Source organism: Rutidosis leptorrhynchoides, chromosome 7 (genome assembly GCF_046630445.1).
Source record: "Rutidosis leptorrhynchoides isolate AG116_Rl617_1_P2 chromosome 7, CSIRO_AGI_Rlap_v1, whole genome shotgun sequence".
NCBI classification, from domain to species: domain Eukaryota; kingdom Viridiplantae; phylum Streptophyta; class Magnoliopsida; order Asterales; family Asteraceae; genus Rutidosis; species Rutidosis leptorrhynchoides.
The window spans coordinates 291735447-291807535 of record NC_092339.1 but is presented as its reverse complement, the minus strand read 5'-3'; the positions used below and the strand labels follow the sequence as shown (position 1 = coordinate 291807535).

The window sequence follows — 72089 nt, the reverse complement described above, 5'->3', positions numbered from 1 at the left end:
GCTGCCATTTTTTATATTAATATTATTATTATTAATTTTTTTTAAATCGGCTCATGTATATACTTATGTGTTTTTATATATATTTATATATTTATATATTTCTTTTTATAAGTATTATTACTTTTATATATAAGACAAGTATTATTTTAAACTTTAGTCCATGACTTGTATTTATTTTATTTAGTTCCCACTCGTTTTAACATTTATATAAATGTCATTTTTATTTATTTATTTTTTTAGTACAGATAGATTAATAGTTATAATATTACAAAGAGGCATAAATTTTAATTAGCAGTGAGTGTCGACTAAAAGTTTACTATTTGGTCAACGTTTTGCTAAATAGAAATTTATGAGCACACAAATATCCTAAGGGCAATTTAGTAAATGTAAAAATGGAAAAGTGAGGGTCGTTATAGTTGTCCATTAACGCCTTTAGATAATAAGTTTTTACTCGAATTCGCGAACGGTAAATTAATTAAACCCGATAATATATGCCGGAACAGAAAAATTAAACTGGTTGACGAAACGTTTAAGATTAATTTGATACCAGTAGAGTTAGGGAGTTTTGATGTGATAATCGGAATGGACTGGTTGAAAAAGGAGAGAGCAGAGGTCGTTTGCTACAAGAATGCGATTCGCATTCTGCGTGAAAAGGGAAAACCCTTAATGGTGTACGGAGAAAAGAACAACGCGAAGTTAAATCTTATTAGTAGCTTGAAGGCGCAAAAACTAATAAGAAAAGGTTGCTATGTCATTCTAGCACACGTCGAGAAAGTCAAACCCGAAGAAAAGAACACCAGTGATGTTCCTGTCGCAAAAGAATTTCCGGATGTATTTTCGAAAGAATTACCGGGACTACCTCCACACTGATTTGTTGAATTTCAAATAGATCTTGTACCAGGAGCTGCACCAATAGCTCGTGCTCCTTACAGACTCGCACCCAGCGAAATGAAGGAATTACAAAGCTAATTACAAAACTTTTGGAGCATGGTTTCATTCAACCAAGCACATCACCGTGGGAAGCTCCTGTTTTGTTTGTCAAGAAGAAGGATGGTACATTCAGGTTGAGTATCGACTATCGAGAGTTGAACAAACTTACCATCAAGAAACGTTATCCACTATCGAGAATCGACGACTTATTTGATCAACTGCAAGGTTCATCGGTTTATTCGAAGATCAATTTACGTTCTGGTTATCATCAAATGCGAGTAAAGGAAGATGATATTCCAAAGAACGCTTTTAGAACGCCTTATGGTCATTATGAGTTTATGGTTATGCCGTTTCGTTTGACTAACGCGCCAGCAGTGTTCATGGACCTCATGAACCGAGTGTGTGGACCATATCTTGACAAGTTTGTCATTGTCTTCATCGATGACATTCTTATTTACTCCAAGAATGATCAAGAGCACGGAGAACATTTGAAAATGGTTCTAGAATTGTTGAGGAAAGAAAAACTGTACGCAAAATTTTCAAAGTGTGCATTTTGGTTGAAAGAAGTTCAATTCCTCGGTCACGTAGTGAACAAAGAAGGTATTCAAATTGATCCGTTAAAGATTGAAACCGTTGAAAACTGGGATACCCCGAAAACTCCGACGCATATACGTCAATTTTTAGGATTGGCTGGTTACTACTGAAGATTCATCCAAGATTTTTCCAAAATAGCAAAACCCTTGACTGCATTAACGCATAAAGGGAAGAAATTTGAATGGAAGGATGAGCAAGAAAAAGTGTTTCAATTGTTGAAGAAAAAGTTAACTACAACACCTATATTGTCATTGCCTGAAGGGAATGATGATTTTGTGATTTATTGTGACGCTTCAAAGCAAGGTATCGGTTGTGTATTAATGCAATGAAAGAAGGTAATTGCTTATGCGTCTAGATAATTGAAGATTCACGAGCAGAATTATATGACTCATGATTTGGAATTGGGCGCTTTTGTTTTTGCATTAAAAATGTGGAGGTACTACTTATATGGGGTCAAATTTATTATATATACCAACAACAAAAGTTTGCAACATATATTTAATCCAAAACAACTAAACATGAGGCAGCGTAGGTGGATCGAGCTGTTAAATGATTACGACTTTGAGATTCGTTACCACCCTGGAAAGGCAAATGTGGTAGCCGATGCTTTAAGTAGAAAGGACAGGGAACCTATTCAAGTAAAAGCTATGTATATAATTATTCATACTAATCTTACTACTCGAATAAAAGAGGCACAACAAGGACTTTTGAAAGAAGGGAATTTGAAGAATGAAATATCCAACGGATCAGAGAAACAGCTTAATATTTGGGAAGATGGCCGGTATTTGGCTGAAAGGATTTCGGTACCGAAGTTTGAGGGTGCGAGAGAAATGGTACTTCGGGAAGCACATAAAACTAGGTACTCAATATATCCCGGAGCAGGGAAAATGTACCAAGACCTCAAGAAACATTTTTGGTGGCCGGGTATGAAAGCCGATATTGCTACATACGTAGGAGAAAGTTTGACCTGTTCTAAAGTTAAAGCTGAACATCAGAAACCATCAGGTCTACTTCAACAACCTGAAATCCCGGAATGGAAATGGGAAAACATTACCATGAATTTCATTACTAAATTGCCAAGAACTGTAAGTGGTTATGATACAATTTGGGTAATAGTCAATCGTCTTACCAAGTCAGTACACTTTCTACCAATGAGAGAAGATGATAAAATGGAGAAGTTGGCACGACTATACTTGAAAGAAGTCATCTCCAAACATGGAATACCAATCTCTATTATCTCTGATAGGGATGGCAGATTTGTTTCAAGGTTTTGGCAGACGTTACATCAAGCATTGGGGACTCGTCTAGACATGAGTACTGCCTATCATCTACAAACTGATGGGTAAAGTGAAAGGACGATACAGACACTTGAAGACATGCTACGAGTATGTGTTATTGATTTTGGAAATGGTTGGGATCGACATCTACCGTTAGCAGAATTTTCCTACAATAATAGTTATCACTCAAGTATTGATGCGGCACCGTTCGAGGCACTTTATGGTAGGAAGTGCAGATCTCCGATTTGTCGGAGTGAGGTGGGGGATAAACAGATTACGGGTCTGGAGATTATCCAAGAAACTACTGAGAAAATCATTCAAATTCAACAACGGTTGAAAACCGCCCAGAGTCGACAAAAGAGCTATGCAGACGTCAGAAGAAAAGATTTAAAATTTGAGATTGGTGATATGGTCATGCTTAAGGTATCACCTTGGAAAGGCATCGTTCTCTTTGGTAAACGGGGGAAGTTAAACCCGAGATACATTGGGCCATTCAAGATTATTGACCGTGTTGGACCGGTGGCTTACCGACTCGAATTACCTCAACAACTCGCCAGTGTATATAATACCTTCTACGTCTCGAATTTGAAGAAATGTTTGGCAAAAGAAGATCTCACTATCCCTTTATACGAAATTAAGATCAACGAAAAACTACAATTCATTGAAGAACCCGTCAAAATAATGGATCGTGAGGTTAAAGGACTCAAGCAAAATAAAATACCAATCGTTAAGGTCTGATGGAATGCTCGTAGAGGACCCGAGTTCACTTGGGAGTGTGAAGATCTGATGAAGCAGAAATACCAGGACTTATTTCCAGAAGATGCGACAACACCTACAACAGCTTAAAATTTCAGGACGAAATTTATTTAACGGGTAGGTACTGTCATGACCCGAACTTTTTCCATGATTATATATTATAGGAGATTAATATTACATGATTAAATGTTTCCAACATGTTAAGCAATCAAACTTGTTAAGACTTGATTAATTGAAACGAGTTTTATGTAAACGTTTGACCACCCAGTTTATCCGATGATTCACGAACGTTATAACTTGTACATGACACGATAATATATATATATATATATATATATATATATATATATATATATATATATATATATATATATATATATATATATATATATATATATATGTTTAACATGATGAAATGATAATTAAGTATCTCATTATGTATATTAACAATAAACTATATACATAAAACAAAACTATTAGCTTAAGAATTTCGAAATGATATTTATATGTAACGATTATCGTTGTAATGACGTCTTAATGTATATATATCATATTAAGATATATTAATACACTATGCTATCATGATAATATAACAATTTAACACCTCATTAGATATAATAACAATGGACTAATTACATTAAATGAGATCGTTAACTTAAAGGTTTCAAAACAACGCATGCATGTAACGACTAACGATGATTTAACGACTCAATTAGAATGTATATATATGTAGTGTATTAAGATGTATTAATAAACTTTTGAAAGACTTCAAGATATATATTAAAATAGTTATACTTAACAAAGATGGTTACAATTACATTCCCATTCAATTTCATCAAGAATTCTACTCGTATTCATTCGATATTCGTACTCGTATTATACCCAGCTTATAGATGTACATACTATTGATATATACACTTCAATGATCAGCTCTTAGCAGCCCTTAATGAGTCATCAAACATGTGGGAACCATTATTTGGCAACTAGCATGAAATATCTAACAAAAATACAAACTAATGGAGCCTATATGGAGACTCTATTCTTCAAGTGAACACACACATACTAAAACACATTTTCATTAAACTTTCATGCATCAAACACATCTCTCTCAAGTTTTCTCTTGATTTTTAAAGTGTTCTTCATCATCTTCATCAAAATCTACATCAATCTAGCTCATAAATCCAACCTTTAATCATCATACAAAACAACTACTCAAGAACACTTCAATAACACTTTCAAGTTTACTAGATTACTTCCAAACTTTCAAAACCATTCCAAGTAATCATCTAAGATCAAGAAACCTTTGTTATTTACAGTAGGTTATCTTTCTAATTCAAGGTAATATTCATATTCAAACTTTGATTCAATTTCTATAACTATAACTATCTTAATTCAAGCAGTAATCTTACTTGAACTTGTTTTCATGTCATGATTCTACTTCAAGAACTTTCAAGCCATCCAATATCCTTTGAAGCTCAAGATCATTTCTTGTTATTTCCAGTAGGTTTACCCACTATATTTTAGTTAGTGATGATGTTCATAACATCGTTCGATTCATACTTATATAACCATTTTATTCGATGAAAATAACTCGTAATCACTAGAACATAGTTTAGTTAATTCTAAACTTGTTCGCAAACAAAGTTAATCCTTCTAACTTGACTTTTAAAAACAACTTAATACATGTTTTATATCTATATGATATGCTAACTTAATGATTTAAAACTTGGAAACACGAAGAACACTGTAAAACCGGACATACGCCGTCGTAGTGAAACCGGGGACCGTTTTGGGTTGGATAATTAAAAACTATGATAATCTTTGATTAAAAAGTTGTTTTTTTGGGAAAATGATATTTCATATGAACATGAAACTATATCCAAAAATTATGGTTAAACTCAAAGAAGAAGTATGTTTTTCAAAATGGTCATCAAGATGTCAAACTACGACGAAAATGACTATCTCTTTAAAAATAGGCATGTAACCTGTAAATTCGACTATAAACCACCACTTTCTCAGTTTATTTTTACAAATTTCAGTTTGTTACGAAACTATAGCAATTTGTTTCACTCAAAACGGATTTATAATGAACAAGTTATGAGCAAAACAATATTGGTTAAAAATGGCTAAAATGACTACGTGATGATTTTACAAAAATCTATACTAACCACATCCTAGCTAACTTTTATTGTATTTCCATGTAATATACTAGTCTTATACAATACGTATATACTATGTTTTGATTATTACAGGGTGATATTTTGAATTATATACGTAGTACTAACATTGGACTACTAATTGTGGACTACTAACGTTGGACTGCAAACTTGACAACTTAAATCGTCAACACGTAACTAAAAAAATATGATGTGAATATATTTCTATCATATCTTGATATATATGTATATATTTGTTATAGGTTTGTGAATCGACCCGTGGCCAAGTCTTATTTCCGACGAATTGAAAATCTGTGAAAGTGAGTTATAGTCCCATTTTTACTATCTAATATTTTGGGATGAGAATACATGCAGTTTTATAAATATTTTACAAAATAGGCACAAGTACTTGAAACTACATTCTATGGTTGGATAATTATACCGGATATCACCCTTTTTAGCTTGGTAGCCTAAGAATTGGTGTTTATTATAATTGCCACCAATTGACGTGAATCCTAAAGATAGATCTATCGGGCTCAACAAGCCCCATCCGGGTTACGGATGCTTTAGTACTTCGATTTTATCATATTCGATGAGAGTCCCGGAATGATGGGGATATTCTAGATGCATTTTGTTAATGTCGGTTACCAGGTGTTCACCATATGAATAATTTTTTTATACACAGGTTATGTGTAGTATGTTTTGTACACGAGATATGTGTGCGGTTAAATAACTGAAATCTTGTGGCCTATTATTATTTCGATTTATGATATAGGTTAAACCTATAACTCACCAACATTTTTGTTGACGTTTAAAGCATGTTTATTCTCAGGTGATTATTAAGAGCTTCTGCTGTCGCATGCTAAATAAAGACAAGATTTGGAGTCAGCATGCTTGTATAATATTGTTTAAAACTGCATTCGAGAACTTATATTGATTATTGTAAACCATTATGTAATGGTCGTGTATAAACGTTATATTTTAGATTATCATTACTTGATAACTATGTTATGTCTTCTAAACCTTTGTCGATAAAATAAAGGTTATGGGTGTTTTAGAAACGAATGCAGTCTTTGAAAAACGTCTCATATAGAGGTCAAAACCTCGCAATGAAACCAATTAATATGAAACGTTTATAATCGATATGAACGGGGCATTTCATTGCAATAGTTAAATTAGAGGTCCCAATGGAAACATCATCGGCACTCAGAGCAGTATTAAACCATGGGTTGTTACCCACAAAACTAGAATGCATGACATGCTCTTGCGATAAAGCACCACGGTGACTATAATAGTTTTTTGCATAAACGATCGACACAAACAACTTAATATCCTCAGCCACGTAGTGAACCTGACAATGCATAACTTGTTATGAAATAGTGAGAACCATATCATTCAAATTACCTAGGCCCCACCCTAGGATAATGCGTGTACCACCCTGACATATATTAGCACTCGACGTTTAATTCCAATGAGGAAAAACCTGAATACAAATCTTACTAAGATCACGCATCTCAACATGAGACTCAAGCACAACACAAACACTAAGATTATTACTACTAACAACCTCATGAACCTCGTTTTGTTTCGGGGCATGCTTCAACCCCCAAATATTCCATTATTCGATACTAATCACTGAGAATGTTGCAACCAGGAATGCTTGCCTCCTTAGATTTGTTTGCCATAATTTATAAAGTATCATCATCCAACCCTTCAACATCATTGTCATCTTTCCTTTTGATCATAAAACAAAGAATCGTCATTCAAATTTTCCAGCGGAACATATGGGTTGTCAACATCCACTGCTCGATCAAAATTAGTACCACTTGGATCATCCTTATAAGCATTACCTATAACATCTTTATTAACAAGGTAATTGACAGGCCTATAGATAAATTTAGGCTTTTTCTTCCCTACTGCCACACCTTGTTTACCATTTTGTCCATTAACCTCGTTGAGTTTACCTTTCTTTTTACCATCAACCATAAAACCATCAACATCAACACGAGCCTTTTCGACATTAACTTTGACAGTTTCAATATTAACCGGAATATTTTGAGGGCACTCCACATCCTTGTGTCCAAAAATTTTACAGCAAGAACATCGAGGTGGCTTCCATTCATATTTAACCCTAACAGTATCCATTGTCCTCTCTTTCACAGTCATACTCGGAGTCCTAATATGCATACTTTCCTTGAGTTTAACAGAAGCCGAAACCTCAATAATTGCTCGAGCAAAATTTGGACTTCCCCACGACTCCAAACACATAGTACTTGTAAACGAATCTAACATCAATGGCTTACCTAGTTTCGATGCAATGACACTAAGACCATCCTCTGTGTATCCCGCAAGCAGAATATCATGAATCTTAACCCAAACCGTGACCCTCGTTGATATTGCTCTAAACATACATATATTTCAACGCAATATCATTTATATTTCATAGGCTTTTACCTTTTACGAAGACATTCAATTGCATATTTCACGAGAAAAACGACTAAAGTAAACACGAGAGTAAAGACCGAAGAAAAAGAGTTAAAACAAATCGTCCAAAATAGTACACATCTACAATGGGTCAACAAGAACAAAAAATTAAAAAAACTGCTGTTTTAGTCTTACGCGGATCGCGTATATATCCACGCGAAATGCGTAATATTGTGACACAAATCCAGATTCCATATTACTCTTACGCGTATCGCGTATATAACCATGCGGATCGCGTAATTCAGTGGCCAACTTCATATTCCATTTTCACGTGATCCAGTCAACTTTTATATTATAATATCAATTCTTTTATGAAGAATCTTCACCTTTTCAGCCTCACAGGTCACGCTTTTCAATTTAAAAACCAACAAAATGAAGTAATCAATACTGAGGATGTACTTTACAACATTTTTGAGATGCACATTCAGTTATAATAAGAAGAAACAGATCGCATCAACCAATTATTTGAGGGCAGTTAGCACACCTCAATTTTACAATGTATTCTTTATCAAACTTTACAGAGACGAGCATAATGCAGATTAAACAATTGGTCCACTTTTCAATTCTCAAAGGTTATAATACGGTGTACTGATCAAGACACAAGAGAGAGGGTGAGGAACATGAAATGTCCCGTTCTTATTGATTAAAAACGTTCCATATTAATTGATTTCGTTGCGAGGTTTTGACCTCTATATGAGACGTTTTTCAAAGACTGCATTCATTTTTAAAACAAACCATAACCTTTATTTCATAAATAAAGGTTTAAAAAGCTTTACGTAGATTATCAAATAATGATAATCTAAAATATTCTGTTTACACACGACCATTACATAATGGTTTACAATACAAATATGTTACATCGAAATCAGTTTCTTGAATGCAGTTTTTACACAATATCATACAAACATGGACTCCAAATCTTGTCCTTATTTTAGTATGCAACAGCGGAAGCTCTTAGTATTCACCCGAGAATAAACATGCTTTAAACGTCAACAAAAATGTTGGTGAGTTATAGGTTTAACCTATATGTATCAAATCGTAACAATAGACCACAAGATTTCATATTTCAATACACATCCCATACATAGAGATAAAAATCATTCATATGGTGAACACCTGGTAACCGACATTAACAAGATGCATATATATAAGAATATCCCCATCATTCCGGGACACCCTTCGGATATGATATAAATTTCGAAGTACTAAAGCATCCGGTACTTTGGATGGGGTTTGTTAGGCCCAATAGATCTATCTTTAGGATTCGCGTCAATTAGGGTGTCTGTTCCCTAATTCTTAGATTACCAGACTTAATAAAAAGGGGCATATTCGATTTCGATAATTCAACCATAGAATGTAGTTTCACGTACTTGTGTCTATTTTGTAAATCATTTATAAAACCTGCATGTATTCTCATCCCAAAAATATTAGATTTTAAAAGTGGGACTATAACTCACTTTCACAGATTTTTACTTCGTCGGGAAGTAAGACTTGGCCACTGGTTGATTCACGAACCTATAACAATATATACATATATATCAAAGTATGTTTAAAATATATTTACAACACTTTTAATATATTTTGATTTTTTAAGTTTATTAAGTCAGCTGTCCTCGTTAGTAACCTACAACTAGTTGTCCACAGTTAGATGTACAGAAATAAATCGATAAATATTATCTTGAATTAATCCACGACCCAGTATATACGTATCTCAGTATTGATCACAACTCAAACTATATATATTTTGGAATCAACCTCAACCCTGTATAGCTAACTCCAACATTCACATATAGAGTGTCTATGGTTGTTCTGAAATATATATAGATGTGTCGACATGATAGGTCAAAACATTGTATACGTGTCTATGGTATCTCAAGATTACATAATATACAATACAAGTTGATTAAGTTATGGTTGGAATAGATTTGTTACCAATTTTCACGTAGCTAAAATGAGAAAAATTATCCAATCTTGTTTTACCCATAACTTCTTCATTTTAAATCCGTTTTGAGTGAATCAAATTGCTATGGTTTCATATTGAACTCTATTTTATGAATCTAAACAGAAAAAGTATAGGTTTATAGTCGGAAAAATAAGTTACAAGTCATTTTTGTAAAGGTAGTCATTTCAGTCGAAAGAACGACGTCTAGATGACCATTTTAGAAAACATACTTCCACTTTGAGTTTAACCATAATTTTTGGATATAGTTTCATGTTCATAATAAAAATCATTTTCTCAGAATAACAACTTTTAAATCAAAGTTTATCATAGTTTTTAATTAACTAACCCAAAACAGCCCGCGGTGTTACTACGACGGCGTAAATTCGGTTTTACGGTGTTTTTCGTGTTTCCAGGTTTTAAATCATTAAGTTAGCATATCATATAGATATAGAACATGTGTGTAGTTAATTTTAAAAGTCAAGTTAGAAGGATTAATTTTTGTTTGCGAACAAGTTTAGAATTAACTAAACTATGTTCTAGTGATTACGAGTTTAAACCTTCGAATAAGATAGTTTTATATATATGAATCGAATGATGTTATGAACATCATTACTACCTCAAGTTTAGTAGGTAAACCTACTGGAAGTGACAAGAAATGATCTAGCTTCAAAGGATCTTGGATGGCTTGAAAGTTCTTGAAGTAGGATCATGACACAAAAACAAGTTCAAGTAAGATTTTTACTCGAATTAAGATAGTTTATAGTTATAGAAATTGAATCAAAGTTTGAATATGAATATTACCTTGAATAAGAAAGATAACCTACTGTATATAACAAAGGTTTCTTGATCTTAGATGATTACTTGGAATGGATTAGAAAGCTTGGAAGTAAATTAGTAAACTTGAAGGGATTTTTGAAGTGTTCTTGAAGTGTTCTTCCTATGATGATTATAGCTTGATTCTTGAAGTGATTTTTGATGAAGATGATGATTAACTACTGGAAAAATACATTCATAATAGTGTGTGTGTGTGTGTTGAGAGAGAATTAGAAAGAGAATTGGAAGTGAAATGGAGTGAATGATGAGTGGTAATTGGTGAGTGGTGAGTGGGGTTAAAAGGAGTTCTAGTTAGTTGACTAGCTCATGGTAGAAGTTAAAATTGATTAGCCATACATGACATAATCAAGAGTGGAATCCCATGCTAGTTCCTATTGGTATATACTCATAGTAAGTACTTTTTGAAGCTGTGTATAATACGGGTAAGAATACGACTAAAATTCTTGATGAAAGAAAAGAATAGAAAAGTAACTGTAACCATTTTCGTTAAGTATGAGTGTTTTGATATATGTCTTGAAGTCTTCCAAAAGTATTTTAATACATCTAAATACACTACATGTATATACATTTTAACTGAGTCGTTAAGTCATCGTTAGTCGTTACATGTAAGTGTTGTTTTGAAACCTTTAAGTTAACGATCTCAATTAATGTTGTTAACCCATTATTTATTATATCTAATGAGATGTTAAATTATTATATTATCATGATATTATGATATATTAATATATCTTAATATGATAAATATATACATTTAAATGTCATTACAACGATAATCGTTACATATATGTCTCGTTTCGAAATCCTTAAGTTAGTAGTCTTGTTTATATGTATATAACTCATTGTTAATATACTTATGGAGATACTTACTTATCATAATCTCATGTTAACCATATATATACCCATATATATATCGTCATGTCGTTTTTACAAGTTTTAACGTTCGTGAATCGCCGGTCAACTTGGGTAGTCAATTGTCTATATGAAACATATTTCAATTAATCAAGTCTTAACAAGTTTGATTGCTTAACATGTTGGAAACATTTAATCATGTAAATATCAATCTCAATTAATATATATAAACATGGAAAAGTTCGGGTCACTACAGTACCTACCCGTTAAATAAATTTCGTCCCGAAATTTTAAGCTGTTGAAGGTGTTGACGAATCTTCTGGAAATAGATGCGGGTATTTCTTCTTCATCTGATCTTCATGCTCCCAGGTGAACTCGGGTCCTCTACGAGCATTCCATCAAACCTTAACAATTAGTATCTTGTTTTGCTTAAGTCTTTTAACCTCACGATCCATTATTTCGACGGGTTCTTCGATGAATTGGAGTTTTTTGTTGATTTGGATTTCATCTAACGGAATAGTGAGATCTTCTTTAGCAAAATATTTCTTCAAATTCGAGACGTGGAAAGTGTTATGTACAGCTACGAGTTGTTGAGGTAACTCAAGTCGGTAAGCTACTGGTCTTACACGATCAATAATCTTGAATGGTCCATTATACCTTGGATTTAATTTCCCTCGTTTACCAAATCGAACAACGCCTTTCCAAGGTGCAACTTTAAGCATGACCATCTCTCCAATTTCAAATTCTATAACTTTTCTTTTAATGTCAGCGTAGCTCTTTTGTCGACTTTGGGCGGTTTTCAACCGTTGTTGAATTTGGATGATCTTCTCGGTAGTTTCTTGTATAATCTCCGGACCCGTAATCTGTCTATCCCCCACTTCACTCCAACAAATCGGAGACCTGCACTTTCTACCATAAAGTGCTTCAAACGGCGCCATCTCAATGCTTGAATGGTAGCTGTTGTTGTAGAAAATTCTGCTAATGGTAGATGTCGATCCCAACTGTTTCCGAAATTAATAACACATGCTCGTAGCATGTCTTCAAGCGTTTGTATCGTCCTTTCGCTCTGCCCATCAGTTTGTGGATGATAGGCAGTACTCATGTCTAGACGAGTTCCTAATGCTTGCTGTAATGTCTGCCAGAATCTTGAAATAAATCTGCCATCCCTATCAGAGATAATAGAGATTGGTATTCCATGTCTGGAGATGACTTCCTTCAAATACAGTCGTGCTAACTTCTCCATCTTGTCATCTTCTCTTATTGACGGGAAATGTGCTGATTTGGTGAGACGATCAACTATTACCCAAATAGTATCAAAACCACTTGCAGTCCTTGGCAATTTAGTGATGAAATCCATGGTAATGTTTTCCCATTTCCATTTCGGGATTTCGGGTTGTTGAAGCAGACCTGATGGTTTCTGATGCTCAGCAACCTTAGAACACATCAAACATTCTCCTACGTATTTAGCAACATCGGCTTTCATACTCGGCCACCCAAAATATTTCCTGAGATCCTTGTACATCTTCCCCGTTCCAGGATGTATTGAGTATCTGGTTTTATGAGCTTCTCTAAGTACCATTTCTCTCATATCTCCAAATTTTGGTACCCAAATCCTTTCAGCCCTATACCGGGTTCCATCTTCCCGAATATTAAGATGTTTCTCCGATCCTTTGGGTATTTCATCCTTTAAATTTCCCTCTTTTAAAACTCCTTGTTGCGCCTCCTTTATTTGAGTAGTAAGGTTATTATGAATCATTATATTCATAGATTTTACTCGAATGGGTTCTCTGTCCTTCCTGCTCAAGGCATCGGCTACCACATTTGCCTTCCCCGGGTGGTAACGAATCTCAAAGTCGTAATCATTCAATAATTCAATCCACCTACGCTGCCTCATATTCAGTTGTTTCTGATTAAATATGTGTTGAAGACTTTTGTGGTCAGTATATATAATACTTTTGACCCCATATAAGTAGTGCCTCCAAGTCTTTAATGCAAAAACAACCGCGCCTAATTCCAAATCATGCGTCGTATAATTTTGTTCGTGAATCTTCAATTGTCTAGACGCATAAGCAATCACCTTCATTCGTTGCATTAATACACAACCGAGACCTTGCTTTGATGCGTCACAATAAATCACAAAATCATCATTCCCTTCAGGTAATGACAATATAGGTGCCGTAGTTAGCTTTTTCTTCAATAACTAAAACGCTTTCTCTTGTTCATCATTCCATTCAAATTTCTTCCCTTTATGCGTTAATGCAGTCAAGGGTTTTGCTATTCTGGAAAAGTGTTGGATGAACCTTCTGTAGTAACCAGCTAGTCCTAAAAACTGGCGTATGTGTTTCGGAGTTTTCGGGGTTTCCCACTTTTCAACAGTTTCTATCTTTGCCAGATCCACCTTAATACCTTCTTTGTTCACTATGTGATCGAGGAATTGAACTTCTTCCAACCAAAATGCACACTTTGAAAACTTAGCGTACAATTCTTCCTTCCTCAATACTTCTAACACCTTTCTCAAATGTTCACCGTGTTCTTGGTCATTCTTTGAGTAAATAAGTATGTCATCAATGAAAACAATGACAAACTTGTCAAGGTATGGTCCACACACTCGGTTCATAAGGTCCATGAACACAGCTGGTGCATTAGTTAAACCAAACGGCATGACCATAAACTCGTAATGACCGTAACGTGTTCTGAAAGCAGTCTTTGGAATATCATCTTCTTATCATCTTCTTTCACCCGCATTTGATGATACCCGGAACGTAAGTCAATCTTTGAATAAACAGACGAGCCTTGTAGTTGATCAAATAAGTCATCGATTCTCGGTAGTGGGTAGCGGTTCTTGATGGTAAGTTTGTTCAACTCTCAGTAGTCGATACACAACCTGAATGTACCATCTTTCTTCTTGACAAACAAAACAGGAGCTCCCCACGGTGATGTGCTTTGTCAAATGAAACCACGCTCTAAAAGTTCTTGTAATTGGCTTTGCAGTTCTTTCATCTCGCTGGGTGCGAGTCTGTAAGGAGCACGAGCTATTGGTGTAGCTCCTGGTACAAGATCTATTTGAAATTCAACGGATCGCTGTGGGGGTAATCCCGGTAATTCTTTCGGAAATACATCGGGAAATTCTTTTGCAATGGGAACATCATTGATGCTCTTTTCTTCAGTTTGTACTTTCTCGACGTGTGCTAGAACAGCATAGCAGCCTTTTCTTATTTGTTTTTGTGCCTTCAAATTACTAATAATATGTAGCTTCGTGTTGCCCTTTTCTCCGTACACCATTAAGGGTTTTCCTTTTTCTCGTATAATACGAATTGCATTTTTGTAACAAACGATCTCTGCTTTCACTTCTTTCAACCAGTCCATACCGATTATCACATCAAAACTCCCTAACTCTACTGGTATCAAATCAATCTTAAATGTTTCGCTAACCAGTTTAATTTCTCGATTCCGACATATTTTATCTGCTGAAATTAATTTACCATTTGCTAATTCGAGTAAAAATTTACTATCCAAAGGCGTCAATGGACAACTTAATTTAGCACAAAAAATCTCTACTCATATAGCTTCTATCCGCACCCGAATCAAATAAAACGTAAGCAGATTTATTCTCAATAAGAAACGTACCCGTAACAAGCTCCGGGTCTTCCTGTGCCTCTGCCGCATTAATATTGAAAACTCTTCCGCGGCCTTGTCCATTCGTGTTCTCCTGGTTCGGGCAATTTCTAATAATGTGGCCCGGTTTTCCACATTTATAACAAACTACATTGGCATAACTTGCTCCGACACTACTTGCTCCGCCATTACTCGTTCCGACACCATTTGTTCCTTTCGTTCTATTAACCCCTGGTCCGTAGACCTCACACTTCGCCGCGCTATGACCATTTCTTTTACACTTGTTGCAAAATTTGATGCAGAACCTCGAGTGATACTTTTCACACCTTTGGCATAGCTGATTCTGATTGTTGTTGTTGTTGCGGTTATTATTGTTGTTGGGATGATTGTTGTAGTTGTTGTTGTTGTTCGGCCGTTTGTTGTAGTTGCGATTGATGTTGCGATTGTTGGGATAATTGTTGCGATTATTGTTGTAATTGCTGTTGTTGTTGTATTAGTGATTCTTATCACCGTTTTCCTCCCACTTTCTTTTGACTTGCTTCACATTGGCCTCTTCAGCAGTCTGTTCTTTAATTCTTTCTTCAATCTGGTTCAATAGTTTATGAGCCATTCTACATGCCTGTTGGATGGAGGCGGGCTCGTGTGAACTTATATCTTCTTGGATTCTTTCCGGTAATCCTTTCACAAATGCGTCGATCTTCTCTTCCTCATCTTCGAATGCTCCCGGACACAATAGGCACAATTCTGTGAATCGTCTTTCGTACGTGGTAATATCAAATCCTTGGGTTCGTAACCCTCTAAGTTCTGTCTTGAGCTTATTGACCTCGGTTCTGGGACGGTACTTCTCGTTCATCAAGTGCTTGAATGCTGACCACGGTAGTGCGTACGCATCGTCTTGTCCCACCTGCTCTAGATAGGTATTCCACCATGTTAACACAGAACATGTGAAGGTATGCGTAGCGTACTTCACTTTGTCCTCTTCAGTACACTTACTTATGGAAAACACCGATTCGACCTTCTCGGTCCACCGTTTCAATCCGATCGGTCCTTCGGTTCCATCAAAATCTAAAGGTTTACAGGCAGTGAATTCTTTGTAGGTGCATCCTACACGATTTCCTGTACTGCCAGATCCAAGGTTATTGTTGGTATGTAGCGCAGCCTGTACTGTGGCTATGTTTGAAGCTAGAAAAGTACGGAATTCCTCTTCATTCATATTCACGGTGTGTCGAGTAGTCGGTGCCATTTCCTTCAAAATAGTCAAATGGAACAAGTTAATCATACAGAATATTAAGAGTAGTTAATAGTATTTCGTAGCATAATATGAACTCATTTATAAAAGCTTTTTCTTCATATTAGCGTTTTATAAGTTTAAATTCGGGTAGTACCTACCCGTTAAGTTCATACTTAGTAGCTAATATACAATTCAACTACTACAATTCTATATGAAAAACTGATTGTAATAATATTTCGCGTTCAAACTTTTATACAATATTTTACAAACTTACAATACCGCTTATTTTACATAAAGCATGAAATATAGCACACAATAACTTTGATACAAGATAGTTGTGAAGATAATTCTAGCTAGTACACAAGTCATTCAGCAAAGGCAATAAAGACATGTAATTCATACGTCCAGAAACAAGTCATGCATTCTGGTTTTACTAGGACTACTTCCCATCCTTGGTCTTGTGGAACATAACCGTTATGGCCATTGATAAGACAGTGTGTTGTAACGTCGTCAAAGGGACGAGGGTTACGTAATGACCAACAGTCTCGTAATAACCTAAAAACCTCATTTCTTACCCCAATTACCGACTCCGTCACTTGTGGGAACGTTTTGTTTAATAGTTGTAGCCCGATGTTCTTGTTCTCACTTTGGTGAGAAGCGAACATTACTAACCCGTAAGCATAACATGCTTCTTTATGTTGCATGTTAGCCGCTTTTTCTAAATCACGAAGTCCTATATTCGGATATACTGAGTCAAAATAATTTCTTAACCCGTTGGGTAAAATAGCATTTGGGTTCCCCGCAATATATGCGTCAAAGTAAACACATCGTAACTTATGGATTTCCCAATGTGATATCCCCCATCTTTCGAACGAAAGCCTTTTATAAACCAAGGCATTCTTGGAACGTTTTTCGAATGTCTTACAAACTGATCTCGCCTTAAATAGTTGTGCCGAGGAATTCTGACCGACTCTAGACAAGATTTCATCAATCATGTCTCCGGGTAGGTCTCTTAAAATATTGGGTTGTCTATCCATTTTGTGTTTTTATACTATAAAATAGACAAGAGTTAGATTCATAAAAAAAATACTTATTAATACAAGCAATTTTTACATATATCATAAAGCATAAGCACACTATATTACATATATTACACCACACGAATACAACTATCTTATTCCGACTCGCTCGTTTCTTCTTGTTCGGTTTTGGTTCGTTTTGCCAAGTTTCTAGGGATATATGATGTTCCCCTAATACGAGCCGTCGTTGTCCACATTGGTTTAGAAAAACCTGGTGGTTTAGAGGTTCCCGGGTCATTGTTACAACTTAAGGACTTCGGGGGTTGACGATACATATAAAGTTCATCGGGGTTGGAATTAGATTTCTCTATTTTTATGCCCTTTCCCTTATTATTTTCTTTTGCCTTTTTAAATTCAGTTGGGGTAATTTCTATAACATCATCGGAATTCTCGTCGGAATCCGATTCATCGGAGAATTGGTAATCCTCCCAATATTTTGCTTCCTTGGCGGAAACACCATTGACCATAATTAACTTTGGTCGGTTGGTTGAGGATTCTCTTTTACTTAACCGTTTTATTACTTCCCCCACCGGTTCTATTTCTTCTTCCAGTTCCGATTCTTCTTCCGGTTCCGATTCTTCTTCCGGTTCCGACTCTTCTTCCGGTTCCTCTTCGGGAACTTGTGAATCAGTCCACGAATCATTTCAATTTACATTTGACTCTTCATTATTATTAGGTGAGTCAATGGGACTTGTTCTAGAGGTAGACATCTATCACATAATATCAAACACGTTAAGAGATTAATATATCACATAATATTCATATGTTAAAAATATATAGTTTCCAACAAAAATGTTAAGCAATCATTTTTAAAGAAAATACGGTCGAAGTCCAGACTCACTAATGCATCCTAACAAACTCGATAAGACACACTAATGCAAATTTTCTGGTTCTCTAAGACCAACGCTCTGATACCAACTGAAATGTCCCGTTCTTATTGATAAAAAACGTTCCATATTAATTGATTTCGTTACGAGGTTTTGACCTCTATATGAGACGTTTTTCAAAGACTGCATTCATTTTTAAAACAAACCATAACCTTTATTTCATAAATAAAGGTTTAAAAAGCTTTACGTAGATTATCAAATAATGATAATCTAAAATATCCTGTTTACACACGACCATTACATAATGGTTTACAATACAAATATGTTACATCGAAATCAGTTTCTTGAATGCAGTTTTTACACAATATCATACAAACATGGACTCCAAATCTTGTCCTTATTTTAGTATGCAACAGCGGAAGCTCTTAGTATTCACCCGAGAATAAACATGCTTTAAACGTCAACAAAAATGTTGGTGAGTTATAGGTTTAACCTATATGTATCAAATCGTAACAATAGACCACAAGATTTCATATTTCAATACACATCCCATACATAGAGATAAAAATCATTCATATGGTGAACACCTGGTAACCGACATTAACAAGATGCATATATATATAAGAATATCCCCATTATTCCGGGACACCCTTCGGATATGATATAAATTTCGAAGTACTAAAGCATCTGGTACTTTGGATGGGGTTTGTTAGGCCCAATAGATCTATCTTTAGGATTCGCGTCAATTAGGGTGTCTGTTCCCTAATTCTTAGATTACCAGACTTAATAAAAAGGGGCATATTCGATTTTGATAATTCAACCATAGAATGTAGTTTCACGTACTTGTGTCTATTTTGTAAATCATTTATAAAACCTGCATGTATTCTCATCCCAAAAATATTAGATTTTAAAAGTGGGACTATAACTCACTTTCACAGATTTTTACTTCGTCGGGAAGTAAGACTTGGCCACTGGTTGATTCACGAACCTATAACAATATATACATATATATATCAAAGTATGTTTAAAATATATTTACAACACTTTTAATATATTTTGATGTTTTAAGTTTATTAAGTCAGCTGTCCTCGTTAGTAACCTACAACTAGTTGTCCACAGTTAGATGTACAGAAATAAATTGATAAATATTATCTTGAATCAACCCATGACCCAGTGTATACGTATCTCAGTATTGATCACAACTCAAACTATATATATTTTAGAATCAACCTCAACCCTGTATAGCTAACTCCAACATTCACATATAGAGTGTCTATGGTTGTTCCGAAATATATATAGATGTGTCGACATGATAGGTCGAAACATTGTATACGTGTCTATGGTATCTCAAGATTACATAATATACAATACAAGTTGATTAAGTTATGGTTGGAATAGATTTGTTACCAATTTTCACGTAGCTAAAATGAGAAAAATTATCCAATCTTGTTTTACCCATAACTTCTTCATTTTAAATCCGTTTTGAGTGAATCAAATTGCTATGGTTTCATATTGAACTCTATTTTATGAATCTAAACAGAAAAAGTATAGGTTTATAGTCGGAAAAATAAGTTACAAGTCATTTTTGTAAAGGTAGTCATTTCAGTCGAAAGAACGACGTCTAGATGACCATTTTAGAAAACATACTTCCACTTTGAGTTTAACCATAATTTTTGGATATAGTTTCATGTTCATAATAAAAATCATTTTCTCAGAATAACAACTTTTAAATCAAATTTTATCATAGTTTTTAATTAACTAACCCAAAACAGCCCGCGGTGTTACTACGACGGCGTAAATCCGGTTTTACGGTGTTTTTCGTGTTTCCAGGTTTTAAATCATTAAGTTAGCATATCATATAGATATAGAACATGTGTGTAGTTAATTTTAAAAGTCAAGTTAGAAGGATTAATTTTTGTTTGCGAACAAGTTTAGAATTAACTAAACTATGTTCTAGTGATTACGAGTTTAAACCTTCGAATAAGATAGTTTTATATATATGAATCGAATGATGTTATGAACATCATTACTACCTCAAGTTTAGTAGGTAAACCTACTAGAAGTGACAAGAAATGATCTAGCTTCAAAGGATCTTGGATGGCTTGAAAGTTCTTGAAGTAGGATCATGACACAAAAACAAGTTCAAGTAAGATTTTTACTCGAATTAAGATAGTTTATAGTTATAGAAATTGAATCAAAGTTTGAATATGAATATTACCTTGAATAAGAAAGATAACCTACTGTATATAACAAAGGTTTCTTGATCTTAGATGATTACTTGGAATGGATTAGAAAGCTTGGAAGTAAATTAGTAAACTTGAAGGGATTTTTGAAGTGTTCTTGAAGTGTTCTTCCTATGATGATTATAGCTTGATTCTTGAAGTGATTTTTGATGAAGATGATGATTAACTACTGGAAAAATACGTTCATAATAGTGTGTGTGTGTGTGTGTGTGTGTTGAGAGAGAATTAGAAAGAGAATTGGAAGTGAAATGGAGTGAATGATGAGTGGTAATTGGTGAGTGGTGAGTGGGGTTAAAAGGAGTTCTAGTTAGTTGACTAGCTCATGGTAGAAGTTAAAATTGATTAGTCATACATGACATAATCAAGAGTGGAATCCCATGCTAGTTCCTATTGGTATATACTCATAGTAAGTACGTTTTGAAGCTGTGTATAATACGGGTAAGAATACGACTAAAATTCTTGATGAAAGAAAAGAATGGAAAAGTAACTGTAACCATTTTCGTTAAGTATGAGTGTTTTGATATATGCCTTGAAGTCTTCCAAAAGTATTTTAATACATCTAAATACACTACATGTATATACATTTTAACTGAGTCGTTAAGTCATCGTTAGTCGTTACATGTAAGTGTTGTTTTGAAACCTTTAAGTTAACGATCTCAATTAATGTTGTTAACCCATTATTTATTATATCTAATGAGATGTTAAATTATTATATTATCATGATATTATGATATATTAATATATCTTAATATGATATATATATATATACATTTAAATGTCGTTACAACGATAATCGTTACATATATGTCTCGTTTCGAAATCCTTAAGTTAGTAGTCTTGTTTATATGTATATAACTCATTGTTAATATACTTATGGAGATACTTACTTATCATAATCTCATGTTAACCATATGTATACCCATATATATATCGTCATGTCGTTTTTACAAGTTTTAACGTTCGTGAATCGCCGGTCAACTTGGGTGGTCAATTGTCTATATGAAACATATTTCAATTAATCAAGTCTTAACAAGTTTGATTGCTTAACATGTTGGAAACATTTAATCATGTAAATATCAATCTCAATTAATATATATAAACATGGAAAAGTTCGGGTCACTACAGTACCTACCCGTTAAATAAATTTCGTCCCGAAATTTTAAGCTGTTGAAGGTGTTGACGAATCTTCTGGAAATAGATGCGGGTATTTCTTCTTCATCTGATCTTCATGCTCCCAGGTGAACTCGGGTCCTCTACGAGCATTCCATCGAACCTTAACAATTAGTATCTTGTTTTGCTTAAGTCTTTTAACCTCACGATCCATTATTTCGACGGGTTCTTCGATGAATTAGAGTTTTTCGTTGATTTGGATTTCATCTAACGGAATAGTGAGATCTTCTTTAGCAAAACATTTCTTCAAATTCGAGACGTGGAAAGTGTTATGTACAGCCACGAGTTGTTGAGGTAACTCAAGTCGGTAAGCTACTGGTCCGACACGATCAATAATCTTGAATGGTCCAATATACCTTGGATTTAATTTCCCTCGTTTACCAAATCGAACAACGCCTTTCCAAGGTGCAACTTTAAGCATGACCATCTCTCCAATTTCAAATTCTATAACTTTTCTTTTAATGTCAGCGTAGCTCTTTTGTCGACTTTGGGCGGTTTTCAACCGTTGTTGAATTTGGATGATCTTCTCGGTAGTTTCTTGTATAATCTCCGGTCCGGTAATCTGTCTATCCCCCACTTCACTCCAACAAATCGGAGACCTGCACTTTCTACCATAAAGTGCTTCAAACGGCGCCATCTCAATGCTTCAATGGTAGCTGTTGTTGTAGGAAAATTCTGCTAATGGTAGATGTCGATCCCAACTGTTTCCGAAATCAATAACACATGCTCGTAGCATGTCTTCAAGCGTTTGTATCGTCCTTTAACTCTGCCCATCAGTTTGTGGATGATAGGCAGTACTCATGTCTAGACGAGTTCCTAATGCTTGCTGTAATGTCTGCCAGAATCTTGAAATAAATCTGCCATCCCTATCAGAGATAATAAAGATTGGTATTCCATGTCTGGAGACGACTTCCTCCAAATACAGTCGTGATAACTTCTCCATCTTGTCATCTTCTCTTATTGGCAGGAAATGTGCTGATTTGGTGAGACGATCAACTATTACCCAAATAGTATCAAAACCACTTGCAGTCCTTGGCAATTTAGTGATGAAATCCATGGTAATATTTTCCAATTTCCATTCCGGGATTTCGGGTTGTTGAAGCAGACCTGATGGTTTCTGATGCTCAGCAACCTTAGAACACGTCAAACATTCTCCTACGTATTTAGCAACATCGGCTTTCATACTCGGCCACCCAAAATATTTCCTGAGATCCTTGTACATCTTCCCCGTTCCAGGATGTATTGAGTATCTGGTTTTATGAGCTTCTCTAAGTACCATTTCTCTCAAATCTCCAAATTTTGGTACCCAAATCCTTTCAGCCCTATACCGGGTTCCGTCTTCCCGAATATTAAGATGTTTCTCCGATCCTTTGGGTATTTCATCCTTTAAATTTCCCTCTTTTAAAACTCCTTGTTGCGCCTCCTTTATTTGAGTAGTAAGGTTATTATGAATCATTATATTCATAGATTTTACTCGAATGGGTTCTCTGTCCTTCCTGCTCAAGGCATCGGCTACCACATTTGCCTTCCCCGGGTGGTAACGAATCTCAAAGTCGTAATCATTCAATAATTCAATCCACCTACGCTGCCTCATATTCAGTTGTTTCTGATTAAATATGTGTTGAAGACTTTTGTGGTCGGTATATATAATACTTTTGACCCCATATAAGTAGTGCCTCCAAGTCTTTAATGCAAAAACAACCGCGCCTAATTCCAAATCATGCGTCGTATAATTTTGTTCGTGAATCTTCAATTGTCTAGACGCATAAGCAATCACCTTCGTTCGTTGCATTAATACACAACCGAGACCTTGCTTTGATGCGTCACAATAAATCACAAAATCATCATTCCCTTCAGGCAATGACAATATAGGTGCCGTAGTTAGCTTTTTCTTCAATAACTGAAACGCTTTCTCTTGTTCATCATTCCATTCAAATTTCTTCCCTTTATGCGTTAATGCAGTCAAGGGTTTTGCTATTCTGGAAAAGTCTTGGATGAACCTTCTGTAGTAACCAGCTAGTCCTAAAAACTGGCGTATGTGTTTCGGAGTTTTCGGGGTTTCCCACTTTTCAACAGTTTATATCTTTGCCAGATCCACCTTAATACCTTCTTTGTTCACTATGTGATCGAGGAATTGAACTTCTTCCAACCAAAATGCACACTTTGAAAACTTAGCGTACAATTCTACCTTCCTCAATACTTCTAACACCTTTCTCAAATGTTCACCGTGTTCTTGGTCATTCTTTGAGTAAATAAGTATGTCATCAATGAAAACAATGACAAACTTGTCAAGGTATGGTCCACACACTCGGTTCATAAGGTCCATGAACACAGCTGGTGCATTAGTTAAACCAAACAGCATGACCATAAACTCGTAATGACCGTAACGTGTTCTGAAAGCAGTCTTTGGAATATCATCTTCTTATCATCTTCTTTCACCCGCATTTGATGATACCCGGAACGTAAGTCAATCTTTGAATAAACAGACGAGCCTTGTAGTTGATCAAATAAGTCGTCGATTCTCGGTAGTGGGTAGCGGTTCTTGATGGTAAGTTTGTTCAACTCTCAGTAGTCGATACACAACCTGAATGTACCATCTTTCTTCTTGACAAACAAAACAGGAGCTCCCCACGGTGATGTGCTTTGTCGAATGAAACCACGCTCTAAAAGTTCTTGTAATTGGCTTTGCAGTTCTTTCATCTCGCTGGGTGCGAGTCTGTAAGGAGCACGAGCTATTGGTGTAGCTCCTGGTACAAGATCTATTTGAAATTCAACGGATCGCTGTGGGGGTAATCCCGGTAATTCTTTCGAAAATACATCGGGAAATTCTTTTGCAATGGGAACATCATTGATGCTCTTTTCTTCAGTTTGTACTTTCTCGACGTGTGCTAGAACAGCATAGCAACCTTTTCTTATTAGTTTTTGTGCCTTCAAATTACTAATAATATGTAGCTTCGTGTTGCCCTTTTCTCCGTACACCATTAAGGGTTTTCCTTTTTCTCGTATAATGCGAATTGCATTTTTGTAACAAACGATCTCTGCTTTCACTTCTTTCAACCAGTCCATACCAATTATCACATCAAAACTCCCTAACTCTACTGGTATCAAATCAATCTTAAATGTTTCGCTAACCAGTTTAATTTCTCGATTCCTACATATATTATCTGCTGAAATTAATTTACCATTTGCTAATTCGAGTAAAAATTTACTATCCAAAGGCGTCAATGGACAACTTAATTTAGCACAAAAAATCTCTACTCATATAGCTTCTATCCGCACCCGAATCAAATAAAACGTAAGCAGATTTATTGTCAATAAGAAACGTACCCGTAACAAGCTCCGGGTCTTCCTGTGCCTCTGCCGCATTAATATTGAAAACTCTTCCGCGGCCTTGTCCATTCGTGTTCTCCTGGTTCGGGCAATTTCTAATAATGTGGCCCGGTTTTCCACATTTATAACAAAGTACATTGGCATAACTTGCTCCGACACTACTTGCTCCGCCATTACTCGTTCCGACACCATTTGTTCCTTTCGTTCTATTAACCCCTGGTCCGTAGACCTCACACTTCGCCGCGCTATGACCATTTCTTTTATACTTGTTGCAAAATTTGGTGCAGAACCCCGAGTGATACTTTTCACACCTTTGGCATAGCTGATTCTGATTGTTGTTGTTGTTGCGGTTATTATTGTTGTTGGGATGATTGTTGTAGTTGTTGTTGTTGTTGTTGTTGTTCGGCCGTTTGTTGTAGTTGCGATTGATGTTGCGATTGTTGGGATAATTGTTGCGATTATTGTTGTAATTGCTGTTGTTGTTGTATTGGTGATTCTTATCACCGTTTTCCTCCCACTTTCTTTTGACTTGCTTCACATTGGCCTCTTCAGCAGTCTGTTCTTTAATTCTTTCTTCAATCTGGTTCACTAGTTTGTGAGCCATTCTACATGCCTGTTGTATGGAGGCGGGCTCGTGTGAACTTATATCTTCTTGGATTCTTTCCGGTAATCCTTTCACAAACGCGTCGATCTTCTCTTCCTCATCTTCGAATGCTCCCGGACACAATAGGCACAATTCTGTGAATCGTCTTTCGTACGTGGTAATATCAAATCCTTGGGTTCGTAACCCTCTAAGTTCTGTCTTGAGCTTATTGACCTCGATTCTGGGACGGTACTTCTCGTTCATCAAGTGCTTGAATGCTGACCACGGTAGTGCGTACGCATCGTCTTGTCCCACTTGCTCTAGATAGGTATTCCACCATGTTAGCGCAGAACCTGTGAAGGTATGCGTAGCGTACTTCACTTTGTCCTCTTTAGTACACTTACTTATGGAAAACACCGATTCGACCTTCTCGGTCCACCGTTTCAATCCGATCGGTCCTTCGGTTCCATCAAATTCTAAAGGTTTGCAGGCAGTGAATTCTTTGTAGGCGCATCCTACACGATTTCCTGTACTGCCAGATCCAAGGTTATTGTTGGTATGTAGCGCAGCCTGTACTGCGGCTATGTTTGAAGCTAGAAAAGTACGGAATTCCTCTTCATTCATATTCACGGTGTGTCGAGTAGTCGGTGCCATTTCCTTCAAAATAGTCAAATGGAACAAGTTAATCATACATAATATTAAGAGTAGTTAATAGTATTTCGTAGCATAATATGAACTCATTTATAGAAGCTTTTTCTTCATATTAGCGTTTTATAAGTTTAAATTCGGGTAGTACCTACCCGTTAAGTTCATACTTAGTAGCTAATATACAATTCAACTACTACAATTCTATATGAAAAACTGATTATAATAATATTTCGCGTTCAAACTTTTATACAATATTTTACAAACTTACAATACCGCTTATTTTACATAAAGCATGAAATATAGCACACAATAACTTTGATACAAGATAGTTGTGAAGATAATTCTAGCTAGTACACAAGTCGTTCAACAAAGGCAATAAAGACACGTAATTCATACGTCCAGAAACAAGTCATGCATTCTGGTTTTACTATGACTACTTCTTATCCTTGGTCTTGTGGAACATAACCGTTATTGTAATGACCCGAAAATTTGCGACTAAATTTAAACTTAATCTTTAAAGGATTAATGATTTCGACACGATAAACAAAGTCTGTAAAACTGAATCTCAAAATTTTTGAACTATTCAAGTACCCTTCGATTTTCTCAACGATTCGCGAACAATTATATGTAAATAGATACATATATATACTATAACTTGAAAACGTAACAAAGTTTTAATTGCATAATACCGTACATTAAACTTATTGGTTTATATATCTAATTAAATATATATGATTTCAAGTTATTTACAAACTGTAGTAACATTCGATTATTGATTTGATTGATATTTAGATAAGTTAACTAAAACGTTTAAGATGAACCAGTAAAACACTAATTTGATAAAGTATTTTCAAATTGCTACAGTACCCAAAATACTCGAAAGTTTAAGATATACTTTGAGTGGTATAGTTTAGGAATAATTTAAGGCTATATTTTAACAAAGGTACGAGTCACGAAATGTAAAATGCAAGTTTTCTCAGCGTACGAAAGGACATTCGAGAAACCGGAACCGGGACATAAGTCAAGTAACAACGTACGACTTATCGGAACAAAAGTTACAAGTCAACTATGCATGTGAATTTAATATAATATATAATTAATTATTTAAATTATATATATTATATATTTATTTTATATTATGTCGACAAGCTAGGAGCCAAAACAATGTGAGCTGTCCCTGGTCCTCATGCGAGTCGCATGACCAGAAGGCCATTTCCATGCGAGTCGCATGACTCCAGATTTCAGGCCAGGTTCTATAAATTGCAACATTTTCTGCCGAGTAAAGAAAAAAAAAATCACACACATACACAAATATATATATACTCCGTAATATTATTTATTATTTATTATTATTATTATTATTATTATTATTATTAAGATTATTATTAATCTTATTATTTTTTTTTTTATTATTATTAGTGTTATTATTTTTGCGATACAAAAATAATAATGTACAAAAAAATATTACGACGGAGTGATGTCCAAGTAATTTTCAAAACGAGTTTCCGAGCGAGCTAGAGCTAAGGAAAATATGGGTTATTGCCAAGGAAATTATGGGTAATGTTCGGGGGTATTTTTGTGAATCAAACCTCGTGTTTATCATCTCCGATGCGTCTACGTGCTTTCCTGCAATATTGTATATCAATATTAAACTGTGAGTTTCATATGATCCCTTTTACTCTCTACATTTTTGGGCTGAGAATACATGCAAATGCTTTATTAACCGATATACAATATTTATATGTGTGAGTTTCATAAGATCCCTTTTACTCAATATATTTTTGGGCTGAGAATACATGCGCAGTTTTATAAATTGTTTTACTAAATGGATACAAATACTAAAACTGATTTTGTGTGAGTTCATTGATCCCTTTTTACATATATTTTTGGGCTGAGAATACATGCACTTTATTTTAAACGCAATGGATACAAGTACATACTAAATTCTACACTGAGTTTGAACCGAAAATCCCTTAGCTTTGGTAACTAGTAACTGCCAGTTATAAGAACTGGTGGGCGCGAGTAGTTGTATATGGATCCATAGGGCTTGATATCCCCGTCCGAGCTAGAGCACTAGCCTTTTAACGGACGTATGCTATTTGAGAAGCGTACACGTTGGTTTACGTGTATTATTAAGATGATTATACAAAGGGTACAAATTATATAAGCATTAAAGTTTAGTTACCAGGGTGCTCAATTTTGTAGAACCGATTGATAAACGTTTCGGATGAAACAACTAAAATCTTGTGATCCACCTTTTATTTAAAACATAATGATAAACGTTTTGAATAAAACAACTGAACTTTTGTAATCCACATTGATATACGGATTATGTGTAATATTAAAACTATGAACTCACCAACCTTTGTGTTGACACTTGAAGCATGTTTATTCTCAGGTTTCTAGAAGTCTTCCGCTGTTTGCTCATACGTGATACAAGTTATGTGCTTGGAGTCATACATGCTATATACAAGAAACTTGCATTCATCAAACCATTACCATGTATCTTATTTTGACTGTATTGTCAACAGATGTATTATTGTAAATCATTTAAATGGTGATTGTCTATACGTAGGAATCATCAGATGTAAAAAAACCTGGAATTTATATATTCATTTATGAAATACCTTTTCAAACGAATGCAATGTTACAAAACGTATCACATAGAGGTCAAATACCTCGCAATGAAATCAATGAATGACGTGTTCGTCCATATGGATTTGGAGCGATCGTCACAGTTATGGACATTGATAAGACAGCGTGTTGTAACGTCGTCAAAGGGACGAGGGTTACGTAATGACCAACAGTCTCGTAATAACCTAAAAACCTCATTTCTTACCCCAATTACCGACTCCGTCACTTGTGGGAACGTTTTGTTTAATAGTTGTAGCCCGATGTTCTTGTTCTCACTTTGGTGAGAAGCGAACATTACTAACCCGTAAGCATAACATGCTTCTTTATGTTGCATGTTAGCCGCTTTTTCTAAATCACGAAGTCCTATATTCGGATATACTGAGTCAAAATAATTTCTTAACCCGTTGCGTAAAATAGCATTTGGGTTCCCCGCAATATATGCGTCAAAGTAAACACATCGTAACTTATGGATTTCCCAATGTGATATCCCCCATCTTTCGAACGAAAGCCTTTTATAAACCAAGGCATTCTTGGAACGTTCTTCGAATGTCTTACAAACTGATCTCGCCTTAAATAGTTGTGCCGAGGAATTCTGACCGACTCTAGACAAGATTTCATCAATCATGTCTCCGGGTAGGTCTCTTAAAATATTGGGTTGTCTATCCATTTTGTGTTATTATACTGTAAAATAGACAAGAGTTAGATTCATAAAAAAAATACTTATTAATACAAGCAATCTTTACATATATCATAAAGCATAAGCACACTATATTACATATATTACACCACACGAATACAACTATCTTATTCCGACTCGCTCGTTTCTTCTTGTTCGGTTTTGGTTCGTTTTGCCAAGTTTCTAGGGATATATGATGTTCCCCTAATACGAGCCGTCGTTGTCCACATTGGTTTAGAAAAACCTGGTGGTTTAGAGGTTCCCGGGTCATTGTTACAACTTAAGGACTTCGGGGGTTGACGATACATATAAAGTTCATCGGGGTTGGAATTAGATTTCTCTATTTTTATGCCCTTTCCCTTATTATTTTCTTTTGCCTTTTTAAATTCAGTTGGGGTAATTTCTATAACATCATCGGAATTCTCGTAGGAATCCGATTCATCGGAGAATTGGTAATCCTCCCAATATTTTGCTTCCTTGGCGGAAACACCAATGACCATAATTAACTTTGGTCGGTTGGTTGAGGATTCTCTTTTACTTAACCGTTTTATTACTTCCCCCACCGGTTCTATTTCTTCTTCCGGTTCCGATTCTTCTTCCGATTCCGATTCTTCTTCCGGTTCCGACTCTTCTTCCGGTTCCTCTTCGGGAACTTGTGAATCAGTCCACGAATCATTTCAATTTACATTTGACTCTTCATTATTATTAGGTGAGTCAATGGGACTTATTCTAGAGGTAGACATCTATCACATAATATCAAACACGTTAAGAGATTAATATATCACATAATATTCATATGTTAAAAATATATAGTTTTCAACAAAAATGTTAAGCAATCATTTTTAAAGAAAATACGGTCGAAGTCCAGACTCACTAATGCATCCTAACAAACTCGATAAGACACACTAATGCAAATTTTCTGGTTCTCTAAGACCAACGCTCTGATACCAACTGAAATGTCCCGTTCTTATTGATTAAAAACGTTCCATATTAATTGATTTCGTTGCGAGGTTTTGACCTCTATATGAGACGTTTTTCAAAGACTGCATTCATTTTTAAAACAAACCATAACCTTTATTTCATAAATAAAGGTTTAAAAAGCTTTACGTAGATTATCAAATAATGATAATCTAAAATATCCTGTTTACACACGACCATTACATAATGGTTTACAATACAAATATGTTACATCGAAATCAGTTTCTTGAATGCAGTTTTTACACAATATCATACAAACATGGACTCCAAATCTTGTCCTTATTTTAGTATGCAACAGCGAAAGCTCTTAGTATTCACCCGAGAATAAACATGCTTTAAACGTCAACAAAAATGTTGGTGAGTTATAGGTTTAACCTATATGTATCAAATCGTAACAATAGACCACAAGATTTCATATTTCAATACACATCCCATACATAGAGATAAAAATCATTCATATGGTGAACACCTGGTAACCGACATTAACAAGATGCATATATATAAGAATATCCCCATCATTCCGGGACACCCTTCAGATATGATATAAATTTCGAAGTACTAAAGCATCCGGTACTTTGGATGGGGTTTGTTAGGCCCAATAGATCTATCTTTAGGATTCGCATCAATTAGGGTGTCTGTTCCCTAATTCTTAGATTACCAGACTTAATAAAAAGGGGCATATTCGATTTCGATAATTCAACCATAGAATGTAGTTTCACGTACTTGTGTCTATTTTGTAAATCATTTATAAAACCTGCATGTATTCTCATCCCAAAAATATTAGATTTTAAAAGTGGGACTATAACTCACTTTCACATATTTTTACTTCGTCGGGAAGTAAGACTTGGCCACTGGTTGATTCAAGAACCTATAACAATATATACATATATATCAAAGTATGTTTAAAATATATTTACAACACTTTTAATATATTTTGATGTTTTAAGTTTATTAAGTCAGCTGTCCTCGTTAGTAACCTACAACTAGTTGTCCACAGTTAGATATACAGAAATAAATCGATAAATATTATCTTGAATCAATCCACGACCCAGTGTATACGTATCTCAGTATTGATCACAACTCAAACTATATATATTTTGGAATCAACCTCAACCCTGTATAGCTAACTCCAACATTCACATATAGAGTGTCTATGGTTGTTCCGAAATATATATAGATGTGTCGACATGATAGGTCGAAACATTGTATACGTGTCTATGGTATCTCAAGATTATATAATATACAATACAAGTTGATTAAGTTATGGTTGGAATAGATTTGTTACCAATTTTCACGTAGCTAAAATGAGAAAAATTATCCAATCTTGTTTTACCCATAACTTCTTCATTTTAAATCCGTTTTGAGTGAATCAAATTGCTATGGTTTCATATTGAACTCTATTTTATGAATCTAAACAGAAAAAGTATAGGTTTATAGTCGGAAAAATAAGTTACAAGTCGTTTTTGTAAAGGTAGTCATTTCAGTCGAAAGAACGACGTCTACTAGATGACCATTTTAGAAAACATACTTCCACTTTGAGTTTAACCATAATTTTTGGATATAGTTTCATGTTCATAATAAAAATCATTTTCTCTGAATGACAACTTTTAAATCAAAGTTTATCATAGTTTTTAATTAACTAACCCAAAACAGCCCGCGGTGTTACTACGACGGCGTAAATCCGGTTTTACGGTGTTTTTCGTGTTTCCAGGTTTTAAATCATTAAGTTAGCATATCATATAGATATAGAACATGTGTGTAGTTAATTTTAAAAGTCAAGTTAGAAGGATTAATTTTTGTTTGCGAACAAGTTTAGAATTAACTAAACTATGTTCTAGTGATTACGAGTTTAAACCTTCGAATAAGATAGTTTTATATATATGAATCGAATGATGTTATGAACATCATTAATACCTCAAGTTTAGTAGGTAAACCTACTGGAAGTGACAAGAAATGATCTAGCTTCAAAGGATCTTGGATGGCTTGAAAGTTCTTGAAGTAGGATCATGACACAAAAACAAGTTCAAGTAAGATTTTTACTCGAATTAAGATAGTTTATAGTTATAGAAATTGAATCAAAGTTTGAATATGAATATTACCTTGAATAAGAAAGATAACCTACTGTATATAACAAAGGTTTCTTGATCTTAAATGAATACTTGGAATGGATTAGAAAGCTTGGAAGTAAATTAGTAAACTTGAAGGGATTTTTGAAGTGTTCTTGAAGTGTTCTTCCTATGATGATTATAGCTTGATTCTTGAAGTGATTTTTGATGAAGATGATGATTAACTACTGGAAAAATACGTTCATAATAGTGTGTGTGTGTGTGTTGAGAGAGAATTAGAAAGAGAATTGGAAGTGAAATGGAGTGAATGATGAGTGGTAATTGGTGAGTGGTGAGTGGGGTTAAAAGGAGTTCTAGTTAGTTGACTAGCTCATGGTAGAAGTTAAAATTGATTAGTCATACATGACATAATCAAGAGTGGAATCCCATGCTAGTTCCTATTGGTATATACTCATAGTAAGTACGTTTTGAAGCTGTGTATAATACGGGTAAGAATACGACTAAAATTCTTGATGAAAGAAAAGAATGGAAAAGTAACTGTAACCATTTTCGTTAAGTATGAGTGTTTTGATATATGTCTTGAAGTCTTCCAAAAGTATTTTAATACATCTAAATACACTACATGTATATACATTTTAACTGAGTCGTTAATTCATCGTTAGTCGTTACATGTAAGTGTTGTTTTGAAACCTTTAAGTTAACGATCTCAATTAATGTTGTTAACCCATTATTTATTATATCTAATGAGATGTTAAATTATTATATTATCATGATATTATGATATATTAATATATCTTAATATGATATATATATATATACATTTAAATGTCGTTACAACGATAATCGTTACATATATGTCTCGTTTCGAAATCCTTAAGTTAGTAGTCTTGTTTATATGTATATAACTCATTGTTAATATACTTATGGAGATACTTACTTATCATAATCTCATGTTAACCATATGTATACCCATATATATATCGTCATGTCGTTTTTACAAGTTTTAACGTTCGTGAATCGCCGGTCAACTTGGGTGGTCAATTGTCTATATGAAACATATTTCAATTAATCAAGTCTTAACAAGTTTGATTGCTTAACATGTTGGAAACATTTAATCATGTAAATATCAATCTCAATTAATATATATAAACATGGAAAAGTTCGGGTCACTACAGAACACACATCAAATTCACCAATTCAGCTGCTTTTATTTCATTTTTTTTTTCGTACCTATTACTTCTAGTATCATCCCGTATTCATTTTAAGTAGAAGAATTAGGATAGTTTCAATATTAAGGGTGTATTGTTCGTGATTAAGAGTATTATTGTTCGAGTGCAAGGGTGTTGTTATTGTAATTTTCTACCATTTGAAGTTAATGAAAGTGAAGATTTTCGTAAGTTTATTCTATTAAAATTATCGTTATCAATTTTTATCGTTATTATTATGTTTGTATACTTATATTTTTATGTTTACCCTAGTATAATGAGTAGCTAAGTTTCCATAGTGTTTACTTAAATGTAGAGCCCTAGTGAAATGGATTGTTATCATTTGTAAATATTAAAATGTAACTTAAAGTATTTTTAACATTGAGCCTAATTAAAAGAACCATTATTATGTATTTAGATATTTAACCATTGTCACTTAATTTATTAGATTCAAATAACGAAAGTTATTTTTATTTATATAAATTAAGCTTTAACATTAAAAATGATTTAGACGAACTTATTAATAAGTTATTAACACTAATTTAGAAATAAAGTTCGGTAGTTTGGGTAATATCATTAATTATATAATAGTGAAATTGTAAAAAGGGAAACCGTTATGATTTGGGTTTTGGCGAAAGTTAAAACTGGGTTAGGTCTCAATTTAAATACTTGAGAATAGTAAACTATCTAAATAAGATCAAATGAAAATTAGATTTAATTTAGTTAGTCGTAACTTTATATATTCGAAAGAAAATATAAAGTTGTATATTAAAACATTTTAATAGGGCTTAAATTCAAAACAATCCATGGATCTAGAGGTGAAACATTTAAGTGAACACTCCCATTTATATATTGCAAATAATAATTATTATTATTTTTACGTATTAGTATTAGTATTCAGAAAACTAAAAATTTAAATTAATCTCCTTCAGTTAAATACTACTGTTTTGTCACATCGGATAAAACTTACGCGGATCGTGTATAACTTTACACAAAACGCGTAGTCCCAAAACATACGCGGAATGCGTATATAGACAAGTGAAACGCGTACGTATAAGAACAGTACTGTTACGAATTTTGTTAAATTCCAAGTTTTAATTAAAATCTTTATTATTACTTTAAAGTATTTAATCTATAATTAGTTTAATTATTATAATTTTCTTTCATCCATCTTTAATTTAATTAAAACTTATTATTTAGTTAATTTAAATAAATTTATATTATATTTTATTGTTTAAAACAAATTCCTAATCATTTAGTTTTATTGCAAGTTATTGTTTTACTTATTACCATTCAGTAATACAATTGCTTTATCACAAATAGTATAATTTCATTTAGTTCACTTTTAATTTAATGATTATAAATCCTATAATCTTGTAATTTTATTTATAAAGTAAGTTAGTTTAATTAAGTTATTTTTCATTATTGTTATATTATATAATTCCTAATCCAAAACCCTCTTTAAACTAGTTTAACATCAACGACTATTAAAAAACCATTAAACACTCCATCTCCCTGTGGAACGAATCGGATTTACCTATAAAACTAAACTACGCGGATAGGACTAGTTGCCTATATATGTGTGAAATCAACCCGAATTCATTAAAACACCATATATACAATAAATCAATTCGTGTAACAAAACAACTCAAATCCGTTCAAAATAAAGGTTACGATTCAGCACATCACTCGTTAAATCTTCTTTTGTAAGCGAAATTTTCGGGGACCACTTGTTTAAGATGATCGGTATATTTCTCACCATCCATGGCCCATTCTCCATTACAGCTCTCATACTTTTCAAAGTGTTAAATTTGAAAAAGAAAAATTCATTCGAGTTCATCATAATCTTTTCAATCCCTTACTTTCTATAAACATTCATCACATAGTTTTGGACTACGAGAAAGCCATTCTTTTTCTCTAAACATTCATTACATAGTATTGGACTACCCATACAACCTATTTTCATATCGTTTAGAGGCTTCTAAGACAGACGAGATAGACGAGATGAGAGAGGGATCTCAACGTCTAGATCATCCACCTTTTCAAACGTCTCAATTAGCCTAAAACGTACATGCTTTTTATGAGTCTCCCTATTTACCACAATAGCATACGAAACCGTGTTAACAGTTTCTTTAATAGTATTTGTCCCCTCTTCATGAGTATTTAATTTATTATGATCCTTCATGGGCTTATGCAAAGATTCACTACGATTATTCTCGAATAATTCATCATCAAAACTATCAATAGCAGAAGTATCAATAGCAGTGTGCACGCTTATCTCATCATCACATGCACACACGACAGTCTCTTTCCTAAACACATTAGGAATTTCAATCGGATTTTCCTTTTCCTTATTAGGGTTTACAATCGGAGGAGAACCATACCTTTTAGATGTGGCACCATCAGATTTAGAGCTCTTAGACGCATCTTTCTTCTCTTCCAATCCAAACGTACGGTTTCTCAAAACCCTAGACGTTGTCGTGTGGAATTGTTCTTGTTATTCTGAACCGAAGTCTTCCCCATACCAAATAATAAGGATTAATAGCTGATATGACCAAAACGGACGGTTTTATTCGTGCGGTGTCATTAGGCCGCAGAGCGTTAGAATCGGTTGATCAGAGTAGCAAACAGTGGTTTATTATTTATATTTTGCGGGGCCTAAATTTACTTTCAACTTTCTAAGATGTAGAAGGTGTAAGTTAAACTAGGGTCGTGTTTTTGAATAGTTTAATGAATTGAAGATCAAGTGGATAATTGTCTTTGGTTAAATTACCTGGGTAAAGATAGTAGTTTCTTTTAAACTAATAGTCCTAAATGCAGGAAAGTAAATAAAGTGGAAGGATATCTGGAGTAGGCAGATCAAGGAAATGTTGACCAAAATATTAGTTTGGGTTAGGGAAAGGTAATTATGTTGATGTTAAAGCTATGATTGGAATGGTGTAGATCTGGTTAGATGAGCCAATTACACAGACCTACTTATCTCTAGACTCTCAAAGTTCTCTTTGAGTAGTGAAAAGTATGTCACTTGGTTGTATAATTGAAAGGTAACCATACCTCTGAGGTTATCCTCAGTAAAGCACTAGGTTTATTAGTGAGTTGAGTTCTAATCCTAACCATCGTTATCAGTTTAGTTAATTGAATAACAATGTGTCGTGTTGATTGAACACTGATCACAAATGGAAGGAGTCCGTCGGGTTAAGTTGACAAAACCTTAAATGAAAACTAACAATCATTTCATCATACTAATGAGATCATACCAAATTAAACATTATATAGCATTACAGTTGATATACTGAAAGTAAAGCAGATAGAAACCTAGCAGATACCTAAACAGTTGATATGACTTAATCTTAGGGCAATAATCAAACAAGAATATGCAATAGGTTTTGATCACACAATCAAGGCACTAGCTAGATCTTAACAGCTCCTAAGAGGTCTCCTTGGAACAGTCAATAGGCATACTAGGTCATTCATATCTCAATTCCTAAGTGTCCTAAAAGCGCATTAGATGCCTCTCGAAAACTTCGACCATACCGAGTTCCTAGTATCTTCAGATACAGTATAACCAGGGGTCTAAGTTCATATAGGTGGACAAGTCCTGATCATAACCTAGGTTGGTCAATCCTTAAGATGCTAGCATACTAATCTATCAGACTCACAAGTTCAGCATAACAATAGTAACCGTACTAATTTAACATAACTACGCTAATCCAAACTTCTATCATGGCAACATACAGATTAATTAACCTAACATGGCAATATCGGAACGTTATTAAACATAAAAAGTAAGAATACATGTTTAATACAAAAGACAAGTGTTTCGGATAAAAACCTGAAAAGGCTAAAGGAATCTGCCCGAGATCGCAGGGACTCGCCGGGATATCCTCCGAAAAATAAAAGCTAAGCTAGCTACTACTAAAAACTAACTAAAAACTTGAAAATATAAAATGAACTGTAAATTGAGTGTGTGTTGAAATGGATAGAAAGAGCCCTTTAAATAGACTTGAATTTTGCCAACAAACGGCTGGCAGGCTGTTTGCTGTGCCCGTTTGATCAGATCAGCCGTTTGCAATGCCCGTTTGTTCTGACCGTGTGGCAGGACGTTTGCCATACAGGCAAGCCGTTTGGCAGCCCGTTTGGCAGGCCGTTTGGCTTGCCTGGTCAGCTGAAATCATTGGATTGTAACTTGATTCTTGTCTTTCACCATTTTCGCTCTAGATTCTTCGTTTTAGCTCCATTTTACTTGATTCTTTTTGCATCTCCTTTGTAATTACTTAATCTACAAAATCAACCGACAAAGCGATTATTTTTGCGATAAAGTTTGGAACTTTATGGATTTAGGGCCTAATATCGGGGTTAAAAACGTGACTTTTTGGCCGATATCAACAGCCAAAGAAAAAAGACTTAACGATGAATATTAAAGAAACCCACCAGTAGAAGCGATCGCAAAAGAAAAAAGTTTTAATCACCGTATTCACCCTACAAACTCAGAGGATCTAGGGTTTTTTTTTACCAATGAAATTGTATGCGTGAATGTGTATGTGTGTGTGTGTGTATATATATATATACATATATATATATATATATATATATATATATATATATATATATATATATATATATATATATATATCTTAGTAATATAGTATCTTATTAGTTGTATATATATATATATATATATATATATATATATATATTGTAGTGACCCGAACTTTTCCATGTTTATATATATTAATTGAGATTGATATTTACATGATTAAATGTTTCCAACATGTTAAGCAATCAAACTTGTTAAGACTTGATTAATTGAAATATGTTTCATATAGACAATTGACCACCCAAGTTGACCGGTGATTCACGAACATTAAAACTTGTAAAAACTATATGATGACATATATATGGATATATATATAGTTAACATGATACTATGATAAGTAAACATATCATTAAGTATATTAACAATGAACTACATATGTAAAAACAAGACTACTAACTTAATGATTTTTAAACGAGACATATATGTAACGATTATCGTTGTAAAGACATTTAATGTATATATATCATATTAAGAGATATTCATACATGATAATATCATGATAATATAATAATTTAAAATCTCATTTGATATTATAAACATTGGGTTAACAACATTTAACAAGATCGTTAACCTAAAAGTTTCAAAACAACACTTACATGTAACGACTAACGATGACTTAACGACTCAGTTAAAATGTATATACATGTAGTGTTTTAATATGTATTTATACACTTTTGAAAGACTTCAATACACTTATCAAAATACTTCTACTTAACAAAAATGCTTACAATTACATCCTCGTTCAGTTTCATCAACAATTCTACTCGTATGCACCCGTATTCGTACTCGTACAATACACAGCTTTTAGATGTATGTACTATTGGTATATACACTCCAATGATCAGCTCTTAGCAGCCCATGTGAGTCACCTAACACATGTGGGAACCATCATTTGGCAACTAGCATGAAATATCTCATAAAATTACAAAAATATGAGTAATCATTCATGACTTATTTACATGAAAACAAAATAACATATCCTTTATATCTAATCCATACACCAACGACCAAAAACACCTACAAACACTTTCATTCTTCAATTTTCTTCATCTAATTGATCTCTCTCAAGTTCTATCTTCAAGTTCTAAGTGTTCTTCATAAATTCCAAAAGTTCTAGTTTCATAAAATCAAGAATACTTTCAAGTTTGCTAGCTCACTTCCAATCTTGTAAGGTGATCATCCAACCTCAAGAAATCTTTGTTTCTTACAGTAGGTTATCATTCTAATACAAGGTAATAATCATATTCAAACTTTGGTTCAATTTCTATAACTATAACAATCTTATTTCAAGTGATGATCTTACTTGAACTTGTTTTCGTGTCATGATTTTGCTTCAAGAACTTTGAGCCATCCAAGGATCCATTGAAGCTAGATCCATTTTTCTCTTTTCCAGTAGGTTCATCCAAGGAACTTAAGGTAGTAATGATGTTCATAACATCATTCGATTCATACATATAAAGCTATCTTATTCGAAGGTTTAAACTTGTAATCACTAGAACATAGTTTAGTTAATTCTAAACTTGTTCGCAAACAAAAGTTAATCCTTCTAACTTGACTTTTAAAATCAACTAAACACATGTTCTATATCTATATGATATGCTAACTTAATGATTTAAAACCTGGAAACACGAAAAACACCGTAAAACCGGATTTACGCCGTCGTAGTAACACCGCGGGCTGTTTTGGGTTAGTTAATTAAAAACTATGATAAACTTTGATTTAAAAGTTGTTATTCTGAGAAAATGATTTTTATTATGAACATGAAACTATATCCAAAAATTATGGTTAAACTCAAAGTGGAAGTATGTTTTCTAAAATGGTCATCTAGACGTCGTTCTTTCGACTGAAATGACTACCTTTACAAAAACGACTTGTAACTTATTTTTCCGACTAGAAACCTATACTTTTTTTGTTTAGATTCATAAAATATAGTTCAATATGAAACCATAGCAATTTGATTCACTCAAAACGGATTTAAAATGAAGAAGTTATGGGTAAAACAAGATTGGATAATTTTTCTCATTTTAGCTACGTGAAAATTGGTAACAAATCTATTCCAACCATAACTTAATCAACTTGTATTATATATTATGTAATCTTGAGATACCATAGACACGTATACAATGTTTCGACCTATCATGTCGACACATCTATATATATTTCGGAACAACCATAGACACTCTATATGTGAATGTTGGAGTTAGCTATACAGGGTTGAGGTTGATTCCAAAATATATATAGTTTGAGTTGTGATCAATACTGAGATACGTATACACTGGGTCGTGGATTGATTCAAGATAATATTTATCGATTTATTTCTGTACATCTAACTGTGGACAACTAGTTGTAGGTTACTAACGAGGACAGCTGACTTAATAAACTTAAAACATCAAAATATATTAAAAGTGTTGTAAATATATTTTGAACATACTTTGATATATATGTATATATATTGTTATAGGTTCGTGAATCAACCAGTGGCCAAGTCTTACTTCCCGACGAAGTAAAAATCTGTGAAAGTGAGTTATAGTCCCACTTTTAAAATCTAATATTTTTGGGATGAGAATACATGCAGGTTTTATAAATGATTTACAAAATAGACACAAGTACGTGAAACTACATTCTATGGTTGAATTATCGAAATCGAATATACCCCTTTTTATTAAGTCTGGTAATCTAAGAATTAGGGAACAGACACCCTAATTGACACGAATCCTAAAGATAGATCTATTGGGCCTAACAAACCCCATCCAAAGTACCGGATGCTTTAGTACTTCGAAATTTATATCATATCCGAAGGGTGTCCCGGAATGATGGGGATATTCTTATATATGCATCTTGTTATTGTCGGTTACCAGGTGTTCACCATATGAATGATTTTTATCTCTATGTATGGGATGTGTATTGAAATATGAAATCTTGTGGTCTATTGTTACGATTTGATATATATAGGTTAAACCTATAACTCACCAACATTTTTGTTGACGTTTTAAGCATGTTTATTCTCAGGTGATTATTAAGAGCTTCCGCTGTCGCATACTTAAATAAGGACAAGATTTGGAGTCCATGCTTGTATGATATTGTGTAAAAACTGCATTCAAGAAACTTATTTTGTTGTAACATATTTGTATTGTAAACCATTATGTAATGGTCGTGTGTAAACAGGATATTTTAGATTATCATTATTTGATAATCTACGTAAAGCTTTTTAAACCTTTATTGATGAAATAAAGGTTATGGTTTGTTTTAAAATGAATGCAGTCTTTGAAAAACGTCTCATATAGAGGTCAAAACCTCGCAACGAAATCAATTAATATGGAACGTTTTTAATCAATAAGAACGGGACATTTCAGTTGGTATCAGAGCGTTGGTCTTAGAGAACCAGAAAATTTGCATTAGTGTGTCTTATCGAGTTTGTTAGGATGCATTAGTGAGTCTGGACTTCGACCGTGTTTTCTTTAAAAATGATTGCTTAACATTTTTGTTGGAAACTATATATTTTTAACATATGAATATTATGTGATATATTAATCTCTTAACGTGTTTGATATTATGTGATAGATGTCTACCTCTAGAACAAGTCCCATTGACTCACCTAATAATAATGAAGAGTCAAATGTAAATTGGAATGATTTGTGGACTGATTCACAAGTTCCCGAAGAGGAACCGGAAGAAGAGTCGGAACCGGAAGAAGAATCGGAACCGGAAGAAGAATCGGAACCGGATGAAGAAATAGAACCGGTGGGGGAAATAATAAAACGGTTAAGTAAAAGAAAATCCTCAACCAACCGACCAAAGTTAATTATGGTCAATGGTGTTTCCGCCAAGGAAGCAAAATATTGGGAGGATTACCAATTCTCCGATGAATCGGATTCCGACGAGAATTCCGATGATGTTATAGAAATTACCCCAACTGAATTTAAAAAGGCAAAAGAAAATAATAAGGGAAAGGGCATAAAAATAGAGAAATCTAATTCCAACCCCGATGAACTTTATATGTATCGTCAACCCCCGAAGTCCTTAAGTTGTAACAATGACCCGGGAACCTCTAAACCACCAGGTTTTTCTAAACCAATGTGGACAACGACGGCTCGTATTAGGGGAACATCATATATCCCTAGAAACTTGGCAAAACGAACCAAAACCGAAGAAGAAGAAACGAGCGAGTCGGAATAAGATAGTTGTATTCGTGTGGTGTAATATATGGAATATAGTGTTCTTATGCTTTATGATATATGTAAAAATTGCTTGTATTAATAAGTATTTTTTTTATGAATCTAACTCTTGTCTATTTTACAGTTTAAAAACACAAAATGGATAGACAACCCAATATTTTAAGAGACCTACCCGGAGACATGATTGATGAAATCTTGTCTAGAGTCGGCCAGAATTCTTCGGCACAACTATTTAAGGCGAGATCAGTTTGTAAGACATTCGAAGAACGTTCCAAGAATGTCTTGGTTTATAAGAGACTTTCGTTTGAAAGATGGGGGATATCACATTGGGAAACCCATAAGTTACGATGTGTTTACTTTGACGCATATATTGCGGGGAACCCAAATGCTATTTTACGCAACGGGTTAAGAAATTATTTTGACTCAATATATCCGAATATTGGACTTCGTGATTTAGAAAAAGCGGCTAACATGCAACATAAAGAAGCATGTTATGCTTACGTATTAGTAATGTTCGCTTCTCACCAAAGTGAGAACAAGAACATCGGGCTACAACTATTAAACAAAACGTTTCCACAAGTGACGGAGTCGGTAATTGGGGTAAGAAATGAGGTTTTTAGATTATTACGGGACTGTTGGACATTACGTAACCCTCGTCCCTTTGATGACGTTATAACACGCTGTCTTATCAACGGCCATAACGGTTATGTTGCACAAGACCAAGGATGGGAAGTAGTCCTAGTAAAACCAGAATGCATGACTTGTTTCTGGACGTATGAATTACGTGTCTTTATTGCCTTTGCTGAACGACTTGTGTACTAGCTAGAATTGTCTTCACAACTATCTTGTATCAAAGTTATTGTGTGCTATATTTCATGCTTTATGTAAAATAAGCGGTATTGTAAGTTTGTAAAATATTGTATAAAAGTTTGAACGCGAAATATTATTATAATCAGTTTTTCATATAGAATTGTAGTAGTTGAATTGTATATTAGCTACTAAGTATGAACTTAACGGGTAGGTACTACCCGAATTTAAACTTATAAAACGCTAATATGAAGAAAAAGCTTTTATAAATGAGTTCATATTATGCTACGAAATACTATTAACTACTCTTAATATTCTGTATGATTAACTTGTTCCATTTAACTATTTTGAAGGAAATGGCACCGACTACTCGACACACCGTGAATATGAATGAAGAGGAATTCCGTACTTTTCTAGCTTCAAACATAGCCGCAGTACAGGCTGCGCTACATACCAACAATAACCTTGGATCTAGCAGTACAGGAAATCGTGTAGGATGCACCTACAAAGAATTCACTGCCTGCAAACCTTTGGAATTTGATGGAACCGAAGGACCGATCGGATTGAAACGTTGGACCGAGAAGGTTGAATCGGTGTTTGCCATAAGTAAGTGTACTGAAGAGGACAAAGTGAAGTACGCTACGCATACCTTCACAGGTTCTGCGTTAACATGGTGGAATACCTATCTAGAGCAAGTGGGACAAGATGATGCGTACGCACTACCATGGTCAACAATCAAGCACTTGATGAACGAGAAGTACCGTCCCAGAACCGAGGTCAATAAGCTCAAGACAGAACTTAGAGGGTTACGAACCCAAGGATTTGATATTACCACGTACGAAAGACGATTCACAGAATTGTGCCTATTGTGTCCGGGAGCATTCGAAGATGAGGAAGAGAAGATCGACGCGTTTGTGAAAGGATTACCGGAAAGAATCCAAGAAGATATAAGTTCACACGAGCCCGCCTCCATACAACAGGCATGTAGAATGGCTCACAAACTAGTGAACCAGATTGAAGAAAGAATTAAAGAACAGACTGCTGAAGAGGCCAATGTGAAGCAAGTCAAAAGAAAGTGGGAGGAAAACGGTGATAAGAATCACCAATACAACAACAACAGCAATTACAACAATAATCGCAACAATTATCCCAACAATCGCAACATCAATCGCAACTACAACAAACGGCCCAACAACAACAACAACAACAACAACAACAGCAACTACAACAATCATCCCAACAACAATAATAACCGCAACAACAACAACAATCAGAAGCAATTATGCCAAAGGTGTGAAAAGAATCACTCGGGGTTCTGCACCAAATTTTGCAACAAGTGTAAAAGAAATGGTCATAGCGCGGCGAAGTGTGAGGTCTACGGACCAGGGGTTAATAGAACGAAAGGAACAAATGGTGTCGGAACGAGTAATGGCGGAGCAAGTAGTGTCGGAGCAAGTTATGCCAATGTAGTTTGTTATAAATGTGGAAAACCAGGCCACATTATTAGAAATTGCCCGAACCAGGAGAACACGAATGGACAAGGCCGTGGAAGAGTTTTCAATATTAATGCGGTAGAGGCACAGGAAGACCCGGAGCTTGTTACGGGTACGTTTCTTATTGACAATAAATCTGCTTACGTTTTATTTGATTCGGGTGCGGATAGAAGCTATATGAGTAGAGATTTTTGTGCTAAATTAAGTTGTCCATTGACGCCTTTGGATAGTAAATTTTTACTCGAATTAGCAAATGGTAAATTAATTTCAGCAGATAATATATGTCGGAATCGAGAAATTAAACTGGTTAGCGAAACATTTAAGATTGATTTGATACCAGTAGAGTTAGGGAGTTTTGATGTGATAATCGGTATGGACTGGTTGAAAGAAGTGAAAGCGGAGATCGTTTGTTACAAAAATGCAATTCGCATTATACGAGAAAAAGGAAAACCCTTAATGGTGTACGGAGAAAAGGGCAACACGAAGCTACATCTTATTAGTAATTTGAAGGCACAAAAACTAATAAGAAAAGGTTGCTATGCTGTTCTAGCACACGTCGAGAAAGTACAAACTGAAGAAAAGAGCATCAATGATGTTCCCATTGCAAAAGAATTTCCCGATGTATTTCCGAAAGAATTACCGGGATTACCCCCACATCGATCCGTTGAATTTCAAATAGATCTTGTACCAGGAGCTGCACCAATAGCTCGTGCTCCTTACAGACTCGCACCCAGCGAGATGAAAGAACTGCAAAGCCAATTACAAGAACTTTTAGAGCGTGGTTTCATTCGACCAAGCACATCACCGTGGGGAGCTCCTGTTTTGTTTGTCAAGAAGAAAGATGGTACATTCAGGTTGTGTATCGACTACCGAGAGTTGAACAAACTTACCATCAAGAACCGCTACCCACTACCGAGAATCGACGACTTATTTGATCAACTACAAGGCTCGTCTGTTTATTCAAAGATTGACTTACGTTCCGGGTATCATCAAATGCGGGTGAAAGAAGATGATATTCCAAAGACTGCTTTCAGAACACGTTACGGTCATTACGAGTTTATGGTCATGCCGTTTGGTTTAACTAATGCACCAGCTGTGTTCATGGACCTTATGAACCGAGTGTGTGGACCATACCTTGACAAGTTTGTCATTGTTTTCATTGATGACATACTTATTTACTCAAAGAATGACCAAGAACACGGTGAACATTTGAGAAAGGTGTTAGAAGTATTGAGGAAGGAAGAATTGTACGCTAAGTTTTCAAAGTGTGCATTTTGGTTGGAAGAAGTTCAATTCCTCGGTCACATAGTGAACAAAGAAGGTATTAAGCTGGATCTGGCAAAGATAGAAACTGTTGAAAAGTGGGAAACCCCGAAAACTCCGAAACACATACGCCAGTTTTTAGGACTAGCTGGTTACTACAGAAGGTTCATCCAAGACTTTTCCAGAATAGCAAAACCCTTGACTGCATTAATGCATAAAGGGAAGAAATTTGAATGGAATGATGAACAAGAGAAAGCGTTTCAGTTATTGAAGAAAAAGCTAACTACGGCACCTATATTGTCATTGCCTGAAGGGAATGATGATTTTGTGATTTATTGTGATGCATCAAAGCAAGGTCTCGGTTGTGTATTAATGCAACGAACGAAGGTGATTGCTTATGCGTCTAGACAATTGAAGATTCACGAACAAAATTATACGACGCATGATTTGGAATTAGGCGCGGTTGTTTTTGCATTAAAGACTTGGAGGCACTACTTATATGGGGTCAAAAGTATTATATATACCGACCACAAAAGTCTTCAACACATATTTAATCAGAAACAACTGAATATGAGGCAGCGTAGGTGGATTGAATTATTGAATGATTACGACTTTGAGATTCGTTACCACCCGGGGAAGGCAAATGTGGTAGCCGATGCCTTGAGCAGGAAGGACAGAGAACCCATTCGAGTAAAATCTATGAATATAATGATTCATAATAACCTTACTACTCAAATAAAGGAGGCGCAACAAGGAGTTTTAAAAGAGGGAAATTTAAAGGATGAAATACCCAAAGGATCGGAGAAGCATCTTAATATTCGGGAAGACGGAACCCGGTATAGGGCTGAAAGGATTTGGGTACCAAAATTTGGAGATATGAGAGAAATGGTACTTAGAGAAGCTCATAAAACCAGATACTCAATACATCCTGGAACGGGGAAGATGTACAAGGATCTCAAGAAACATTTTTGGTGGCCGGGTATGAAAGCCGATGTTGCTAAATACGTAGGAGAATGTTTGACGTGTTCTAAGGTTAAAGCTGAGCATCAGAAACCATCAGGTCTACTTCAACAACCCGAAATCCCAGAATGGAAATGGGAAAACATTACCATGGATTTCATCACTAAATTGCCAAGGACTGCAAGTGATTTTGATACTATTTGGGTAATAGTTGATCGTCTCACCAAATCAGCACACTTCCTACCAATAAGAGAAGATGACAAGATGGAGAAGTTAGCACGACTGTATTTGAAGGAAGTCGTCTCCAGACATGGAATACCAATCTCTATTATCTCTGATAGGGATGGCAGATTTATTTCAAGATTCTGGCAGACATTACAGCAAGCATTAGGAACTCGTCTAGACATGAGTACTGCCTATCATCCACAAACTGATGGGCAGAGCGAAAGGACGATACAAACGCTTGAAGACATGCTACGAGCATGTGTTATTGATTTCGGAAACAGTTGGGATCGACATCTACCGTTAGCAGAATTTTCCTATAACAACAGCTACCATTCAAGCATTAAGATGGCGCCGTTTGAAGCACTTTATTGTAGAAAGTGCAGGTCTCCGATTTGTTGGAGTGAAGTGGGGGATAGACAGATTACGGGTCCGGAGATTATACAAGAAACTACCGAGAAGATCATCCAAATTCAACAACGGTTGAAAACCGCCCAAAGTCGACAAAAGAGCTACGCTGACATTAAAAGAAAAGATATAGAATTTGAAATTGGAGAGATGGTCATGCTTAAAGTTTCACCTTGGAAAGGCGTTGTTCGATTTGGTAAACGAGGGAAATTAAATCCAAGGTATATTGGACCATTCAAGATTATTGATCGTGTCGGACCAGTAGCTTACCGACTTGAGTTACCTCAACAACTCGCGGCTGTACATAACACTTTCCACGTCTCGAATTTGAAGAAATGTTTTGCTAAAGAAGATCTCACTATTCCGTTAGATGAAATCCAAATCAACGAAAAACTTCAATTCATCGAAGAACCCGTCGAAATAATGGATCGTGAGGTTAAAAGACTTAAGCAAAACAAGATACCAATTGTTAAGGTTCGATGGAATGCTTGTAGAGGACCCGAGTTCACCTGGGAGTGTGAAGATCAGATGAAGAAGAAATACCCGCATCTATTTCCAGAAGATTCATCAACACCTTCAACAGCTTAAAATTTCGGGACGAAATTTATTTAACGGGTAGGTACTGTAGTGACCCGAACTTTTCCATGTTTATATATATTAATTGAGATTGATATTTACATGATTAAATGTTTCCAACATGTTAAGCAATCAAACTTGTTAAGACTTGATTAATTGAAATATGTTTCATATAGACAATTGACCACCCAAGTTGACCGGTGATTCACGAACGTTAAAACTTGTAAAAACTATATGATGACATATATATGGATATATATATAGTTAACATGATACTATGATAAGTAAACATATCATTAAGTATATTAACAATGAACTACATATGTAAAAACAAGACTACTAACTTAATGATTTTTAAACGAGACATATATGTAACGATTATCGTTGTAAAGACATTTAATGTATATATATCATATTAAGAGATATTCATACATGATAATATCATGATAATATAATAATTTAAAATCTCATTTGATATTATAAACATTGGGTTAACAACATTTAACAAGATCGTTAACCTAAAAGTTTCAAAACAACACTTACATGTAACGACTAACGATGACTTAACGACTCAGTTAAAATGTATATACATGTAGTGTTTTAATATGTATTTATACACTTTTGAAAGACTTCAATACACTTATCAAAATACTTCTACTTAACAAAAATGCTTACAATTACATCCTCGTTCAGTTTCATCAACAATTCTACTCGTATGCACCCGTATTCGTACTCGTACAATACACAGCTTTTAGATGTATGTACTATTGGTATATACACTCCAATGATCAGCTCTTAGCAGCCCATGTGAGTCACCTAACACATGTGGGAACCATCATTTGGCAACTAGCATGAAATATCTCATAAAATTACAAAAATATGAGTAATCATTCATGACTTATTTACATGAAAACAAAATAACATATCCTTTATATCTAATCCATACACCAACGACCAAAAACACCTACAAACACTTTCATTCTTCAATTTTCTTCATCTAATTGATCTCTCTCAAGTTCTATCTTCAAGTTCTAAGTGTTCTTCATAAATTCCAAAAGTTCTAGTTTCATAAAATCAAGAATACTTTCAAGTTTGCTAGCTCACTTCCAATCTTGTAAGGTGATCATCCAACCTCAAGAAATCTTTGTTTCTTACAGTAGGTTATCATTCTAATACAAGGTAATAATCATATTCAAACTTTGGTTCAATTTCTATAACTATAACAATCTTATTTCAAGTGATGATCTTACTTGAACTTGTTTTCGTGTCATGATTTTGCTTCAAGAACTTTGAGCCATCCAAGGATCCATTGAAGCTAGATCCATTTTTCTCTTTTCCAGTAGGTTCATCCAAGGAACTTAAGGTAGTAATGATGTTCATAACATCATTCGATTCATACATATAAAGCTATCTTATTCGAAGGTTTAAACTTGTAATCACTAGAACATAGTTTAGTTAATTCTAAACTTGTTCGCAAACAAAAGTTAATCCTTCTAACTTGACTTTTAAAATCAACTAAACACATGTTCTATATCTATATGATATGCTAACTTAATGATTTAAAACCTGGAAACACGAAAAACACCGTAAAACCGGATTTACGCCGTCGTAGTAACACCGCGGGCTGTTTTGGGTTAGTTAATTAAAAACTATGATAAACTTTGATTTAAAAGTTGTTATTCTGAGAAAATGATTTTTATTATGAACATGAAACTATATCCAAAAATTATGGTTAAACTCAAAGTGGAAGTATGTTTTCTAAAATGGTCATCTAGACGTCGTTCTTTCGACTGAAATGACTACCTTTACAAAAACGACTTGTAACTTATTTTTCCGACTAGAAACCTATACTTTTTTTGTTTAGATTCATAAAATAGAGTTCAATATGAAACCATAGCAATTTGATTCACTCAAAACGGATTTAAAATGAAGAAGTTATGGGTAAAACAAGATTGGATAATTTTTCTCATTTTAGCTACGTGAAAATTGGTAACAAATCTATTCCAACCATAACTTAATCAACTTGTATTATATATTATGTAATCTTGAGATACCATAGACACGTATACAATGTTTCGACCTATCATGTCGACACATCTATATATATTTCGGAACAACCATAGACACTCTATATGTGAATGTTGGAGTTAGCTATACAGGGTTGAGGTTGATTCCAAAATATATATAGTTTGAGTTGTGATCAATACTGAGATACGTATACACTGGGTCGTGGATTGATTCAAGATAATATTTATCGATTTATTTCTGTACATCTAACTGTGGACAACTAGTTGTAGGTTACTAACGAGGACAGCTGACTTGATAAACTTAAAACATCAAAATATATTAAAAGTGTTGTAAATATATTTTGAACATACTTTGATATATATGTATATATATTGTTATAGGTTCGTGAATCAACCAGTGGCCAAGTCTTACTTCCCGACGAAGTAAAAATCTGTGAAAGTGAGTTATAGTCCCACTTTTAAAATCTAATATTTTTGGGATGAGAATACATGCAGGTTTTATAAATGATTTACAAAATAGACACAAGTACGTGAAACTACATTCTATGGTTGAATTATCGAAATCGAATATACCCCTTTTTATGAAGTCTGGTAATCTAAGAATTAGGGAACAGACACCCTAATTGACGCGAATCCTAAAGATAGATCTATTGGGCCTAACAAACCCCATCCAAAGTACCGGATGCTTTAGTACTTCGAAATTTATATCATATCCGAAGGGTGTCCCGGAATGATGGGGATATTCTTATATATGCATCTTGTTATTGTCGGTTACCAGGTGTTCACCATATGAATGATTTTTATCTCTATGTATGGGATGTGTATTGAAATATGAAATCTTGTGGTCTATTGTTACGATTTGATATATATAGGTTAAACCTATAACTCACCAACATTTTTGTTGACGTTTTAAGCATGTTTATTCTTAGGTGATTATTAAGAGCTTCCGCTGTCGCATACTTAAATAAGGACAAGATTTGGAGTCCATGCTTGTATGATATTGTGTAAAAACTGCATTCAAGAAACTTATTTTGTTGTAACATATTTGTATTGTAAACCATTATGTAATGGTCGTGTGTAAACAGGATATTTTAGATTATCATTATTTGATAATCTACGTAAAGCTTTTTAAACCTTTATTGATGAAATAAAGGTTATGGTTTGTTTTAAAATGAATGCAGTCTTTGAAAAACGTCTCATATAGAGGTCAAAACCTCGCAACGAAATCAATTAATATGGAACGTTTTTAATCAATAAGAACGGGACATTTCATATATATATGTATATATATATATATATATATGTATATATATATATCTTAGTAATATAGTATCTTATTAGTTGATTTCGATTTTGAATTCGCTATTTGGTTAAATAGACTTTAAATAAGTGAAGGAGGGAAAGCTCTTCTTGGACTAGGAGCGGAAAGGATGGTTGTATGGCATCTATGAAAGCATTGACTACATTTCTCCTTCGACATTGCGAAGGCAAGACGCTCTATTGGCTTAGGTTTAGTTGGTACAAAATCCAGTTCTAAATGGATAGGAGAAATTTGATTGACTGATGGTACAATGTACTTTTATACAAAGTCACTTCTCAATTCGTATTTGGTATACGAAAGTGCGGAAGGCAAGCCCTTCTATCTGACTTTGGCTTCTCAATTGCATATACCAAACGACTGTGCCAAAAGAATTGCTACCTTTCTGTTCGATATTGAATTGACCTAGACATCGAGATTTCATATACCAAAAGAATTGTACATCGCTAGAAAAACTGGTCGTTATTCCCCTTTCGGTCTAGTTAATAGCTCTAGGAAACTACCTAACGGACTAAGAAGAAGCCCCAAGAAAGAGTCTTCTTACAGGTTAGTTGATAGCTTTCCAGTGTGGAATTTGAATTTAGATCTTAAAATCGAACTGAAAACAAATTTAAAATTGATTTGTTTTTCAGTTTTCATTCGGTTTAGTTTTCGAGTTAATCAACTTGAATCCAAATTTTGAACATTCCTATAGTGTAACGGACGACAATGGATCGGATATGAATCGGGTGATGCCGTATCCATATCCATATCTATTTAGTTTTTGTTCATCCATATCATATTCATATTTATTTAATTGTTGTTCATCCATTCATATCTATATCCACTGAATGAAGCGGGTTAATGGATATACATTGAATATTAAAAGGATGTTATAATATTTTTTTAATATGCGATGAAAACAAAAACGTAGTATAGTAAAAATATATATAACATAACATAATCAAAATATAATCACACGAATGTATAATCTTTGTCGAAGATAGAACACATTTGTTGAATTTACTATTAAAAATAGATTATAAAAAATGGAATAAGTATTTTTTTATTCGTTTATTTTGTTAGACATACATGTTTTATTGTAATATATCATAGTTATTTCATTTTAAGGTTGAAAGCAAAATGTAAATATAACGGTAAATGCATTTTAAGAGTAAATATGTAAGCATATATTTGTATTTATGTATTCATATATTTATTTCGGGTGTTAATAGATATTTCTATGGATGAAACTTTTCATCAATATTCGTATCCATATTCATTTAGGTTCATCCATATTCATATTCGTATCCATATCCATTTAAGTTCATTCATATCCATCACGAAACGGGTGAATCTGATGGATATCCGATGAATCGGATGATAATTGGCATCCCTATGATATAATGATTGAAAATATAATTATTCCCAAATTACCCTTGTTGATTTGGGTAATTACCAAAAGCTTACCCCTATGCCTCAATCCCTTTTTGATGTAGAAAACCAAATCATTTCATATCAGTGTTGTTGTTAATCTTCTCCACCGTCTTCCCAACTCTACACCCACCAGGGTTTCTTCTTCCACCGTCTCAGGTGCCGATGCCCCTTTATCCATAATAATTAATATATTAAATTAATATATTTATTTTTATTAATTGGATATGGAATAAGGATATATCACTCGCTTTCTTTGTGTATATATAATATATATTCTTTACTGTATGCTTCTAATGCACGTAACTTGTGATTGTAACCCTAGATCTGTCATATATTTCTTTGTGTGATTGAAATTGTTTGATTGATTGATTTTATAATCGGTTTATGATGAAATTTGTGATTTTAATTGGTCTTTGAGTGATACAAATGTAAGTTTAATAACTGTAAGTTGTATATGATTTTTAGTTAATTTTAATATGAAGTGTAATATGTATTTGTATAGGTGTTGATGTGTTCATGATCAATCGATAAAATTCATGATTGTTCTTGAGATGTTTGGACTTTGTGTTGAATCTGAAATCAGTTTTTCACAGACATGATTATGTAAATCCATTTTATTCTAATTTATTCATTTTTATTTTGTAAAATTATTAAATGTGTAATAAGGTAGTTATGTTGGGGGTCCAGAAAGTTGTGGTCGCAGGCTATTTTCGTCTAGCTAAAGTTTTAGTTTCTTTAGTTTTTAAACGCAATTTAAGATATCGTGTGATGCCGTAGGCCGTAGCTTAAGAGGAACTGAAATTAGTAAGGAAAATAAGTTTGTTATTGCATTATATCGGTTTAGTGTTTTTTCGTGTTCATGATATGCTTATCGCATTTAAAGGAGATTGATAGTGGCTTGTGTTAGCAAGGTTTGATGAGTAGTGATTATTTTTATTCAATAATACATTTTATTTTTTATAATATACAACACATGATCAAGTACCAAAAAGTTTGAAGGTTACAGGCTCTAATTTTTATGTATGTGCTAAACAATAGGTTTATGTTCAGCTAACAATTGCATATAGCCAATCTGATATCACTTGCAACTAAATTGACAATCAGAGATAATATAAGTTGTCTATAACACCTTCTTTAAATATGACCGTGTTAATATAAGTATGTGATGGGTTTTGATAGTGTATGTGTATTTAATGTGCCAACTTGGCAAAAGAGTTACCTGTTTACCCGTTTGTAGGCAAATGTCTTAAAGTTTATCTGATTACGTTTTGTTTTACTTAATTATAAAGTTTGTTATTCATGGAGTAATTTGTGATTCATTGAAGGTACCCGAGAAATTTCATCCAATTTTTGTAGACTTTTGTTGCGGTTATATATATATATGGGTTAAATGCGCATTTCATGGGACATGTGAATGATGACGAACCACCCTCGAAACGTGTGAAGGCTTCATCTAAAGAACTAAAAACTATTTCAAACGGTTCATTTGTAAAACAACCTGCAAGTTGTTCATTAATGGCTCGGCCCCTAAATTCCCATGGGGGTGATGAAGTAATCGGTACAAAAGGAGTTAAAAAAGTTGAATTTGTTCGAATTATAGCTGAGGCGTTATATTCGCTTGGATATAGTAAAACCGGCGCGTGTCTCGAAGAAGAATCCGGAATACCTTATCATTCGTCTACTGTTACGGTCTTCATTGACCAAATTCTTAATGGTAATTGGGACGAGAGTTTAATATCTTTACACAAAATTGGAATATTGGATGAATCTGTGATTAAGTTGGCGTCACTCATAATTTTAGAGCAAAAATTTCTTGAATTTTTGGATTGTGAAAAGTTGACAGAAGCTATGAAAACGCTTAGGACAGAGATATCGCCACTTTCAATTAATAGCAATAAAGTTCGCGAGCTTTCGTCTTTTCTTTTGATTCCTACAAACAAGATCATTGATGGAACTTCGGCTCAAAAAATGGTCAAACCCAAGGCTCGATCGGAGATACTTTTGGAACTGCAAAAATCGTTCCCGCCAAGTGTGATGATACCAGATAAAAGATTGTTACAATTAGTAGAACAAGCTCTCGACTTACAACGTGAAGCTTGCTTATTTCATAATTCTTCTGTTGGTGAAACGTCGTTGTTCACCGATCATCATTGTGGACGAGATCATATTCCTTCACAAACAGTTCAGGTCCGTTAATGGTTAATCCAATCTCGTTTTCATTTTTGTTACTCAATATCATCAATTTCTTATCATTTATTCGGATTATAGATCTTAAAAGATCACAATGATGAAGTTTGGAACTTGCAATTTTCTCAAAATGGGAAGTATTTAGCATCATCATCAAGTGATAATTCAGCAATTATTTGGGAGGTAACACTTTTTTTATTTATCGACTTTTAGTTATTTCCATCCCGATTTAAACTTGACACTTGTGGTTTTTTTAAAGGTTAATTCGGACGGTAAAGTGTCGTTAAAACATAGATTAATTGGCCACCAAAAACCAGTTTCTAGCATTTCGTGGAGCCCTGGTGATGATCAGATTCTTACATGTGGCGTAGAGGAAGTCATGAGGCGTTGGGATGTTTCTTCTGGCGAATGCCTTCACGTTTACGAAAAGGGGCTTCTCGGTTTGATCTCGTGCAGTTGGTCTCCAGACGGTAAATGCGTATTCTCGGGGTTAACCGATAAAAGCATTATAATGTGGGATTTGGATGGAAAAGAGATGGAGTGTTTAAAGGGTCAAAAAACTATTAAGATATCTGATTTGCAATTAACGAGTGACGGTAAGTTAATAGTTACAATATCTAAAGAAACAATGATACTGCTAATTGACAGAGAATCAAGAACTGAAAGATGCATAGAGGAAGATCAGATGATAGTTTCGTTCACATTATCTAGGGATAATAAGTATGTTCTTGTCAGTCTTGTGAATGAAGAATTACATCTTTGGAGTATCGAGGGCCACATTCGACTCGTTGCAAAGTACAAAGGTCACAAGCGCTCTCGTTTTATTGTTAAAGCTTGCTTTGGTGGACTTGAACAAGCATTCATTGCTAGTGGCAGTGAAGATTCTCAGGTATTTCTTGTTTCATAAATCTTAGATACTTTGCTTGCATAGGTGTCAAATGGGCGGGTTAGGTAACTATATCGGGTCTAAATGGATAAAAATCATGGTACTGCATAAACAAAAGCAAAAGGTGCTAACAAGTGAATACCCAAACTTGCCATGGGTAACTAGTTGGGTCTATATGAAAATATCTGGTAATTAAATGGCGAACCGTTCAACATTTTATGCATTTGTTTGTGACATCTGATAATGTATTGAAAGGATCGTGGCTAAATAATTGAACAAGATAAATAGCAAAACCTTCTCGGCTTTACTATAAAAACCTTCTCGGTTGGGAAACAAAAACCTTCACGGTTTATCTTTATTAACTAACAAAATAATCAACCCAAAAACTGAAATACAAAACAAATGAATGGAAATATAAATACTAGATACCTACGAAAATAAAGTAACTTCTCGGCTATATTATTGGAATTAAAATACTAGATAACTATTAGGTATAAAATAGATAAATATCAAACCCATAAACATAGGAGCACAACATTTGTGTTCTTGTCTAATTTTTCATGCGTAAGTCTTCACCCCGGATCTCTTATCCATATTTGCAAACTCGGGCCAATATTTGCAACAAAGTCTGTCCATGTTGAACTAGTTGGGCTGCCTCTTGAGCCCATGAAAATTTTAGCAAGTTGTAGATCCGTATGTGCATCATTCCCCCTTTCTTCAGGAAGACTCGAACTTGAGTCTAATTTGTCATCACACACATCAACATATGGTGACAAAACAGCAACATTAAAAGTAGTTGAAACATTATAATGACTCGGGAGTACATTATATGCATCGACGTTAATTTTTCCGATCACATAAAAAAGACCATCAGTCGCGCCCTCACTGAGTTGAATGATAAATGATTTTGAATCGTTCAACATTAACATTATGTACTGAACCATTTAGAGTTGTAATACTCTCTAAACCGGTGAGCACCGTCATTTTCTTTAATATCCTCACTATAATATATCTAGAACACTTGTCAAACATTTATATTCTTTTATTTATTAATCTATAAGATGATAAATGATGCTGAATCGTTCAACATTAACATTCTGTACCGAACCATTTAGAGTTGTAATACTCCCTTAACCGGTGAGCACCTACATTGTCTTTAATATCCTTACGGAAAAATATCTCTAGAACACTTGTCAAACATTTATATTCTTTTATGTATTCATTTATAAGGTTCATATATTTTGTACTTTACTCATAGAGTTCATCTAAAATGATAGTATCAAACAGGTTATTGCCGTTCAAAATCAAGCTCAATCGTAACCTTTGAATCATTCAGCACTTGAATAAATTTATTTATTTATTTATTTATTTAAATTTTTTTTTTTTTAATCAAATTTACCCTTACATTTCTATGAACACGTTTTCTAGGTTTATATATGGCACAGAGGATCAGGAGAGCTTATTGAGACACTTGGAGGGCATTCTGGGGCTGTTAACTGTATCAGTTGGAATCCAACAAAACCACATATGATGGCATCAGCAAGTGACGATCGTTCAATTCGTATATGGGGCTTAAAACAATTGCATACCAAAAGGAAAGACAAAGGGAAACTGCCAACTCAGAATGGCAATCACTACTACTCTAATGGAACAACAGTTTAAAATGAAGTTTCTGTGTAAATACTTTGACTTGCTTACCCACCACCAGATATTTGTAATTTGAATATGAATTTGGATTTGGATTTGGATTTGAAATGCATATTTCTGTCATTTTAATTTTAATAAATGTTATCTACTGCTGCTGCTTTAGATGTGTTGATGGCTAGTTCTGTAAATACTACATGCTGAGCCAAAAAGAGTATCTTTACATATATGATGAGTGGATGTTTAACACGTTGAAAGAGTTCTCTCAGTTAGAATCATTCACTATTTCTCCACTACATTTAACATATATTATTTACTTGACCTATTTCTCCACTACATTTACCACATATGTTTTACATATATGATGAGTGGATGTTTAACATTCACTATTTCTCTTATTCTTCTGCATAGAACAAATTCGTATGATTTTTCTGCAAATAAGTTGATTTAGGGTGTACCTGAACCCCATATCCATTACATGGTCCTTCAACACTATCACACTTTTGCATCCATGAGCGAGTCGAGCCGAGCCCAAACACTGCCAAACTCGAGCTCGGCTCGTTTAAGTTTCATAGAGCTCGAGCTCGGCTTGGTTCAAGCCTAATATATTAAGCTCGAGCTCGGCTCGTTTAATATTTTGAAAGCTCGAGTTCGGCTCGAGCTTGACTCATTAATCATATAATATTATTTTTCTTTATAAAATTTAAATATATTATATTTCATATTTATTATTTTTGCAATTCTTATCCAAATATAATAGACTTTTTTTTGCTCCGTCGGTCTTTCATTTATACACAAAATTGCAATCCGAGTCCCTCAAGTTTTAAATTGGATTTTCGAATCCTTAAAATCGCATAATTTGACAATCCTATTCCTTTCGTCCGTCTAAATTGGCCGTTTAGTTCCATCACGTGACCAAAACGTGATGGGTATTTTCGTCTTTTGCATCGTTTCCAGCCCTACTTACTTGTAGTGATAATTCCAAATGGGTTAAATGCTCCACTTTTCTCTCTTTCAATTACATGAACCCTAGAAAAATCCCCAAATATAAGAATAAAAAATTGGAACTCCTGAATCGTAGAAATGGAATGCTGGTGTGGTCATGATTGTGTAATTTGATTTTCGAACTATGAACGAAACCCTGGACGTCGTTACTACACTTGTGCAAAAAAGGTAACGTGACTCCATCAAATTCGTTCATAATTTACCAAGTAGTTTAAGATATGTTGTTTCTTATTTTTGCAGATGTCATCTTGCTCGTTCTTTGCTTGGTACGATCCTCCCAATGCATTGAATTGCATATCTGCGGTTATGAATGCCAAACTCGAAGTTGATGAAAGGCTTAGGAATTCAGAAAAAAAAAGAGTGGAATTTGAAGATTATGTTGATTGTTAGCTGGGTTGTGTTTGTTATTTACTATTTCACAAATTGAAATGGGTTAATGTGCACTTTTTAGTTTTTTACGAATGTAACTGGAATGAAGACAAGTTTAATGCACTTTTTAACGTGTTTTAACTTGTTTTGGATGCTACATATACTTGACACTATAGTTAAACACATACTAAACATCATAACAAGTTTAACACTATATTGAACTACATTTTGATGGACAAAAACTAGTTAAATCGACTTCAACATAAAGTAGACATTAAATACCATAAGTCATTACAAACAAACGTAGTAGCAGTAGCACATCAAGTTAACAAATACAGACTAGCATCATCCATAACAAGTTTAACCAAAATACACATAGTACCAAAATACTAACTTGACAAGTTTAACCAAAATACATAGTACCAAGACAGACATAGTACAAACAAACTAGCACACACATTTAAATCTTCTTCTTCCCATTACCATCACCATGTTTCTTCTTCACTGGAGATGTTTGTTCTTGTATCACAACTCTTGTCCAACCTTTCATTTCATTGTCACTTGCCTTTTTCCTCTTACTTCCACCACCACCACCACTTGTAGATGCCCCACTAGTACACCTTCTCTTATTGTGACCATAAGTTCCACATGCACCACATCTCTTTAACTTACCTATTGTTTACAATTAACAAAATAAATCACTTACCTATTTATTAAGAAAGTTAAAGTAAATAAATTGCACTCATACCTTGTGATGACATTTTACCATCTACACCAACCACATCCTTCTCATTAGCAGACATTCTTCTCTTTTTCTTTGGTCTACCAGGAGTGGATATCTTCTTTGATGCAACAAGAGTGTACAAATCTTCAGCTTTTTCCCATAAACTTCTTCTATTCAATGGTTCAACTGTAAACTGATATGTGTTAATCCATGTAGATAACAAATAAACTGGATGAACCTATGTTTCTGGTTCACCAACTTCCAGACCATTGTCTACCAAGTTATTTGATAACTGCAACATCATGTTTGCAAGGTATTCCAGTCGTTTCCCACTTCCTACAAGCACATGTCCTTGTCTCAATATCAACAACATACTGCTCATTCCCTTATCCACTAACTTGGTATCTTTGATTTCCTCCCCATAAAACATTACATTTGTTAGCATCAGATTTGATCTTCTCAAACACTTTACTGGCCCCATGAGTTAAGAGTCCATTAGTCTTAGAAATCTTCTTTTTCAGATTCACAATCCTTTTCATACAATACTCTCTAATGTATTCTAAGGTTGTCACAATTTGTTTGTCTATTACATCCACTAACCATCTGTTAAAAACTTCACACATGTTACTAAGCAATACATTAGGCACAATCCTCCCAGTAAAGTGACTTCTTGCCCACTCTTGAGGAGGTATATCAGCTAACCAAACATAAGCTTCATTATTAAACTCCTTCAATTTTTGCATTGCTTGTACAAACACAAGCACTGTTATCATGTCACACCCCCAAATGGGGCCGGGGGTAAATGTGACTTTTCAATATCAAAACACAAGTATATAAATGAGAACGACTCTAAATGAGACGTTTTATTAAATCAAAGTATTTCAGCGAAAATATAATTTGTTCACATTATTAAATTCAATGTCGAATGACAAATGTCTAGATATGAAATGATAAATAAAAATGATGGACTCCAATGCAACAAGCAAAGCAGGCAATCATCAACATCACAGTAGCTAACATCACAGAGCTAATCATAACCTGAGACAAAACATGCTTAAAAAGTCAACACAAAGGTTGAGTGAAATTCATAGATTTATGTTAATAATCAAGATTTTTAGACCACAAGATTTAGTTATAAAAATCCGATATGATCATATATCAAAAATCAAGTATATGCCATGAGTATAATATCGAACTAAACAATTAATACCCCATGATACCGTCGTATCACGTTCTCATTATTATGTATCCACTTGACTCCTGTCAATGGATAGGGACGTTGCTCCCATAGCGCTACCATCAATAATTAAGTTTGTCAACCCAAATTCAAGCAATTAACGATATTATATAGTGGGGATTTAGCATGTAAAAATAAAAGTATAAATACAAGTTTAACAAAAAGTCTCATCCAGTTGCATATAAAGTTTTTTAAGTTACTTGTGTCTAAATCGTAAAACATTAAAAAGCAAACATGTGTCTCATCCCAAAATATAAAAACCGTAAAAATGGGACTATGAAAATCACCTTAAATTGAAGATGAAGATAATTCCACGAATGAAATGAACGAGAGTATATGACCAGGCCTTCCACCTAGATATATATAGACTTAATCAGAAATTTGTCCAATTAACAAGGGAAGAATCCTAGTATCTTAAGGATTGACTAAACATGTGTTTATGTTTCCACCATTATTACATTTGATGTTTATATAACTTTGCCCAAACTCTGATGCTATCAAATAAGTCAGGAATGATCAGGTTTAACCGGGGGACAGGATTCTTGATCAGAAACTAAGTCATGACATTCGAAATCCACAACCATATCCCAAATGGCAACCTATGACATCATTCACTTACGACCGTAAGTAGCGGTGAAGTTCGTATAAGTTATACGTTTATCAATGTTTTTGGTTTCCACTTAATTATGTGAGTATTGGAGTACATATCATCATAATGTTAATATAATAATAATATAGTTATTATACACTCATGTTTAATTATTTAAATATTTTATTATTTAAATATATATTATATTATTGTATATGTATATTATAGTTCAAGTTATTATCATTAAATTAATTATTAATCATAATGTTAATCAATATATTGTTTCCTTATTATGTAATATAATAGATATTATATAAATTTGTATTATTTGTTACTTAATTTACAAGATAATTATTAATATAATAGTTTTGTAATTCAAATAATATCCATAAATATCTAATAATTAATTAAAATACTTAGATAATTATAATTTGGTATATCTCACAATATCTACTGACCAAATAATTTATAATGATAATATTAAATTAATATATATTATATTCTTTTATAATAGCCGAATTATATACAAATATATATTAATTTGTTTTTTAATTCTATTAAATATCTAAAAATTATATACAAAATTTTTATAAACTTAGTTAAACATATTAATCAGTAGAAAAATTTATAAAAATAATTCTATTCAGTTTTTATATTTATTTTCTATTTATCTTTATTCATATTCTCGGTTTACACAAAAACAAAATTAATTATGTATAAAATACTAATTCAACTCAAATATTTAGATTTATAATTTTTATATGTTCTATATACTGTAAAGATAATATAAAAATTTATGAATGGATTTTATACTGTATATATTATTTATTTAAAATTTATAAAATAAATAAGCATATAATCGTATAAATAAATAATTAAATAGAATAAACCTTCTAAAAAATTATACAACTATTGAAATATGTTCTCTTACTGTTCTAAGTTGTTTTCATGAGTTTCCTACTGTTCTTAATACGTAATACAATTTTATTTACAATTTAACATGTTATTTATATAATCCGAAAACATTAAATTTAAACTAATAGATTTAATAGCTATAAAAATATATATTCTGTGTTGTTATGATATTATAATAATAATATGAATGTAGATCAGATCCCACGAATTTATGAAATTTTTATCAATTAGTTTTGTATTTTAATCTTTTTTGGTACATATTAACCTGAATAAATCTATATAAATTCAAATTAGTTATATATATAAAATATGTACTGATAAAATTAATTAAGTTTAATACTCTACTTTACTAGAAAAATAATTGTATAATTTAATTTAGATTATTTATATTATTTATATATATATACATATATCGATTACATATACATACATAGTTTACTGTTTTTAATTATTTAAAAATACAAAAACGAATTGTAAATCTATAAAAATAATTTTTCTCAACTCCATAAACCATAATAGTAATTATTCTAATTTATATATATTTTATTTAATTCGTATTATATTTATTATATTTATAATTGTTATCGGCCGAAAAAAAGAAAAGAATAAAAATCGAAAAAATAAAAAGAAAAGAGAGAAAACTTACAAAAATTATTTAGGGTTTTGAGAGCTCCAAGTTTTGTGAATGAAAATTTTATGAGGCTTAAGAGGGTAATTATAGGGTAAAAAGACTTGGAGAGAAAGAAAAAGAATTGTATTTGGTAACAAATTTCAATTACTATTTAATTAATTTATTTTTTATTAAAGTCGACCGAAGGCTAGGGCAACAAGATTTTTTTATTAAATTAGAATATTCTAGAACATTTTAATTTTTTATGTCTTTTTATTTATTTATTTAATTACCGATTTTATATAAATATATATTTATAAGGTTTTTATTATTTATTATATAAATAATTTAATTAATTACACTATACTTTTATAATTTATAAAAGTGCCACATCTTTAACTTAGTTTTTATTATCAAAAGTACATTATTAGTTAATACATTAATTCATTTCATACATAGTTATATATATATATATATATATATATATATATATATATATATATATATATATATATATATATATATATATATATATATATATATATATATATATATATATGTATATATATATATTATAAGTTAATATGATCTAATTAATATTAGGGTTAGGGTTAATAAATGTAATCAATTAATTTTCGAACATTAATTGAGGACAAATAACAAATCCTGAATATTAATTACACAGAAAGCAAATGAAAACCCTAAGGGCATTTTAGTCAATCCAGAATGGAAAAGTGAAGGATGTCACAGTACCTCCCCATTAATAGAAACTTCGTCCCGAAGTTTCAGGTAGACTTGTCGGTTGAATCATCGATTGGAAAAAGATGAGGATACTTTCGTTTCATTTGGTCTTCAAGTTTCCAGGTATACTCGGAGCCACGTCGTGAATTCCAACGGAAAATAGGGATGTTGCTCTGTTATAAACGTTTAACCTCACGATCCATGACTTCCATATGTTCTTCCATGAAGTGCATTTTATCATCAATGCGGAGATCATCCAAAGGAATAACAAGTGTGTCATCAGCAAGACACTTTTTCAGATTTGAGACGTGAAGTACGTCGTGTATACTACTAAGCTCAACAGGTAGTTCTAATCGATATGCCACGGGACCAATCCTTTCAGTAATCTTGAAAGGTCCAACGAAACGCAGACTTAGTTTGCGTCGTTTACCAAAACGAACAACGCCTTTCCAAGGGGATACTTTCAACATGACTTTATCACCAACTTGGAATTCTAAAGGTTTCTGTCGATTATCAACATAGCTCTATAGTCGTCTGCGGGTAGTTTCCAATCGTTTCTTAACCTGAACGATATTTTCGGTAGTTGAGTGTATTATTTCAGGACCAGTTAACCGTGTGTCCTGTAGTTCATCCCAGCACAGTGGGGATCTACATTTTCGTCCGTATAAGGCTTCAAAAGGTGCATCCGTAATACATGTGTGGTAACTGTTGTTGTAAGAGAATTCAGCCAAAGGTAAATGTCTATCCCAACCTTTGCCGAAATCAATAACACAAGCACGAAGCATATCTTCCAATGTTTGAATGGTTCGTTCACTTTGACCATCGGTTTGCGGATGATAAGCAGTACTCATGTCGAGTTGAGTTCCAAGAGCAGATTGTAAAGATTTCTAGAATCTAGAAGTGAATCGGCTGTCGCGATCAAATATGATGGAAATAGGAACACCATGACGCGAGACAATCTCCTTGATATAAAGTTGTGACAATCTCTCCATCTTGTCGGTTTCATTGATTGGTAAGAAATGTGAAGATTTAGTAAGATGATCCACTATGACCCAAATAGTATCATTGCCACTTGAAGTCTTGGGCAATTTAGTAATAAAGTTCATAGCGATACATTCTCACTTTCACTACAGAATATCTGGCTGTTGAAGCAAACCAGACGGCTTCTGATGCTCGGCCTTAACTTTCAAACAAGTATGACACTTGCTCACATACTCAGCAATATTAGATTTTAGATTAGGCCACCAATAAAACTCTTTCACATCGTGATACATTTTACTAGAGCCTGGGTGAATAGAATATCTAATCTTGTATGCTTCATCCAAGACTATTCCTCGTAGATTTCTAAAGTATGGAACCCAAATTCAGTTGTTAAAATACCGTGTTCTGTTTCCCTTGAGTTCAAGTTGCTTTTCGAGACCTTTTAGTCCCTCGAGTGGGACATTCTATTCTTTCAATGCTTCAAGTTGTGCTTCGCGGATTCGAGTTGTAAGATTAGTCTGAATGACCATGTTCAAAGCTCGGACTCGAATAGGTTTATTACGATCCCTTCGAATGAGAGAATCGGCAATAACATTTCTCTTACCAGGATGGTACTTAAGCTCACAATCATAGTCGTTTAGTAGTTCAACCCATCACCGTTGCCTCATATTTAGTTGTTTTTGATCAAAAATATGTTGATGACTTTTATGATCGGTAAACACCGTGAATTTAATTCCGTAAAGGTAATATCTCCACATCTTCAATGCGAATACCACAACTCCTAACTCCAGGTCATGTGTGGTATAGTTCTTCTCATGTTTCTTAAGTTGTCTAGACGCGTATGCAATAACATTTTGACGTTGCATCAATACATAACCGAAACCTTGATTTGAGGCATCACAATAAACTATGAAATCCTCGTTTCCTTCAGGTAAAGATAGATTTGGCGTTGTGGTCAATTTCTCCTTTAGAATCTTAAATGCAGATTCTTGTTCTTCAGATCATTCAAACTTCTTCCCCTTGTGAGTTAACTTAGTTAGAGGTTTGGCTAGAACAGAAAATTCTTCAATGAATCTTCGGTAATAACCATAAGTCCCAAAAATTGGCGAATATGCTTCGCACTCTTGGGCACTTCCCAATTTTGAATAACAGTGATTTTTTGCTGGATCGACATGTATTCCTTCACTATCAACTACATGTCCGAGAAATTGAACTGTTTGTAACCAGAATTCACACTTGGAGAACTTGGCATACAGTTGTTCATTCTTTAGCAACTCTAAGATCAAACGTAGATGTCGCTCATGCTCTTGCTCATTCTTGGAATAGATTAAGATATCGTCGATGAAAACAATCACGAATTTGTCAAGATAAGGTTTGCAAACACAGTTCATAAGATCCATGAATACAGCAGGTACGTTTGTTAAACCAAAAGGCATAACAAGAAATTCGTAATGTCTGTAACGAGTTCGGAAGGCAGTCTTGGGAACATCAGTTTCCTTGACTCTCAGCTGATGATAATCTGAAATTAAATCAATCTTCGAATAGACGCTTGACCCTTGCAATTAGTCAAACAGATCATCAATACGCTGAAGTGGATAACGATTCTTGATAGTAAGTTTGTTAAGTTCACGGTAATCAATATACATTCTCAACGTACCATTGATATGACCGAAACGGACGGTTTTATTTATGCGGTGTCGTCAGGCCACAAGGCATTGGAATCAGCCAATCGAAGAGGGGGTAGGTAGTGTTACATTTATATTTAGCGGGGCCTAAATCGTACTACTCCTTATTATGAGTAAGGAAGTATGACCTAGAGTCGTATTTTTTAGATATCAGTAGAATCGAACCTATAATTAAAGCTTAAGATAATCCTAAAGTGAAGGAGTAGTGGTTTCTTACCTAATTTTTGGGTTTTCTAGTTTATAAGATAAAGTAAATGCGATAGAATTTGTAATTTAGATAAGGTTAAAACAAGGGCATACTATGATTTCATCAGTTACTTTGCCGAGATTATGAAATGATGGCTCATGAATAGGTAGTGACCTTGTATTCATTACACTGGTCCTAAACGCCCCTTTCAAAAGACATGTCACTGTGTAATGCATTAGGATTGGAGATTCTGAATAGACAGCAACATCCCTTACCCTCGACACCCGTGCAGTCTTACTACAGGTATACACATTCAGACGGCTCATCCAATTGAGCAACTCTGTTGGGTGACGTATTAATATTCCACAAAGGTCTAAACTTTCTTAAGCATAATAGAATACAGAGTTTGCCATATCCGAGAGACATGATGTGTTTTGATGCTTTCGTTAATGATTGGGGTTAAAAAGGTAGTTAGGCCCTTGAAAAGAGGTCAACCATAAAGAACACCATGGTCAAGTCAGTTTGACTTCCATGAACACGTTCGGTTATCCTAACAGTCCAATCCTTTATGTGTTTAAACAAACAGTTCCTTTATTAACTAAGAATCCCTCAAGCGAGGTGCAATGCTTGAGACCGCGTTATGGTGAAGTGTACTGCACTGACCGGGTTCTATGGCCTTACTTAGCAGAGGTACAACTTACAACAACCGTTGTGCTTCAGCGTGCATGTACGAAGTTTATATGCTTGACGACTACACTAGCATGGTCTAGGACCGACAATGTACTATGGGTCTAGTTAGATGTTTCACTACGAAAGAGTCCTCAGTCGGAATCCAAGGCTCAGTGGACTTACTACAACAGGTGTGCCTCAGTCAAACTTACGTTGTATCCGATAGACTTCTCTTACCAAGGGGTGACACAGATAGTGTACTCTGAATTGGGGTTCGCGACTTCCCAATAACAGAGCCGATAACTACGTTCTATTAGTTGGAAAAGCAATTGAGTTTATAGCATAATCGGAAAGCATCTCGACAGCATACACAAACCATAATATTATTTTGGCATTATAACAGACTACATCATAGCATGCACTAAAGATAACTACTCGCTAATCATGGTAGACATTATATAAAGACAAAGGATAGAAGTACCAGTAGATTAAACGAGTTCCGAATACAAAAGTGACAACTTCAAACTCCAGACTGCTCCTAATACAATCTTCGACGTTCTTCTCTGGGTACTAGGTTTCTCGCACGGAGTCGAAAACCTTGAAAGTATGACTAATATTGTAGAAAGAGAGAGAAAAAAGTTATTGAAGCGTGTGTAAAAAAGGATGACAAAGACCCTATAAATGGACTTGAAATTGGCCTGCATACGGCTGGCAAGCCGTATGGCAGGCCGTTTTTGCAGGCCGTTTACACTGGTCAGCCGTTTTGCCTGGCCGTTTGCATGGACCGTATGGCAGGCCGTTTTCCCTACTGGCAGGCCGTATGGCAAGCCGTATGGCAAGTCGTATGGTCTGCTTTGGTTTGCTGATTTCGCTGGATGGTAACTTGATTTCCTTGATCGTTACTTGGTTTCTTGTCTTTCACCGTTTTCGCTCTAAAATCTTCATTTTAGCTCCGATTCTCTCGATTCTTTTTGCACCTTCTTCGTAATCATTTAATCTTTAATTTCAACCGGCGAAGCGAGTATTTTGGCGATAAAGCTTGAAAATTTATTGTTTTTGGGCCTCAATACCGTGATGAAAACGTGACTTTTTAGCCGATATCAACCATCCTTCTTCTTAACAAACAGAACGGGTACTCCCCAAGGGGATGAACTAGGACGAATGAATCCTTTATCTAAGAGTTCTTGAAGTTAGTTAGATAACTCTTTCATTTCAGATGGAGCTAATTGATAAGGTGCCTTTGCAATAGGTGCAGCACCAGGAGTCAAGTTAATCTGAAATTCAACTTGTCTTTATGGTGGTAAACCATGGAGTTCATCAGGAAAGACTTTAGGAAATTCTCTGACTACTGGTACGTCATCAATACGTTTATCTTCCGGTTCAGTCTTCTTAACGTGAGCTAAAATGGCTTGGTAACCTTTCATAAGGTATTTACAGGTTTTGATTATTGAGTTTGGAACCACTCTTCTCGCCTTGAATGACTAGAATTTCACCATTCTAAAGAGGAATACTAACGGTTTTATCGTAGCATAGGATTCCCGCTCTCAATGGGGCTAACCAATCCATCCCTATAACTACGTTTAAACTTCCTAACTCGATTGGCAATAAGTTGATCTTGAAATATTTATTAGCTAGAGTTAGGTTACAGTTTTTATAAACATTTTCAACTTTCATAACCTTCCCTTTAGCTACTTCTACTAAACGCTTAGTGTCTAAGGCTTTTGGTTTTTCATTAAATAAGGCACAAAACTCCGTAGATACATAACTCTTATCGACACCAGTATCAAATAAAATAGTTGCATAGAGGTCGTTAACAAGAAACATACATGTTATAACTTCATCATCACTACGGGCTTCTTCTGCAGTCATCACAAAAGCTCTAATTTTAGCATTCCCAGCATTACTAGTATTACCAACATTTCCCTTTTTCTTCAGGCATTGATTACAAAAATGTCCAGCTTCTCCGCAATCATAGCACGTAGGAATTTGGGTATTAGCTTTAGTAGCAGGTGTGTTGGGTGATGGATTTGGCACTTTACAGTTCTTGGCAATATGACCTTCTCGTTTACACTTCAAGCACATGACGGTGCACCAGCCATAATGATGCTTTTCATAACGCTTGCAAAGTGGTTGTTTTCCAGTATAACCACTTTTTGTAGCATCAGTAACCCTCTTGTTTGAACCCTGACCCGAACTCTGAGCAGGCTCAAACTTCCTTTTATTATCAGCAACTTTTACTTCAACCTGTTTATTAGTGGCGAGCTTCCTTCTTTTCTCCATTACCAAATTTTGAGCCATCAAAATCACACCATCTCTGGTGTCCTTACCAGCAGCTATCACATTACCCTGAATCTCATCAGCCAGACCTTCAACATTTCGTTCAATCTTCTTGTGTTACGTAGGTACCATGTCAGGGCACAACGTAACCAACTCTAAGAATCGGTTTTTATAAGCCTCAATGTCAGTACCCTTCATCTTGAGTTCCCAGAACTCACTTTCCATTTTCTAGACCTAATTTCTCAGACAGTACTTGTCCGTCATCATTCTTTTTAGTACAGCCCATGGGATGGCATTTGCAGCATCAAGTCCCACCGTTTGAGAATATGTAGTACACCAAGTTAGTGCACCACCAGATAAAGACTCGGTAGCAAACTTGACGCGGTCGACGTCGGCACAATTGCACATCTTGAAAATAGACTCAAGCTTTTTGAACCACCGGGTTAGTTCAACTGGTCCTTCAGTTCCCTTATAGCTTGGAGGCTTGCAGTTTGAGAAATCCTTGTATGAATAAGTTTTGGGGAGATTCTGTTGACCGTTGTTGCCATTTCCGTGGTTGCCCTGGGTGCCAGCTAAAAGCATATGAAATTGCTCAGCAGAGAGAGTGACGTTGGGAGCAGTGTTGTTGTCGTTTGTTTGTGCACCACTGGCATTTTCTTCAATACCTAAATAAAGTATTAATTGAAGAGTTATGGTGCAATAAATAGAAGTTTGTGATCAAAATTCATAATAATCACACAACACCGACATACAATTATGGTGAGATAAGACAAGATATTTAGCCAGCTAAAAGCATCTGAAATTGCTCAGCAGAGAGAGTGATGTTGGGAGTAGTGTTGTTGTCGTTTGTTTGTGCACCACGAGACAGTTTCTTCAATACATAAATAAAGTATTAATTGAAGAGTTATGGTGCAATAAATAGAAGTTTGTGATCAAAATTCATAATAATCACACAACACACACATACAATTATGGTAAGATAAGACAAGATATTTAAAACAAACACTTGACTTTTATTAATAACGAATGGATAAATTATCCTGATTACACAGAAAACAAGAGTACGGTAGGCAAAGCCGTTACACGAATGAAATAGAAATAAAATGCACAAACTAGAAGGACAAGATTCTATTATTGTTGTCTAATTAAACAAGTCCATGAAGTCTTCTAAGTCCTTATACTGCTTTGCTTGGAGTGCCTTCATGCCTTCCAAGCGTTTGCTCAACTGGGCTTGACTCTCTTCAACCTTAGCCAATCGGGCATGAACAGATACTTGCTCCTTATCCCAAAGTAGTTCTTGGACATACTTAATAAACCCTTCTACCACTTTATTCTTCTCACTTTGGCCCTTAAGAACAACAGACATGGTATCATACATGCTCTTTTGATTATTTTCCAACTTATCTTGTCGTTCAATGATCATAGCCAAGTCGATTACGGTAAGCTTCTTGGAAGGACTAGGGGTATCAACAGTAGGGGTCCCAGGTTCCTTCCTTTTTAGAGAGGGAGCTAAGACAATATTGGGCTCAGATTTAGGCTCAGATTCTTCCTCGGGTTCTTCCTCGGAAGGTTCTTCTTCTCCTTCAATTAGTTCCTCCATGAATTCTTCCTCATCATCCCCATCATAGTGTGCATCAGGTTGGGGTTCTTCCACAAGTGGTGAATGAGGGGGAGTAGCAGGCACATAGACGGGTGATGCGGGCGGTGTATCAGGTACATAGACTGGTGATGCTGGTGGAGTAGCAGATGCGTAGACCGGTGAGTTGACGGATCCTTCGGATTCAGAGTCGGAGATGATGATCGGATTACGGTTAGACATCCTAAAAGAAAGAAAGAAAGAGGATTAGGTAGGTTCTAAGGAAGACGTAAGAGCACGAAAAAAGATGCAAATGAAAAGTGCTTAAAAATAAGACATGAAAGGTTATAGACCTATAGATTGCTAAGGCACCCTAACCAACACATAAGGCACCTATAAAAATGCAATCCTGGTTCCCTATAACAACCTAGCTCAGAT

At 34.3% G+C, this 72089-nt stretch overlaps 1 protein-coding gene across 1 annotated transcript; it reads left to right on the top strand.

The window, feature by feature from the left end:
- Positions 1-53448: 53448 nt before the first annotated feature.
- On the top strand, positions 53449-58255 carry LOC139856977 (WD repeat-containing protein 26 homolog). Its single transcript, XM_071845686.1, has 5 exons — positions 53449-53525; positions 54695-55556; positions 55638-55739; positions 55816-56445; positions 57871-58255. Exons 2-5 carry the CDS (start codon positions 54771-54773, stop codon positions 58102-58104), a joined length of 1752 nt encoding a protein of 583 aa, XP_071701787.1. The 5' UTR covers positions 53449-53525; positions 54695-54770; the 3' UTR covers positions 58105-58255.
- Positions 58256-72089: the final 13834 nt, after the last annotated feature.

Coding starts and splice junctions, on each gene's coding strand:
- LOC139856977 (XM_071845686.1), top strand. CDS start 54,771: ATGGGACATGTGAATGATGACGAACCACCCTCGAAACGTGTGAAGGCT. Junction 55,557..55,637: donor TTCCTTCACAAACAGTTCAG/GTCCGTTAATGG, acceptor TTCGGATTATAG/ATCTTAAAAGATCACAATGA. Junction 56,446..57,870: donor GTGGCAGTGAAGATTCTCAG/GTATTTCTTGTT, acceptor CACGTTTTCTAG/GTTTATATATGGCACAGAGG.